This window comes from Diabrotica undecimpunctata, chromosome 4 (assembly GCF_040954645.1).
Source record: "Diabrotica undecimpunctata isolate CICGRU chromosome 4, icDiaUnde3, whole genome shotgun sequence".
Lineage (NCBI taxonomy): Eukaryota > Metazoa > Arthropoda > Insecta > Coleoptera > Chrysomelidae > Diabrotica > Diabrotica undecimpunctata.
Window position 1 is genome coordinate 28,359,376 of NC_092806.1, and position 72,089 is coordinate 28,431,464.

Here is a 72,089-nt window from a genome sequence, read left to right on the forward strand (position 1 = left end):
TAGCCGATAATATCCAGAAATTAAATGATATGTTACAACAATTGAATGCAATTTCAGGAGCGGTAGGCTTAAAAATGAACTACAACAAAACAAAAATACTGAGCCGAGACCAGACAAATATAACAAAACAAAATCATATCATAGAAAATGTTGAATATTATGTATATCTAGGTCATGTCATCAAACTGGGAAAACCAAATTAAGAAGAACACAACTGGCATGGGGCGCTTTCGGCAAACTAGCATATATCTTGAAAAACACCTCCATTCCTGTAAACTTAAAAAAGGTGCATAACACATGCATACTACCAGTTTGTACCTACGGCTTGGAGACAGTAGCCCTTACCAAAATATCTGCTAAAAAATTAGAAACAACGCAAAGAGCAATGGAACGAATCATGCTTGGAATATCACTAAGAGACACGATTAGAAATACCGAGATAAGACGTAGAACGAAGATTAGGGATATTGTGGAAGAAATTACAAAAATGAAATGACGCTGGGCAGGTCACGTAACCCGATATAATGACAACAGGTGGACACAGAGAATTCTAGAATGGAGACCAAGGACGACAACAAGAAGCATGGGAAGACCTCAAAAAAGATGGGTAGATGACATAAAAGCAGTGGCAGGCAAACAGTGGATTAGATTGGTGCACGATAGAGAAAGATGGAAGCAATTGGGAGAGACCTACATTCAGGAGTGAATGGAAAATCGTTGACAAAGAGATATATACAGTACAATAAAAGAATTGCGATCAAAAAATACATTATCACCTGCTATAGTATTTGATGCAAAAGTTGCCTCTATACAAACTTGAAATCTAATAGAACTACAGCTAGAGAATAGTGCTGTTTTTCACTATACTTAGTATTCAAATATATATATGTACATTTGTATGATCTTACCGTAAATATTAGATTTTGATGAGCAATTACTTTTAGAAAACAATCCGACGTCTGAAGATATATACAGGAAAATATCTTGTGAAATAGGTTTGCCTTCCTTTTCTTCTTGTAAAGCTTGATATTTGAATAAAATTTCGCTATTGACACTTTGACTTGTGGCTAAAATAAAAAAATATCAAACTGAAGTATATTTTACAGTATACATTTTTCGATATATTATACCCATAGTACACATGGAACTTTTATAACAAAGATATCCTCCCGAATGTATCCTAAAGCCCAGCATATGAACTTGAGAACATCTTATTTTTATTTTTTTTTTCTCTTTGCTATTGACGCAACAAGATATTATGATACCTATAAAGGTTTATTTTATAGACTGTATAAATTAAAATACCTGTTCAGACCATTCAGACCTAATTCAGACCAGTCGTGAATTTGCTCTGTGCCCATCGAGCTGCCTCGTCTATTTAAGATTTTTCTAGGATATAGGCTCTCCAATAATTGTTGTTTATGTTCATATTGCTCATCTGGTTTATTATTTCGTTTAAGAACTCTTGTGGATTTTCATAAAGTCGCAAGAGTATGTAGGTGGTGCAGGAGTCCATTTTGATTGCGGAACTTCCATCTTTGGTTTGTCCTGGGCTTTAAATGGCTTACTCTGCACTAGGGTTAGTGCAGTCACAGCTGGTATCAATGTGGATAATCCAGATGCCAAATCTAGGTTGTGGGATTCATCCGTGTGTTGGGCGTCATGTAGTACGGTCGATGCATCTTCCGATGGATTCAGAGATTTTTGATGACTTCCGACCGCCGCTCTGGAGGAGGAGCGAAGGTTTTTCGCCTCCATCCTCTTGATCGTGGAGTTTATGTGACCTCGACTTCCAGAATACTTTACCAGTTCGAGTTTTCTTACGTGAATAGTATATATTTGTCTTACATGAATAATTTGTCTAGTATTCTGACCACGATGGATGCCTTGAATCTCACAGAGATGCCGGCCCTTCACGCCTCAATGTGTGGCCAAGTTAACACTCCTCGAGATATAGGAACGTCGGCAGAGTGTTGACTCTTCGACGGCCCTTCACTCTGTACCGCCACTTCTCACGAAATATTCTTAAGTCCCGTAGGGGAATATTTATTTTTGTCGAATTGTTTTGGTGACGAAGTGCTACTTCAGCTCGGCCACCAATTGAGGAGTAATTCTAAGTCCATCTGGGGCTTTTATTCTCTCCTAACCGTCGGTGGTCTAGTGGAACGCTGTGTCAGTTCGACACGATCTGAAATAGCTTTAAGATAACCTGTCTTTCCCTATTTCAAAGGTCGATTGTCTATCTGACCATGGAACATTCTCTCCGAGCTGTTAGCTGGATTCCGCGAGGTAAGAGCTTTTGGAATCGTCTTCGAAGCGAAGTCTTTCTAAAACGAAGAAATGTGAACTCAGGTAATAATAAAACGTAGAATAGTTGAGAAAGGCACTTAGCCAACGAGGTCTATCTGGGGTCAAGATGTAGACCGACTTGATCCCAATCGGAACGATCTTCTGTCTGAAGGCCAATAAAAACGTAGTTAATAACGCTGTTTGTTATTGACAGGCCAGAGTGACAATCTTCGCTGTGATTGCCGGCTCTGGCGACAAACGCAGCCAAAATGTGTTAACGAACCGCCGGAGTATTGCACGAACCGTTTCTATCGATGCGTTCTCGTAGCCGCGCCGGCAACCTTCTGAAATTTTGTATTATCAGTGCGAATTGTAAGTGATAATTATTAATTTAATTAAAATTTGTGATATTTGTAATTAAGTGAGTTTTTAGAGTTAAATAAAGTTAGTCAAACCACGTTTTGCTTCACTTAATCTCTGAACCCACAGAAAAACGTAACACTACCATGGTCCATGCGCAATACTCTGCTAGCCTTAGACAAGAAAAGAAAAAGGACAGATAACACTCATTTAATAACCTTTGAAAAGTGAAGCCTCTTTCGATGTGACCGCCATGTTTTGGTGCCTGTACGTTGCCCATTACTACCTCTCGCAGGGTTACCAGGTCTACTGGTTTTTCAGTAGATCTTTTGAGTTCTACTTCAATTTACCGATTTATTGAAACACTGTAACGATCTACAAAAAAATATGTAATATTAAAATCATATTCAAAAAGTGATCAGTATGTCAGTGTTCAATCATAAATTTTGAAAAAAATATATTTATTGATATATCCATTATTCCCAATCTGCTGAAGAAATAAAATATGACCTGGCAACCTTTCTGGTGACGGTTTGGATCATCGAGTTATAATCTATGGAGAAGCTATGAGCATATTAACGTATGTACTAAAAACGGCGTAGGTAGGCGTGGCTAACTGTGATATCAATATGGCGGTGGGATCATGGCCGGACTCAATAATATTTAAACTACTATAAAAATATGACTAGTTATTCAGAAGATTTAATCATAATCTAAAAAAGTGCAATACATTTTTAATAAACTATGATTTATTTATCCCGCGGTAAACACTAAAAACACGATATATTATACATAAAGATAAATTAATACAGTCAAATACTATTAATTTATTCTCTGAAGTACGGGCCATTACTTTGTTTACATATTGGTATACTAACCTGTAGAACGATATTCCTGAAGATTTTTTATTAACATTGCTTCTGCCACTGCAACTACGTTGAGAACAAGAAACCATTATTATGCACTATCACAATATATTATTACAGTTTCTATAAAAGTATTATAAAACTAAAAATATTCGAAAAACCACAAACGTAAATAAACATATACGATCTGTCAAAAGTGACAAAACAATATGGCCGAAGTGAGGTCGTTTTTAGTCACGAGATGCCCTCTCCATAGATTCTAACTCGATGGTTTGGATTCAGTCAATTCCATACGATTACGCGTCCCCTCTCTTTCCTTATCTAAGCTGCTGGCAGTCTAATATCGGGTTCCGTAACTACTTATCTAGACAAGTAAATACATTAATTATGGTGCCAATGAGAGTATAGAAAATATCGACGAAGCTGGTGTTCACATATATATTATTGGAAAAAAAAAAACCAAAAAGAACTAAAAGATATTTAAATTTGTTGAGATGAAAATTTCAAATTTTACTACTTTGTAAACCTGACCGATATCTAAATATATACTTACTTGGTGTGTTTTCTTCTTTGAAATCTACTTGACTCTGAGAACATTTATAGTGGCTGGGAGATATCAAAAATATTCTTGAGTTTTCAGGATCGGTGTAGTTTAAATGAGGTAAACTTAGTTTTAATAGACTCGCTGTGGATTCACTGAAAACAATGGTTACATATAAATCTTTTTCCTGTTTTCCATTTTGCATAATAATTGAAAATAAACTTTAAATTTTTTTAAGATTTTGAAATTGTAAATGATGGTTATGAGATGATATGAAAAAGTCATATTGACAAATCCTGACAGTTTGATAGTTAATAATGTTAATAATAAGTCATAGCTAATAAAATCAGTGATGAACTAATTAACACTATTCGATTTGCTAACGACACTGTCATCTAGTGCGATAGTATCCTTAATCTAAATTTTATCATAATTTTAAATGATTATCACAAATCACCTACCTAATTAGTGGTCTGTGATGATTATAATACAATGAATATCAGAGGGTCTATTAAATATCCTAGAGGTTGACTCTCTATATTAGCTTTATTTATAATTTTGTTCTTTGTTGAATTTGGATATTTATTATTTGTAATATATATTACAATAATGTAGGTATATTAACAAAACAATTTACAATTTTAAACAAAGTTCAAGGATGACTGAATAAGATATATTTAGTTAGTTCATGCTTTTTTGAAGTAGCATTATTTACTATTTCAGTCCTCTGTTTTCCCAGTGCCTAGAGTCTAACCCTAAGGTATTCATGGCTAACCATCTTAATGAGCTTGATACAGTGACAACGGAAGTCTACTAGGTACTTAATAAAATTCTACCGCAGTACATAAAGAGAAAACATTGTGCTTTAAAAAGAGCTATATTCGGCAATAAAGAAGTTTCAAGTGTGTCCAAAACAGTCTGAGCTGCCCTTAAGTGATTTTATATCCGCATTTATCCATTTATCCTCAGCGATGAATAAAGATGCTAATCTATAACATATTGTGGCCCAATTAATAGTAGACTGTAGACTTTCGTGTTTTGTTTCTGCATAAAGATTATTTAACCCTAATTTATTATTATTATTAATTATTTGACTCAAATAGGTCCTCCGTGCTGTACACTAAAGTATCCAATTTGAGCTCTTCTTTGAAAACTTCTTCAAGAAGAGCTCTTGCTCTTTCAAAATCTCCCATTTTTGATGTAACATAAGAAAGGTACTTTTACTACTTTTAAATATTATAAATCTTGAGGATCTTGACTTAAGTCTTGAATAATATTAAAACTCTTTCTGACTGCTTTCGAGATACCTTTGATTTTTCGTACAAAATAGAACTAAAAAAAATATCCAACCCTACACAAGGTTTACCCGGATGAAACTTTCACACTGATAAAATTAAATCCCATACGCACCAAACGTAGTGAACGGACTGATTCATTGTTCTTATAAGGTCGTTCGAAAAACCAACAATCCACCAGATGCAATCACATACCTACTGTGTAATCTGGCTATTGATGTTTAGTTTGTAAGAAAATGTGTTACGATTGTATAAATAAAGTTAAGTACATGTGTTTCAATAGGTATGTTTATAGTATTGTATTTATAAAGAACTCATATGCTAAATAAATAAAACCTTCAGGTAGATGTATGGATATATGTCTAGAGTGGTAAATACAATAATTATAAAGATTGGCAGGTTATCAAGGACAAAAATATCTTATGGATATAGTTTATAGAAACATTATAAATTATAAAAACAGGTTGCAATTTAAGAATTTATTTTTAAAAGAAGAGTGAGATATTATTTCCTTTGCGATGCACAATTTTAGGAGTAAATGATACTCACATTCAAAGGACAAAAATTTGTAGGTACATACCAAATTTCATGAAAGAAAAAAATGCTCATATGGATGGTGTAGCTTTAAAATGCGACAACGGAACGGTTAAACCGTGACTCGAAACATTAAAAGAAAAACTGTAATTATTCAGGCCAGTTAAGTAAGGCAATAAAGATAAAGTTTACTATCAAGCTGCTTTCCACGCACATTGTTAATTTCTATTCCATTCTATGCTTAGTTATTAGACACCTAAAATAAAAAAGAATATTCGTTTATAATTTTGATATTAGGTATTAAATTTAGAATTTAAGTAATCCCTAAGAGGATTAAGATAAAATTATTTATAAAAATAAAGGAATAAATAAAAAACTGAGAGGGAGGGCCATAGAAGAAGACCTATGGAACAACCGGATTAAGTGGCGATTGGAAGTCGGAAAACGGCTGAGAACGTTATAAACCGACAAGTAGTAGTAATAAATAAAATTATACGTATACATAAGTTTTTTGTGTTTTAGGAAAGTGAGTCTTCAGATCAAAATCCTCAAACGTGGACTCAAAATTCTTAACATCCTAGACCTCGAAGGTGACGGTGAAACATCTGATGTTGAAAAACCTAACTCTGTTACACCAGATTCGGTTTCAATTTCAAATACACTAAGAAGTCTGCATCGTGAAAATGGGTCTACAACACAAATATAAACACCAAAAATAAACGTCAATAAACGAATTTTAACCTTTAATCGTGGCTTATTCCCATTTAAATAGTAATTAACCAAAAATAAAAGCGATAAAAACATAATATGGAGCAGGACAATGAAAGCCCACAAGTTTTATTTAATATCTTCTTCTTCTACCTTCTTGTTAGGCAATTCTGCCTATTTCGGTTTCCTTGGATTGTGCCTTCACGTTATATTGTCACTCCATCTTAACCGTGGTCTACCAACACTTCTACTCGACGGTGATTTGTCTCTTGCTATCTTACTCTTGTTCATTTTGCATACTGTTCTGATTTTGTCACTTTTTTTGGATACCTTAGTGTGTTTCCCGTGATTATTCTCAGTATTCACATTACTGTTATCTGGAGTATCCGTTAGGATGTATACCTCGAAACTAAGACACGACTGTGTCGTTTGAAGATAAAATTAGTTTGGCGGGGGGTGTTTAAAAAATTGTTTTTTACAAGTTGACACAATGCATTACCCAAGCGATCTGCACTTGCAACGAACACTTATTTTTCTATGGTTCATTTTTCAGAACATTGTATTAACCAGCAGTCTATTGTTCGCAACATTATATCAACAACAGTATATTGTTTGATAGTGTCTAGGTTTTGGTAACCGAAATATTGGCTAACTATACGAGAAAAACAAAACTAGCTAAAAGTATGTCGATATTTCAACAATATTTATATAAAGTTGCGAAACTGCAACAGCTGTACCTGTGTCTATTTTCTCTATCAGCTGTCCATCTCTTCTGACCTGCATTTTGTTGTCCTTGTGTACACCCACTTTTGATTATTTTAAAGATATCTAATGCAAATTGTCTGTTGTTTAAAAGATGAATAACGTCTTTTACTCCTACTACTTCTGCTTGATTGACTTAACAAGGTTTTTTTAAGTCAATCAAGCAAAGGCACGATTGTATTCTAGTGCCTTTTCTGTAATTTGTCTTATAATAAATACTAGCGAATTCTCTCGTTATTCTCTCGTTAATAAATGTATTATACGTTTTTACTGGAGCGTCTGCTGCGATTATCGCTGAGTGATCTTCGCTAAGCCGCTAAGCGATGTTCGTGGTGTACCGCTGGTGTGGTCTGTTGGCGACTGGTCCGGGAGCAGACACAGTCGCAAACTCTAAGCGACTATAGTGGATTGTGCATGTGATTTTAAGAGTTTTTTATTTGAGAGATTCTTTTCTGGAAACAGTAGATATGGAATACAAATTGTAGATGACTTTTTTATATCCTGTTTTACTAAACTTAACAAAAATCAAACTGAAGTTCATTCAAACGAAACGGAAGAACTGTGGAAACAACATTATTTTCTAATAAATGATTGTTTATCAAAATTTTGAAGTATCCTTCTTCTTGTCTTCTTTTAAATATTGCATGTTTTTCTAATCTTGGAACACTTAACATTTATTCGTCCTCTATTCCTTTTGCTAGCAGGAATTTTAACAATAATTGTTCTCTTTTACATACGCTCTTCGCTGCAACAAAACCACTTGTTTACTAGACAACGGACAACTTACTAATCAAATCATCGCTTCAGTAAAAACATGATCGCTCAACTATGATCGCAACAGACGCCTCAGTAAAAACGTACAATTAGTGAAAAAGTACCGAAAATACAAACAAACCTCGAAGAAAATGTAGCCTACTTAAAGTGTAAATTAGGTAACAATTCTTACGGAAAAAGTTTATACACGTAATACTCGCTGTTCAATAGAAAGAACCTTATCATGATACCTAGAAGGAAGGTGACACATGAATACTGGTAATCAAATCGAAAAACAGATGATTAAGTTCATTGATGAACAGCTTTTTTTTCTCCCTGGGTCCGCCTGATCAAAAAGATCTATATACATCTATACATCTATATAGCCACATTTCGAATACCTCCATTTTTTTACGAATTAGGCTTTTAGTCCGTAAACTATATATGGGATACAAACTGAGTAAAAGCTTCTAGTCTTGTAGGAGGTTTCTTTTTTTCCTAGGTCCATCTGCTCAGAAAGATCTCCATTATCACTGAAGCTAAAGCGTATCGTGTTTGCTGCCCTTTGTTGTTTCCTTCACCCAGTCTTGAATTTTTGTAACCTGTAGAAGTTTGTACAGGTCTTTTGCTTGGTATGTTCTAAATATACCAGGGTCTCTTCTTGGTTGCCCATACAGTTTTTATCTTTTACGGTCCAGAGCCTAGCAGTCGCATGATACAGTTTCTAATTATTCTCTTACTGGTGCATGCCCGGTCAAAATTCCTGTTTTCAGTTTGTTCCTGTCCATAAGAAGCAGTTCTTTTGTTCTTTTTCTACACGGTCCATCAATGAAGATTTTTTACTGTGTTTATTTCGGAATTCTCTCCCAATATCGCTCATGACTCTCTTTAATCCAGTCCTCTACAGACCTACGAACGACAGCCTTTAGTATTCCCAAAGTTACAGCCGGTTCGTTTGATACGTTCGATCCTCCTCTTTTTGCAAATTGGTCTGCTTTTTTGTTGCTTTTCATGTTCTGAAGTCCTGGTACCCAGACAAGTTTAATTTTTTTCGGGTCTCCCAGTTTATTAGTTCTTTGATGCAGTCCCACACCAATCTAGGCCTCACTTCCCAACAGTGCCTTCATTGCCGCTTGACTGTCAGAAATTATATAAATCTGTTCTTTTCGATCTATGTAATCTATACCGACTTCTCAAAGGCATTCGATCGGGTTAACATCAAGATTCTTATAAAAAAACTAGAAGTACTAGGAATTCATCGATCCCTGCTTGAGTGGTTGGAGAGCTACCTGACAGACAGGCTTCAGGTTGTCAAAGTCAAGAACTGTCTTTCTGAAGAGATTTTGGTGAGGTCTGGCGTTCCACAGGGTGGTCATTTATCGACTATTCTTTTTATTTGTTTCATAAATGACATTTTAGAAATCTTTGAAAATTGTGTTATTTTGTTGTATGCAGATGATTTGAAAATTTTTAGAATTATTAAGGATGTTAGAGGCTGTGTAAAAATGCAAAAATATGTAAATAATATCTCACAATGGTGTACAAAGAATGACCTTTCACTTAATATGGATAAATGTAAAATATTGCGCTTTTTCAGAAACTCACAACCTATCTGTTTTAATTACTCTATCAATAATATATTTCTGGAACCAACAAACGCTTTCAAAGATTTAGGTGTATTTTTGATACCACTTTATGTTTCAAAAATCACTATAATTTTATTTGTAATAAAGCTTTTAAATTACTAATTTTAAAATACCACCATTAGAAAATCGTCGTTTAATGCTAGATTTCGTTTTTCTTTTCAATATTGTAAACGGAATGATAGGTTCGCCTCAAATTTTGCAGAGAATAGGTCTTAGGTTTCCTCAAAGGTGCACAAGATCTAAGGACGTTTTTCACTTAGAATTCCAACAAAGAAACTATTGTCTAAATTATCTAAATAAAAAACTTTTTTTCTAGCTCTCTGAATAGTTTTCGAAAAAGGCTGAAAAAATCTTTTTAAAATACAATGTAGGCTGTCACTGTAAACTGTCATTTAGGTATTTATTCTATTTATTTGTCTTGTGTAAATTGTATGTAATTATTATTGGGTTCTAAAACTGTTAATATGATATGAATTACTTAATGATTGTAATTATTGTAATTGGTATAACCGTAAATAAACTATTTATTTATTTATTTTTCAAAAGATCTCCATGTTTTTTGCACATTGCAATATCGCATATATCTCCGCTTGAAAAACGGTGCAATTCCTCCCCAAGGCAAAGCTTTCGCCAATGCTGGGATTATTTGTGAATAATCCTGCCCCCACACCCTCTGTAGTTTTGGATCCATCTGTATACCAGATTTTACCCTGTTGGTTACGGTACTCCTTGTTTCTCCATACATTCCTGTCTGGAATAGACACCCTATATGAATTCTTAAAATTATATTTTTTTGTTGCTTCATTGCAAAGTTTTAGTGATTAGTCATTTAGATTTCAGTTATCCCCATACAAGCAAGTCTTTGCACCTTGCCGAGTTTGGCTTTTGCAGCTGTTTGAAGTGTCTTAGACCACCACATCGTTGCTTCATAGGTAATTGAGGATTTGATCACCATGGTGTTTTTTTTTTCTAATTGCCGATTCCAGGTAAGTTTCGAGTCTAGTATAATCCCGAAATACTTTACCTCTCCTTTTGGCTAAATGACTTGTCCCTGCAGCTTTAGAGGACCTAAACCCTCTATTTTCCGTCTGCGTATGAAGGTGACTATGGTTGATTTGTGGGGACTTATATTTAGCCCCTCTCTTTAAGTTTATTGTCTCACTAGTTCTAGTGCCTCGCTAATGTTATCTCTGACTACCGTATTGTACTTTCCTTTCGAGATGATTGTCAAATCATCCGCATATCCAATTTTTTTTGTGACCATTTGCCTTTAAAGTTCCTATTAGTCCGTCCATCATCAGATTTCACAGCAGTGGGGACAGAACTTCCCCCCGTGGACATCCTATGTCGACCCGGGAAAACACGGTCTCTCTATGGATAGTGGTATTTACCACTCTATTTCTGAGCATAGAAATATGTCCTCGACTCCTTTGCCTTTCAGGGTATTGGTTACGGATCTTACCGAAGAGTGTCGTCGAAAGCTCTCTCTATATCCAAAAAGGCTCCCAGCATCACCTCTTTATTTTTAATTGTGTTATCCACTTTTTCTACGAGTGTGTGGAGTGCTGTCTCGGTTGAATTATCTGCTTTATAGGCATGTTGTTCTTGATGTATTGGAGTGTATACCAATGTTTTATTCCTAATATACATGTCGAGCACTTTCTCTAATATCTTCTGTAGGAATGATATTATTCTTATTGGTCTGACTAATAGTCTTAATAAGAGACTTTGCCTTTTCTCGTCCTCTTGTCCTGGTTTAGGAATGAAAGTTATTTTAATCTCTCTCCATGCTTTAATTATGTAATTAAAGGCTACAGGCTACACTACTTCTGAGAACATTGCAAATTCTGCTTATAAAAGTTCCGGTCTCTTTTGTAATAACACTGGGTATATACCATTCATTCCTGGTGATTTATAGAGCTTGCATGAGTTTATTGCCCATGCTACTTTTTCATAGCTTACAATATTTTTGATTGTCTGCCAGTTACTTCTTAAAGATCACTGCATAGCCTCTTTGCCTACTGATTCCCAGTCAATTGGTCAATTGATTAAATATGAACATCTTAAAAAAATAAGGGAACACAAACAGTTTTAGAGAAACGAATTTTAAATAATTAATTTAGAACACCGAACACTAAAAATGTCGCACTATAATCAAACTAATCCAACAGAGTAGTAAATGAATCAAATCAACGCTTAAACGGAAATTTCCTATTCCGAAAAAATTAAAGTGCAAACATCCATATTAAAATAATTTTTTGAAAAGTGTGGTAACACATTTTAAAGTTTCTCCACATTTTAAAGTTTAATTCGAGATTCCAACCCTGCGTTTAGTTGATAAAGTGCCGATTAAAATCTGCTCTTACTAAAACTAACTTTTCAGTAGTTTATAATCAAGAAAGGTAAAATATTGTTAGCTAAATAGAGTATTTAAACAACAAAGTTTCTTCACACAAAAAAATAAACTGTGAGTACATTACCAATTTAATACAAATTCAATATTATTAAATATTATACATAACCCTTAATTCAATACAACACATCAATTAATCCAGTCTCTGGTTTTTTGGCAACTTCCACAAGTCGAACTAATTAGCCGATACAAGACCGGCTCTAGAAAAATTTTATCAAATGAAGAAAACAAAAATTAAAAATGGATAATTCTGAAAATATTAGTATACCTACTACATCTTCAACATCGACATACTCCAATGCAGTAAGCAACTTCAATTTTCCTTCAAAAGAACAAGCCATTATTCTGTCAGCTATCCAAGGTATTAAAATACATGAATACATAGTAGCCATAGGGTCTCTACTCACACCAAAAAATGTTATCTTTGCATCACGAATAGCTAACAACAGAGTTTGTATTTACTTGAACAATACTAGCATAGTAGATACCTTACTAAACAACCATAAAACAGTACTCATCCAAGGCAATGAGATAGAAATTCGAAGACTTATTACGCCAGCAAGGAGACTAGTAATATCAAACATCTGCCCCAGCATTCCAAACAGTATTTTAGAAGAAGAAGTGAAACAACTAGAAATAACTGCAGTATCCAAATTAACGTTTTTAAAAGTTGGCATGCCCGAGTCTGAGTATAGTCATGTCTTAAGCTTTAGGCGGCAAATATTTGTCTCTCCGATAATCACCAAACCAATTCCAAATACAATCTTAATAACCTATGACAACACTCCTTACAGAATCTTCCTATCCCTAGATGGTTTAAATTGCTCTAGATGTAATACTACTGGCCACAAAGAAGAAAACTGCACATCAACATCAACTGGTACAGAAACACTTAAAGATCCTTATACCTCAGAACTCGAACTCATGGAAATAAATCAGAATAATTCAGCAACAAATATTTCAGATGATACAACCAACTGTTTCAACCCTATTTCTGCAGATATCCCAACGACAAATGATTCGCTTATAGTACACAGCATACCTTCAACTAAAGCTAACAGCAATAATAGTAAAACAACCAATCAAGCAAAAAGGCAAATTTCAACCTCTCCTGAAATCTCAGAAACTAAAAACCTAAACGAAACTTTCATAACTCCAAAAAAATCCGCACACAAAAAAAAGAAAAAGGCTTTAGATGTCGAAGCCACATTAAAACCAATTGAAAACATTTTAATGACAGCATCTCCTTCATATACGCTAAATTTCTCTGAATTATGCGACTTCGTGATAAACGCAATAGGATCAAAATTTCCTGAAGTCACAGCTAAAAACTATACAGAAGATTTTGACGGCTTATACACCTTATTAAAAATGGTTCACTCAAAATTAAATGATAGACGCATGAAAAATAATATCACAAGAATTATAAAGAAAATAAATCCAACAAATGAATCTTCCCTCACTGAAGAAAGCGACTACGATTTATCTCAATAGTCCAATTATATTCATTCTTCAATGGAACTTGAATGGCTATTATAGCCACATTGAAAACATTAAAATGCTAATCAATGAACTGTCACCACTAATAATATGTCTTCAAGAAACTCGTCTTTCAAACAATCAAGCAAAACTAAAAAATTATATGCCCTATACAAAAAATCGAGCAGTACAGCAAATATCCAGTGGTGGAGTCGGAATTTTTGTACATTCAACCATCCAATCCCAAGAAATTCCGTTAAATACAAATCTGGAAGCAGTAGCAGTTTCGGTAATACATCATTTTAAAATCAACATATGCAACGTATATTTACCACATCCTGACGAAACAACTCTATTAGAACTTCAAAATGTAATTAAACAAATTCCATCTCCAAAATTAATTTTGGGTGACACAAACTGTCACAACATCGCATGGGGATCACAAAGAACAGATAAAAATGGACGAATATTATTAGAAGCAATTAATAACATAAAACTAGTTTTATTAAACACAGGAGCACCTACTAGATTCAATGCACATAATGGCACTTTTTCCTCCATAGACTTATCTATCAGTGATTCAACTTTAGCTCCATTTTTACAGTGGAATACATTGGACCACCTATACGACAGTGATCATTTTTCGATAATAATTACTCATGACAAAGATGAAAAAACCTGTACAACACCATATGAAACTTGGAAATTAAAGTCAGCCGATTGGGAAAAATACTCGAACTTAGTAAGCATACGTATACCAAATCTCGTTATATCAGATAATATAGACACTACTCTATCATCTTTCAATGGTATAATTTTAGACGCAGCCAGAGATTCTATAGGAAAAACCAAAAATATCACAAAAGCTCCTCTTCCTTGGTGGAACACTGAAATCGCATCCGCTTTAAAGCAAACAAAACATGCTTTTAATATATACAAAAAGTTTAACACACCTAATAACTTAAACAATTTTAGATCTTTAAGGGCCAGATCTAGATTTTTAATAAAACAAGCAAAAAAAGAGAGCTGGACCAATTACGTGTCGTCAATTGACTCGTCTACGCCCATAAGGGATATATGGCAAAAAATAAGGAAAATAAAAGGTTCAAAAACATTTAACCATATTGACACAATCACTACAAATGATCTAACAACTTCAGACAAACACGAAATCTCAGAAATTTTAGTAGAACACTATCAGTTGTATTCAAGCAATCAGCAGTACCACCCAAATTTCTTAGAACACAAAGAAAGAACAGAAGCATCAAAAATTAATATAGAAGATACTGCTGATCCACTAAACACTTCCATAACACTTGATGAATTAAATGAAAGTCTTAATAACCTCAAAAATACCTCACCTGGACCTGATGACATACCACCAATTTTCATAGAAAAACTACCTATAAGCGCGAAGGTTACTTTAGTAGAGATCTACAACAAAATTTATTCGACCCATGAATTTCCATCTCTCTGGCGCGAAGCAATTATAATACCATTTTTAAAAGACAATAAACCAAAAAACTTATCTTCTTCGTATCGACCAATATCTCTTACCTGTAGCATCTGTAAAATAATGGAAAAAATTCTAAGCAAAAGATTAAAATGGTACTTAGAAAAGAAAAATCTCCTTACATCCATCCAAAGTGGGTATCGATCAGAACGGTCTACAATAGATAACATTATAGCATTAGAATCTGAAATACACGAAGCTTTTATACATAAACAAAAATTAATAGCAATTTTCTTTGACATCACAAAAGCATTTGACACCACGTGGACATATCACATCTTAAAAACAATGAAGAGTTGGAAAATAGATGGTAAATTCCTAGCCTTCGCCAAAAACTTCCTGGAGAACAGAAGTATAAAAGTTAAAACAAACGGTGTCATGTCAACTAAGAAATCACTGGAAAATGGTATCCCTCAAGGATCTGTATTAAGCCCCCTGCTATTCTTAATAGCAATCAACAACGTATCTAACCATTTTATGCTTCCAGTAAAAGCAAACCTTTACGCCGATGATCTTGTAATATATATGAGAAGTAAAAACCTAAAATCAGCTGCATCAATATTACAAAATACACTAAATAAATTAGAAGGGTGGTCTTTAGATATAGGCTTGAGATTTTCAACCGAAAAAACTAAAGTAATAATATTTGACAAAAGAAAAACACAACACCACTTAAATTTAAAACTTAACGGAAATACTCTTATAACAATCAACGAAATCAAATTTTTGGGAATGACATTCGACTCTCAACTAAAATGGACATCGCACATAAATGAACTAATTAAATCATGCCAACAGAGAATAAATCTTCTAAAAGTTCTTTCCAATCACAAATGGGGCGCAGACACAACTATCCTTCTGCGATTATATCAAGCTCTAATTAGAAGCAAACTAGATTATGGATGTATATGCTACGAAACTGCTACTAAAACTCAAATGAACAAACTGGACATCATCCAATCCACAGCATTACGCATAGTTTTCGGAGCTTTCAGAACCACGCCAATTAGCAGCCTTCAAGTCCTAGCAGGAGAACCGCCATTAACTCTCAGAAGACAATATTTTTCAATGTGTTGTGCTACTAAATATCTCAGTGCAAAGGAAAACCCGTTTATAACAAGCCCAATAAGGAGCAACCCTCCAAATCTGTACTCAAATTATTGCCCTAGAAACTTACCTTTCAATGAACGAATAAATCGATTTGAATTCGATATACATCAATTGAGAGCCACTTCTACAAACAGATGCCAGTCTCCTCCCTGGAAAGTTCAAATACCAAAAGTAGATTTTACCTTACTTAACTATCCCAAACATTCACACAATCCTTCTGAAATACAACAACAATTCCGGTCTACCATCTCCAGATACCCTGATTTCAAACTAATTTTTACTGATGCCTCTAAAAGCAGTAATGGTGTAGCTGCTGCAGCTATTTTTGAAGACAACACCTCTGTCACCCGTCTAGCCAAGGAGTGTAGCATATATACTGGAGAACTGCAGGCAATCTTCAACGCACTGAACCAATGTACCAGCATTGATACAAACTTTCTTATTATATCAGATGCTCTAAGTGCCTTAAATGGTGTCAAGCAGATGTATCCTACTCATGCCAATTTAGCATTAATAAAAGACATGCTATACAATGCCCAAACATGTGGTAAAAACATAACATTTTTATGGGTACCATCCCATGTTGGGATAAAGGGTAATGAAGCAGCTGATAAAGCAGCAACAGAAACTATCAATAACATGACAATTCCTATTATGCAAAACATACCAATTTCAGACCAAAAAACATTAATAAAAACTTACATGAACAAAATCTGGCAAGTAAAATGGAACCAAACAGAAGCAAAATTAAAAAGTATCAAACCAGATGTTACTTCTGCTTTACTACCGCTCCCAGCTAAAAGACATGACCAAGTAGTTATTAACAGACTGCGGCTAGGTCATACAAAATTTACACATGGATACATCATCTCCAAGGACCCTCAGCCGATTTGCCACATCTGTCAAATACCATTTTCAGTGCAACATATAATGATAGACTGTCCAGTGTACTCAACAGCAAGATCGACAGCAAAACTAAAACACACTTTGAAAGAAACTCTAAAAGAAGACATCAGCAATACAATAAATTTTATCAAAAATTGTAAACTGTATAACAAACTGTAACATAACATAAAATGTTTGTATTTTACAAAACTGTTATGTAAATTTTAATAATATACTAAATGTAACTTTTCTAAAATAAAGATATACCACCCGCTAATAACCCTAGGGGTTGATGCGGTAAAAAAAAAAAAAAAAAAAAAATAATTTTTTATTTATGTAAGTATAATCTAACCCAATTTAGTTTTATATTAAACGTGTAGTTTAAAAAGCTCCCTAATTATACACCTAATTCAACAAAAATCTTCAACACCTGTAATACTAATAAAAACGTTAAAAACCCAAAATAAATAGAGCTAAATCTTTTAACTACATTTGGAATAAAAGAATTATTATTGAGTTACATATTTAAAGTAAAGTATCACACACTCGAGTAAAAATTTAAATAAGGATGTTAGATTTATATAAATAAGTGCAAAGGAAATAAAAATATATTATCTTAACAACACCTTAAACAAGTAAAGATGGTGTCTTCAACGCCAAGCAGTTTTTTCTTATATGCAGCTGGTTCAATAGGTAAATACATCCCATCTATTATAATTATGTTTTTAAAACTATAATATAGTGATAGTTGTAATAGATAGTATATTATTAATAATAAGTTATTGATAATCAAAATTCTCAGATTTATTGTTGCGTTCTTTTAATACTTCATCTGATGGAATTAGTATTATATGTCATTACCTCAATCTTCTTTCGGCAAGTGGTTGGGTGAATAAATTATTTATCAGTTCGTTGTTGTGATCAGTGGTGCGATTTTTATATTTTATTGAGTGATTCTTTATTATGTCCTTAAGTAATGGGATGTCATTGTGAAGTGTTTGGTTAGATACATACCATGTAGCTTTACTTATCATGCTTTGGAGTGTTTTGGATTGGAATGTTTGAAGTCTCTTCGTATTTGAAGGTTTACTACAGCCCCATAGTTCTATTCCATATGCCCAAACTGGTATGAGGATAGCTTTTGTTAAATAGCCAGTTCATATTTTTTAGTTTAAGATCTAGTTGTTTCCGTTTAGTTTTAATGTGCGTTATCCATGTAAGTTTTTCATCCAGATGCAATCCTAATTATTTGACAACTGGTTTAATAGAAATGGGAGTATTAATAATAGAAACTTGTGGACATGTAGATTTTCTTGTTGTAAAAGTAATTTGTACTGATTTGCTAGCATTAACACTGATCTTCCATCGCTTAAGCAAGTTTTGTAATTCGACTAAATGATTTTGTACTTTTTGTGATGCCACATTAGGGTCGATATCCACTGCCAAGATTCTCGTGTCATCGGCAAAAGTAGCTAAGAAGGTCATTCCTTGGAACGTCTGCTGTAAATATCAGATGCAGAAATGGGCCCAAAACGCTACCCTGAGTTACGCCAAATTGTATGATGTGATAATTTGAATAGCTGTTTTCAATTTTGACTTGATGTAACGGTCAGTAAGATACTATTTTATTATAAAGTATAGTTGGTCTATTAGTCCATACTCTATCAAATGTCTGTTGTATATCTAGAAACACTCCAGCGCAAAACTTTTTTTCTTCGAGGGTTGTTTTAATTATATTTACTATTGTGTGGCATTGTTGGATGGTTGACTGTTCACGTCTAAATCCGAATTGGTGTTGTGGTATAATTTCGTCTATGGGAACAACTTACTCGATTTTATGTAATAGTAGCCTTTCTAATACTTTCGACTTTCGACATTACTGGAAGTAGGCTTATAGGGCGGTATGAATTTGCTTGCGTTGCTGGCTTACCAGGTTTCGGAATCATAGTATCTTGAGCAAATTTCTATTATATGGGAAAGTATCGAAGACGTAGTATGCTATTGTATATTACTGTTAATAACATCATTGCTTTTCTTGGTAGCTTCTGAAGTAATTCTCCTGCTATTAAATCATAGTCGAGAGCTTTCGTAGGATTTAGCATTTTTATTTGTTGTCGAACCTCTGTTGGAGTAAATGTTGTCAGAGGAATAGTTGACATGGAGTTGCGAGATACATTCTTATATCATCATCTTCATCGTTTCTACTATCTAATGGTGTAATGTGTAATTTTCTTATTCACAAATTTCTTTCATTATTTTCGGTTTCGCAACAATGTCCTTGCGTCCCATGTCATTCTTCTTTTCTCCAATACCTTTCCGATTTATTCATCCCGTGTCTGTTTTGCCCTCTTTTTTTTTGTTTCTCAAATATTTGCTTCCTACATGCTACTAATTGGTGCGGTATCTTTCGTCCGATATAAATGGCTTCACCATCTTAGCTGTCTCTATTTTATAAAGTTTAATGTGGATTCTATTTTAAATTAGTTTCTTATATATGTGTTTGTTATTCTGTCCATTTTGCTAGCAGCTATGACTCTTCCCAAGTATGCATCTTCAGAATCTATATGATGCTCTTTTGCCATTCCATTAATACCCATGATTCGTTGCCAAAAGTCAGAGCAATCCTATAAACTACTTTGAAAACGTTTATTTTTGTAAACAACAAGAGAAATCATAAGATTTCCTACTTGGCGAAACTGAATTCAAATCTTTACTACTGTGCTTTCTACAAGTTGCAAAGCAGACAGATTGATGAATTAGTCGGTAAGGGAATCTAAAATATGCATTCCATATGCCGTTCATCATGGTCAATATTCGTAGTGAATTCAGTTTCTGGTACTCCAAACAGAGTAAAAAAATAAAACTTAATGACGGTATTAGATTTTTATTTCGATGCAGGGCAGCGGCAAGCAGCTTATACTTTAGGTCTCATCAGAGCGGCATATGCTGCTGCTTTGATGATACCTAAAGAGGTCATTATGGTTTATTTTTGTATTCCGTGATATTCATTTTTTGTTGATACATTTTTTATTAATTTTTTAACACATTTATAACGTTTTCTCCACTCTGCTGTTGACTTCTGTTTCTAAAGATCTTATTTCTTCTATTATTACGTCTATTGATGTAAAATTTTTTACTTTGTCTCTTTTTGTTTGTTCAATATCTATTTTAAGTTAGTTCCTTTTACTGCTATCTGCATAACTTTTGTTTTGTTAATATTTATCTTCATTTCGTTGTCATTGAGTAGTTCTTTCCATATTACTAAATTATTCTAAAGTTCTTTTTTAGTTTTTGCAATTAACACCAAAACGTCAGACAATGCTTCTTCCAAGATCTCTACTCTTTGCATTTTTCTATGCCCTACATTCAGCTTTTGGGCCCAGTGTTCCTCAGTGTTCCTAGCTCTCTTAACCCTCCATTTATTGTAAACATATCTGATGTATTATTACCTACTAATTACGGCATTGTCGTTCCAATACATATTTGTTGTATCGTTCTTAAAATTTAGTTGTCTATCCCTTTTTGTCTTATAGTGTTGTTCTGTAGGTTCTTTCTCGGTACGTTATCGATGGCCTTTTCTAGATTAATTATTTTTTTATTATTTAGCTTTACGTGTCTCGATAGCGTAGGTCACTGGCACAGGTACAATTGTATTACATGACATTACAAGAAAATACAGTACCATTACAATCGATAAAGAAATATATTAAATACATTATATATTAATACAATTATTAATTATCAAATTTTAAACTACGGTTCTTCTTCTAAATTTCCTGGTAAAGCCTGGTTTCATAGAGGAAATTAATAAGGTTTTGGAATTAGTGAGATGAGAATATTTTGTAGATTTTGACTCAAAAGATTCGTTCTTCTGTTGTTGAAATAGGGACAGTCTACTATAATAGAATATGTTTAACAGATAGAATATTACCACAGTATCTACATGTAGGTGGATCTTGGGAAGTCATTAAATATTTATGGTTTAGTCTTGTGTGGCCTATTCTAAGTCGGCGAATTAAGATTTTGTTTTTTCGTGTCATTGAAGGAAACTTTTTAACGGTGGGATGGATATCACGAAGCTTGCCAAGACATGTGGATGATATTTTTAAAATACGACTGTAAGTCTGTATGTAATTGTATGTTATCAGTCTCTATATTAGATGATGCGGCTTGTTTGGCAAAGAGGTCGGCTAGTTCGTTACCAGAGATTCCTACATGAGACGGAATCCAGATCATGGTTATGGATACTCCCAGTGATAATAAACTATCGAAAGAGTTTTGAATGACTTGAACCAAAGGATGTACTGTGTGCATACTTTTGAGAGAGTAGGTAGGGGCTAAAGAATCTGTATTGCTACTTTTTTATATTCTGGTGATAGTAAGTTTGTAGCTTGGAGAATAGAGAATAATTCAGCAGTATGTATGCAGCAGAAGAGCGGGAGATTACATTTATGATTAAATCTGTGTTTGAAGCTACAGCACATCCAACAGCTCATAGGACTATTAGAAGCATATGTGTATACAATTTGGTCAAATCTGTTGTTAGCAATTAATTCTTTAAAGGTTTGCCTTAGAAATTGTGAATTTGTCTGATGCTTATCATAATTAGTTAACGAGAGATTAAAATCTGCTTTCAATTTATTCCAAGGTTTAGGTGATATTAATATTGGAGTTATGGCTGAAAGATCGATGTTATTCAGACGTGGTGAGAGATACTGTGGCATAGATTGATTTGATTGATTGATTTTTCTAGATTAAGAAATGCTAAGTATACTCCCATTTTCTGCTGCAGCGCTTTTTGTGTTATCTGTTAAAGTAAATATATGATAATGCTCCTGCCAATTCTAAATCTAAATTGTGCTTTATCTCATATGTTTTCTCTCGTTATTGTTTATTATTTTTTCTAAGAGTTTAATACATCCTCATAGCAACGCTAATCCTCGGTAGTTATTGAATCCTCCTTCATCCTTTTTTAAAAAATCTTTACTATTAAAGAGACTTTCCAATCTTCCGGGATATCTTCATTTTTCCATATTTAATTCATTATTTTTATTAATATTTGTTATCCTTTTTTCCCATTTTTTATTATTCTTTCCACTCTAGGTGCTTTTTCATACTTTAACGTTTTTATTGTTTTTTTCTAGTTATTTCCCATTTAGCAAGTTTTCTGTGTTATCTTTCACTATATTATATTGTTGTTCATTAATTTCATCTGGGTTTTTATCCGTTAATAAGTTTTTAACGTATTCTTTTCATCGTTTTACTATTTGTTTTGTCTCTATCGCTACATCTCAATTTTTATTCTTAATGCTGTCTACTTCTCGTTATTTCGGAAATATCTCCGAATTTTTCCAATTATCTCTTTTTGCTGCTGTTACTAATATTTTTACCTTTTTCCTTTTATTTTTATAGTTATTGTAATGCTCGTTTGTTTTTTCTTTCAGTTATTGTTTCCATGCTTTTTTCTTTCCTTCACTTGTATTTTTATTTCTTCGGACCATCACGCTGTCTGATTCTTTGAGAAGTATTTTTTACTTATTCCACATAGTTCTTTAGCTGCGTCCAATAGCAAGTTATTATAGTTGTTCAATAGGATTGTTTATTGTTTTATTGGTCCAAGTTTTTCGTTTACTTTTTTTCTGAAATATTTTTACTCTTTAAATATATATTATTGATGAAAATATACCTGTTTGATTTATTTTCAGCATATATAACAGCATTTATTAGTGGCATCGCATTTGGATGGACCTCGCCAGAAATTCCACAACTGAAAAACCCAAACACAACACCACTAGACACAGTCATAAGCCCCTCAGAAGAAGGATGGATCGGAGCATGTTTACCCTTAGCTGCTGCAGTTGGACCCATCGGTGCAGGATTTCTAGCTGATTCAGTTGGTAGAAAGTGGACTATTCTTATCGGGAACCTGCCTTTTCTTTTAGCATTTATGGTAAACGTTGTTGCAAAATCCATATATTTATTTTACTTTTCGAGATTGTTATGTGGTTTGGGGGTCGGTATTATTTTCACCGTACTTCCTATTTACATTGCAGAAATATCAGATGATGCATCCAGAGGAACATTAGGTTCTTTGTTGCAAGTTTTTATAGTCATAGGTTTATTATTTTCCTATGCACTTGGACCATTCCTATCAATAAGAACATTTAACATTATACTAATAATTCCTCCAACATTGTTTATGATTTTGTTCTCAGTATTTATACCAGATAGTCCCTTGTTTTTACTACAAAAAAGAAGAATGTCAGAGGCTGTACAGGCTCTTATTAAATTTAGAGGTAAAGAAGAATTATCTGCTCAAAAAGAAGCTGAATTAATTAACTCTCAATTAATAGAAAACCTGAAAAGTAAAGGCAGTTTTAAACTTATATTTAAATCACCAGGACTAAGAAAGGCCTTGACGATATCTATGGCTTTAGTTGGAGGACAACAATTATCTGGAATTACAGTTGTACTTTTCTACACACAAAGTGTTTTCGCAGACGCTGGTGTTCCCATAGCACCTGAAATGTGTACCATTATAATGGGTATCGTTCAGATATTCGCAAGTCCCGCTGCTCCACTGCTTGTAAACAGATGCGGAAAAAGATTTCTATTGATAATCTCAGGATTAGGAATGGCTGTAGCACATAGTATCCTAGCTTTCTTTTTTTATCTGAAAAATGTTCAACACGCGGATGTATCCACTTTAGGTTGGCTGCCAATTTTAAGCATCGTAGTATATATCATCACATACTGTTTGGGCTTTGGAGCCTTACCTTTTGCAGTAATGGGAGAAATCTTCCCAGAAAACATAAAATCGTTAGCATCCTCTGTTACATCATCATTTTGTTGGATACTGGGATTTGTTATAAGCAATTATTTTGGGGCCGTGACTAAGCTTATAGGGCAATCCGGATCTTTTGGTTTTTTTGGCTTTTGCTGTGTTATGGCTGCATTGTACGTTTTTAAGTTTGTACCTGAAACAACAGGAAAAAATGTTAATGAGATACAGTGTCTTCTGGATGGAAGTACTAAAAAAAGTATAGAATTGATATAAACTTGTATTTCAAGTGTTTCTAGTAAGAGACTGATGAGTTATAATTTGTACAATAGTATTTATTCTCCTCGACTAGCAATGAGCTGAATAAACTGAAAATATTCATGATTATTGCCAACATCCGGAACGGAAAATCAATATAACAAGAAGATTTATTCTTTAGAATATTGTTATTTTTAATATTTTTAGATGTATATTTTGTATACAGTATTTTTTAATAAAATTTAATTTTTTCAGACTGTGTTTGGTAATTTTTGCTTTTTAGTGTTTTATCCAATCTTAAAAAAAACGATATTGTATTTATCAGTAATCAGTGGTTCTCAAAGTGTGGGGCGTAACCCTCTGGGAGGAAACTCAACTCGCATAAAATAAGATGTTGCAAACGGAACTAAACATTTGAGAGCTACGCTCGGCAATTCGGGGTATTCTTGCATCCTTATGGCCCAAAAAAGTTCATCCGGACTTTGGGAAAAAAGTCCAGTTTTAACATTATATCACTTCATAATTAAATAAGTTTTTCTTTCATTTTTTATAGAATCTCTTCTTCTGCCTTTGGTTTTACTCTAAAATAACTTGGTAAATAATTGGTAAAATACCAATTAATAAAAAAATTGAAGATATACGCAAGCTCATGGACTACATACTAGAGGAAAAAAGATCATTTTTTGAAGAGATTATGCAGCGGCCTACTACTGATGTAATTATTGATGAATAATGCTTATACTTTGAAAATTTTTAAAAAAATATGTAATGCAGAATGTACAGGATAGTGAATATTTATTACAACAACAATTATTGAAGTTATACTTCTATACGCGCGCTCCACGTTGAAAATTTGTATGGGAGTGAATCTGTGAAATCATTACATATGTAAAATAATGAGTAAGAGAGAGACAGAAGATATATTTTCTCTCTCTTCCTCTCTCGAATATAAAAATGTTCCTTTTGTATATATATTTAATATTATATATACTATATATATACATATAATATTATATATTTAATAAAATATTTATTAATATTATTATTTATGTGATAAGTTTTGTATTATTTATTAAATGTTCATAATTATATTAGTCTTTTGTATTTCAAAACAATAATCTCAATAAATCACTGTATGACCCAGAACTGTCAATTTTGAAATACGTTTGTGTCATGTCCTCGGTAGTATAGTAGTCAATATCCCCGCCTGGCACGCGGGAGACCGGGGTTCGATTCCCAGTCGGGGAGGACTTTTTTATTTATATTATTACATTAAACATATGCGTAAGTAGAAAAGTTATGTATATTATTGTCATTTTTAAATACTTATGAATATTGCATTTTAATTTGTATTGTATTATTATATTGAATTATGTTGCACTGTATTGTAGTTTATTTTTTTATGTATATTATTATCATTTTTAAATACTTATGAATATTGCATTTTAATTTGTATTGTATTATTATATTGAATTATGTTGCAGTGTATTGTATTGTATTTTTATATTAATAACAAAATAAACAATGAATTTTACTGCAGAGTATGTGTAAAAAAATTTTTGCATTCAACTCCTTTCATACATATATAATAAAAATATACATTTCCATCAAAATATTGATTCAATCCTTCACTTACTATACTCCTATTACAGGTTAAATGTTGTTTATTAATTGTTAGTAAGTTGTTATTAATTATGTTTCTCTTTCTGCTATGTCTTACCTATAGCATTACATATGTAATGATTGTGCAGATTGACTCCCAAATAAATTTGTAACGGCGAATGCGTGTATAGAAGTGTAACTTCTACCGGCAGTCCCACTGGACTGCCACACCCGTTTTTTTTTAAAGTAATTTTTCTTACGCGTTTTAAATTAATTTTTTGTGATTTACTCAAACATAAATAATTTCGGACTCATGTTGTTTCTGAAATGACCGATTCAAATGTCGATTGGAGCCATTCTTTAGGTATTATACCTATTCTATATATAAACTTTGACAAAATTAAAGGCACATATCGAGCACAATTTTATTAATTAAATCTTGGGCAAGGTTTAATTAATAAAATTGTGCTCGATATCTGCCTTTATTTTTATCAAAGTTCATTTATTTGAGCATTTAACCTTATATCAATTTATTTTATATATGGTATTAAATAGATAGGTCAATAGGTTCAGTATAAAAAATTTTGAAAAATTCGATGAGAACTTCAATAGGTCCGGGAGATTTACCACTTTTAGCTTGCTTCATTGCATCATATTGCATATTCGATTCCTTCTGGTATAATGTCAGGCCCAGTATCATCTTTAAATTCTTTTGATGCTTCTGTTCTCTGTTTTTCTTCAAAAAGCTGTGCTGTGTATTGTGTCCATCTCTGCATTTACTGGTTTATATCTGGTTATAAGTGTACCATTTTCATCTTTTAGTTGCCTAGTTTGTTTTTCTCATTTCTGTTATTCTTTTGTGCATGTTAAAAAAGTTAGTTATAATTTTTCTCAATTTCTTTCAGTTCTTGACATTGCTCATGTAAAATTCTCTCTAGTTTTTTTTTTATTTTCTTTTTAATTAATCGATTGGTTTCATTTTATTTCATTCGTATTTCATTTTTTGTTTTAAATGATTTTCTGATTTTTTTATTGCCCATGCATTAAGGATTTATTACCCATCTGTAATTATCATGGCTGGTTTGAATTTCTGTGGGGAAATACTTAGAGAGCTATTGTTTTATATTGTCCAAAATCGCTTGCATATGTGTAAAACCTGCGTAAAATTTATTCTATTATTATACTTCCCTAATTCTTCCATGACTTGTTAAATGAACTGGAATGAATCGAAATTCGTTTTTTCCAATTGAAATCTGTCATGATTAATGTTTTTTATAAATAAGTTAACTTTATCCATGGCGGTGATTATCTTAGCATCATGGCCTTGCAAGCCACTATTCAGAATATTTAATAAATCGACGAAAGTTCGCCTGAGAAGCCAAAGAGAATTTGAAAATGGATCTTTATCTTCCGAATTATCATTTTTCAAATACAAAAAAGTTTTGTTTTTAACTGAACAATTCTTTTCAAGACGTTCCCGCTTGAAATAGAGGAGTAACAATTCTATAAAAAAACAGAGTTCAGCTGGACCGGCTGATAGCACTCTGTGAGTGCCTTGTCTAGGGTCACAGACGAAGATCAACGGCGGTCGGGGCAGACGAGGTTTTACCAAATGGTCCTGAAGGCGGACGAATATTCTTTGGATAGTATTATTAGAAAGGAGTAGGGTTCCCCATTGTATATATTCTTGCATATTATCCAAATCAAAATTATAACAAGGAACAGGTCCGACTTTAGATATGATATTCGGTAAATTGCTGAATCAGCAAAAAGATATTTAGACCTGCCGTATGGACTATGAGAAAAAACATAATTTTATGTACGATTTTTTTTCTGTGGCATATTAGATTCCCTATCACGTTGACGATTACATTGGGGAGTTGTTCGTGGTTTGCAGCTAATGAAAATAGTTGTTCGGCACTGTGCGTATTCCTGTTTAATCGCGAATATTCTTGAGCCATGACATCTGCTTCCTTTCAATTACTCTGAGACCCACGATTTTACCTTTCATTAAAAGCTGAAGGATGCTTTATCTGCCTCTTATAAGAACATGCCTTAGGTATGATATATTTCTTACTTAATAGTTTTAAATGATTCACGAACGCATTTGCTGTATTTGATACTTCTTCGGGTATTCCAAGAATTCTTCTATGCAAACATATATTGAACGCTTCTAGGCGATTGATCATATCAGTTTTCAGAGTCCAGGTATCGGTGCTATATATCAACACACCAAATGTAATATTTGTCCGTTCTTTGACGTAAAATGTTCTCTCCATCTTTCCATTATACCCTTGTCATCGGTTAATATTGTTCCTTTTTTGGTCATTATTTGTTTTAGTTACAATTTTACATTTTATTTATTGTTTTCTTGGATTTTTTCTCCAAACCTGTCCCAGCTTTTCTTTTTCTCATTTTTGACTATTTCTTTAGCAATTATTCTCTGTTTTTTGTATCTTTCATATTTTTGTTGCGGTTTGTCTTGTAGGTATTATTTCCACAATTTCTTCATTTTTTTAATTTCGAGTTTTACCTCCTTATTCCACTATGGTGTTCGTTTTTTTTTCCTATTATTTATTATGGTCCCATATACTAATTTTGCTATATTTATCATAGCATTTCAAAATTTTCCCTGTTCTTCTTATACTATTTCTGTCATTTTTAATTTTTTTTCCATTTCCTTCTCTAATTTCTCCATATATCTGATTTTTGTTTTTTCTTCTCTTAGTTTATATATTTTAATTATTTCCTTGTATTGCTTATTCTTGTCTTCTGTGTTTTTTAAATTTCTATTCCATTGTTGTTAAATGTAGTAGTAGGCAGTAATCACTGCCTATTTCATAGCTTCTTCTCACCCTACGTGACTTATCCAGCTCCTCTTTGCTTTTTGCACTATAGTATAGTCAATAGTTGATTGTGCGTTTCTTGATATGACCTCTCTTGTGATCTTAATTGTGTTGGAAATTTGTATTCATGATCATCACTCAAGTAATTGTTTTCCATTATTTTTGATTTTGTCCTCTCCTTATGGTCCTGTAACATCGTTCCATTTTTTTACTTCTTTTCCCACTCTAGCATTCATATCTCCTGTGATTACTATTTTCATTGTGCATCCATTTATTACTTCTTGCAGTTTGTCCTAGAACTCATTTTTTTTCTGTTTTTGATCTGCTTTAATTCTGCACTTATTTTCTTTACTTTGGTCCAGTTTTTTTTTTGTAATATAGCACTCCAGATATTTTAATTGGGTAACTCTCTCAATGGTTTGTCGATCTATCTGTAGGGAAGTATTGTGATATTGTTTGGTGACTGACTATCATCAATTTTATTTTACCGACATTTATTTTTAGACATTTTTTATTTTACCGACATTTCTTTTCTGGTCGTATTTACACAATCCAAAAACACTTAAGAGCCTTAACTGAATATAATGAACCTTTAGTACAGGCAACTCTTATTACATGACTAAATAGCTGTGAGTGTTTATCAATGTTGTTTATGTACTTGAGTTGCGGGGTCATGTGATCGGTAGCACAGAAACTGGCAGTTAACCTTTTGTAATAAGAAATATAAAGTGTGTCCCGAAAGTAACACATAAACTTTATGATTTTGTTCCTGATAAAGCTTCATTAGAAAAGAAATTTTAAACATCATTCCTAATATCATTTAGAATGTGGGTGATGGATTCGAACATCGAATTGGTCACTCTCAGATAGTTAATGGTGGTCATTTTTAAACATTTAATTTAATAAAATGTATTTCCTATACGATTTGTCTTTGGTTTTTTGACATTTTTCTCCTATAGTTTATCATAAAAGATTTCCTCGAATATTTTATAAAATAATTAGAGAAGCCTATACCGTTGAATTTGTCTTTTAAAGGACTGTTAATTATTTTAATTAAATGTAGGGTGTCTTATTAACACCTTCGCTGCCATGAGATGCCATTGCGGCATCACAGCAAATTTGACTTTCTGGCGGTGTGAAGCCAGTCATGCACCTCGGACAGGCGGATACGTTACTGCTTGTTGAAGCCGCATAATATGCTATTCAACGCCGTGAAATGCTTATGGAACATGTGAACAATGGCTGTAAGAACAAAAAAAATGCATTTGGCCTCTATAATTGAGAGTAACATGTGGCTTCATATGGCTGTAAAACAATATAAAAATAAAACAGCTTTGTTACGCATATTATTATTTATAGAAATAAAAACTTATGCAAAGAAACACACATTTTATTATTTATTTATTAAGAATTGTACACCAAAGATAAAAAAGTATATTAATATTAAAAATACAATAAATTTAAGCGAAAAAAATACATTTATTTAGTACACTGATGAACTGCAAAGAAACAAGATAAGCAATAACTTTTTTGACAAATATTGCATCTAAATTTTGTGAACGCATATTATTATTTATAGAAATAAAAACTTATGCAAAGAAACACACATTTTATTATTTATTTATTAAGAATTGTACACCAAAGATAAAAAAGTATATTAATATTAAAAATACAATAAATTTAAGCGAAAAAAATACATTTATTTAGTACACTGATGAACTGCAAAGAAACAAGATAAGCAATAACTTTTTTGACAAATATTGCATCTAAATTTTGTGAACGCATATTATTATTTATAGAAATAAAAACTTATGCAAAGAAACACACATTTTATTATTTATTTATTAAGAATTGTACACCAAAGATAAAAAAGTATATTAATATTAAAAAATACAATAAATTTAAGCGAAAAAAATACATTTATTTAGTACACTGATGAACTGCAAAGAAACAAGATAAGCAATAACTTTTTTGACAAATATTGCATCTAAATTTTGTGAATGACGAATTTTTTTTGGGCTTCTATTCGACCACCAGCTCCACTCAGATTTTTATAGCATTCAACACATCTGCGTCTTCTATTTCGACCAACATCTTCTAACACATGCTGCGGCAATGGAGGTTAATTACGACGATAATGCTCCGTATTTTGTATTTGAAGTAATTTCAACGTGACAAGTTCCCTAAATCTAGTCATGGTCATCTTGTCATTCGTAACCTGCTGATGTAGTATAAAAGCATTGACTAATGATGTTCCAATAATTAAGTTCGACAGCTAATTTCCTATACCACTTCACGCTTCGTCTTAAAGAAGTAGCATAAGCTTTCATCTGATCAGATAGGCCAATAAAAGCTTTATGATTATTGTAATCAACAACAGTGGACGGTTTTTTCGTTTGTTTGCGCCCAGAGGCAACTTGTAGAAGCTCTGAAATATGTTTTGTGCTCAATGTCAAAACATCACGTTTGTCCTTAAATTTTTGAATTACTATTCTATTACTTTCAGCAGCTACGGTCTCACCTTTTTTGAGTTGCTTTTGTATAATATCTTTTGGAATAAAATTTTTGATTAGCTCTCAGTGTTCCCACCTCAGATGAGTTTCTTTTTCTAATAATGAATGAGCTAAAGAAATACTATTGTTCAATAAATCTTTTGCCAGTGTAAGAACTATATTTTCAGAAGACAACTGACCTTCTAATTTGTCTTGTCCACAATAAACTGTTAAGTTGTAGGTATAACCCTTTTCCAATAAAATTTTTTATCCCACCTGCATCTGTATTATGCCAATTTTGAATTCTTGCTTTTATGTGTTTTCCTTCTCTTTACATTGGGAAGCATCAAAAACTAAAGTTTTTTTATGCATGCATTATTCCGATATTAACTTATGCGGCACAAACATGGACAATCACAAAAAAGAATATGAATATACTTAGAGTCACTCAACACGCGATGGAAAGAGCAATGCTAGGTATATCACTTAAGGACAAGAAAACAAACACATGGATAAGACAGAAAACCAAAGTCACCGATGTGGTGCAAAAATCATTAAAGTTGAAATGGGAATACGCTGGACATGTAGCTAGGAGCGATCTAAACAAATGGCACAGATCAATTTTAACCTGGAGACCATACCAACACAAAAGACCCAGAGGCAGACCTACTATGAGATGGACAGATGATCTGAAAAGGACTGCCGGGAAAAATTGGCTACAAGTAGCGTACAATAAAAAACAATGGAAAGGAAGACTTGAAGAGGCTTATGTTCAGATGTGGACGTGAATGGCTAGACGAAGAAGAAGAAGAAGACATTGGGAAGCATATCTATTAGTTTCAATTACCATTAAATTTATAATTTCATTCGGTAAGAATAAAGCGTAAAAATCATAAGGGCTTTTGTTGTAATAATCCCCATATAACTGAATATCAATACCGCACGTTGTCTCTGTAAAAACAAACTGTTTCAAATTTCGACCTGTCACAATATCCCAAACCAGGTCTTCATCAGGCCCCTTACTTTTATTTTGTTCGCTGCCATCATTGTCACTATCTGTACCTGTAGTATTATTTTATATTACATATCAATTGTTTTCATCAATGTGTCCCCCACATTCTCGTCTTCGATTTCTAATGCATTTCTGTCTAAATTTAGAGGTTCTAAAGTGGCAACTTTTAGACGTTTTTTTTTTGTAGAAATTTCTTCGTCTCATGATTCACCACTGCTATCGGGAATATATTCATCAGAAGAACAATTATCTTCAAATATTTGCTGCTCATCTTCATCAGAGAGGACCTCCTACAATACAACAATATTACAACATTTTTCCCACATACAATATTGTGAATTTATTACCTGCCATAAAGCTTTTAATCGGTTTAGCTCTTTCTCGTAGCTTATATTCACCCGATACAGTAAACAAACGATATTGCACTGATAAGCATATATTTACCAAGGGAAGATTTAAGGATATACCGCAAGAAATAAAAGACTTGATAAGGGAAAAGAACACAGCAAAGCAGAGAGTAAGAAGGACAAGGAACCAGGCAGACAAAATTAGAGCAAATAGGCTAAACACAGAGGTCAAAACAGCACTACAACAACACCGTAGTGAAAGCTGGGAAAACCACATAAGAGACATGGAGGAGCAAGGACCAAATATGCAAAATATTTGAAGGCTTCAGAGAATATTGAGAAATGACAGAAAGCAAATCCCTCCATTACATGGAGAAAACGGAATAGTCTACACAACAGTGGAAAAAACAGAGGTAATGAAGAGTACTCTCTCTCTCTCTCTGTACATTAAATTGTACATTAAATTACCACCCAGAAGAGGACATCGACTTCATAGAAGAAGTCGAAAGACAAAGAGAAATACCCGAAAACCCAAACGAAATCATCCCTCCTACATCACCGGAGGAGCTAAACGAGCTAATTATAAACAGCTCGCCGAAAAAGGCACCTGGTCCCGATCAAATAACAAACAGGGCTCTAAAATACTTACCAGCGAGAGCCATAGTATATTTAACAAACATAATCAATGCGATGCTAAGATTCAAGAAATTCCCAAACATATGGAAAGAGGCCCATGTTATAATGTTACCAAAGCCCGGAAAAGACAGCACATTCTCGCAAAACTACAGACCAATAAACTTACTACCTGCAATCAGCAAGATTGTAGAGAGAGTAATACTCAGCAGACTCCAAGCTGAAACAAACAGACTAGACATAATACCCGAAGCCCAATTCGGTTTTAGATCAGAACACTCCAGTAAGCTGGATTTAATAATAAACAATTCACAGGAGCTGCCTTCCTAGATGTAAGCAAAGCTTTTGACAGAGTCTGACATAAAGGACTGATCTACAAAATGAGAAGATACGGTTACATTACAGCGGAGCAATGACAAGACTAATCTCTTCGTACTTGGGCAATCGTAGTTTCAGAGTTCGAATAGGACAAGTCCTATCTGAACTCCGTAACCTGGAGGCTGGAGTGCTACAGGGAGCGGTACTGTCACCTCTACTGTACACGATATACACAGCAGACATACCTAGAACACCAGGTACACTACTAAGCCTCTATGCCGACGACACATCGATAGCGGCCAAACACAGAAATGTAGACATAGCGGTAAACAACTTACAAATAGAGCTAGACAACATAGAAGAGTGGAGTTTAAAATGGAAAATCGCTATAAACTCCGAAAAAACACAGGCTGTACTTTTCAAAAAGAGGCACCAACAACCAGACGAACAGGTGACTCTGCAAGACAATTCCATCGAGTGGAAAAGCGAAGCAAAATACTTCGGAGTAATTATGGACAAAGACTTAACGTTTAGTAAACATGTAGACGCTACAGTACAAAAAACCAACATGGCAAGATCATCAATAAGAGGCCTAGCAGAAAGAAAAAGCAAACTTAGAATGAAAACAAAAATAAGATTAATAAACAGTATAATTCTTCCTATACTAACATATGCATCTCTCGCATGGGGACACATATGTAATACATCAAAAAAGAAAATACAAGCGGCACACAACAACAACCTAAGAGAAGCAGTCAACGTACCGAGACACGTTGCAGAGAGATTCGTCTTTAGAGAACTACAACAAATCAGAGTGACTGATATAATGAAAGAAAAAACAAGGACAAAGTTCGCGCAGATAGAGAATCATCCCAGTCACATATTGAGAGAGGTCATGAGGTACGACGCAAAAGACCCAAACAACAAATAGTAGAATAAAATCAAAATAGAGAGAGAGAGAAAATCAACAATCACACCAGAGAAAAAACAAAACAACAGAGAGAAAACACTTCAAAAAACAACAACAACGCACAATGAAGATAGTTCGTAGCTCATAACACTCGTGGACAATCGCTAAATACAAGGTGGGCCCGGTTGCCCTAAAAATGACAAACTCTATATTGTTATATTGTCACATATGCGTATATAATTTTTAAATGTTATAATATAGATATTGTACTAATTATGACTTTTTGTTTCAGGGCTACCTACAAAAAAAATCAAAAAACACAAAAAACGGACTCGGCCACCAAAAAAAAAAAATTAAAAAAAAAATCGGTTGCCTGTAAAGTCGGTTTTACGGGCGAAGATTTTACGTGACAACGTCTTTTTCTCGGTAGAATATTTATTGATATGAATATTATTAAATTGCACAATAGGAACAAGGAATTGAATGAAAATAAGAATTGCACAAATTTTAACTATAGAAATATATTTTGTTTACTAAAACATTGTACATGTAAACTTAAACTTAACTAATTTCTATTTGAGTGATTTTGTTGAGGATAGGACGATGATAGGAGAAATAGCATCGCACCAGCGGACCGATCATGTTTGAGTGGGAGAGAGACGCAAGGCATTCGCCGGTCCGGCGGGCCTCTCTCTCGTTCGGTGACTCATCGTAACAGACGTGAGCGGGCGTTACACTTTTTCATGAGTGACTCCGAGCCACAACCTAATTTAAGACGTTGTCACGTCAAAAAAAATACTAACAAAAACCGACGCAAGCCAACAAAAAAAAAACTAACAAAACACGTAGGGCCCAACCCCTTGAGCACCAAGTCGCCGAACTGAGCCTAGCTCAGAGCGGAGACTTGAGGCCCAATGAAGCAATTTTAGTTCGCGGATAAGCCGCAGTAAGATAACAGGATTATAGCGACAATGCGCTGTCCTGAGTTTTGAATTCGGTTAGGAAACCAAATTGCTTGCTTGCTTAGCATATATTTACTACTGACAAATTCATTGCAACTATCGAAGTATACAGTTATCCCTCCCATTTCATTTACATTATTCGATCCTGTTCCGTTAAAACAATCAGCAGCCACATTGGCTTCACGCGGCCATTAGAACTACATCTTTGTTTTACGGCTGCGAGTAGCACATGTGGCTTCTCTTCAAAATATGCAAAAAACGTACTGTTTACTGAATAATATGACCAAAACTTAAAAGTATTTATAATTTATATCGAATTGTGCACAAAAAAATATAATGGCCAGAGGTATCATTGTTTTACAGACCATTGTGACAGCCAAGGTGTTAAAAAAGACGATAACATCATAACTTTGACAAATATAAGAGAAAAAAAAGTGTAACAGATGTGCAAAAAAGTCACTAAAGAAGCAGATAATATTATTTCTAAGATAGATAAGTGATAAGGGAATTAAAAAAAAGTAATTCTAGAAAAAATATCAGAAAATGTACTAAATAAGGAACATCTTTTTATATTAACGATCCCTCACGACTAAGTGCCAGAGAAAATAAGCAAAGAGTAAAAAAACTGAATTTAAAATGTTTGATACATCGAAAAATTATATACGAAAGTAATATTGTAAATAGGTTTGGCAGTCAACATCCCAATCACACACACAGAAAAAATAGGAAAAAAATTCATAGACAATTTACTAGGCTAAAATTTTTCGAAATACAAAAGTATTTCGCTAATACTACAATCACTACAGTGTATGATATTTATGATAAATTTCATATATTTACCTGCTGAAGCAGCTGCAAATAAAAAAAATTGTTGGACTTAAATACACCATCTTAATTTTTATATGTTCTATATCTAACAGCCTTATTAAAAAATTTTTATACGTGAATGTTATGTAGTACGTTTTGTATGCTTTAAATATGTAACACATTAATTCTCCTATTCCAAGTGTAGTTTAAGATATTATCTTTATTTATTTTGGATTTTTAACGTTTTTTAATAGTATTACATCTGTCTGAGGATTTATTTAATTTGATCGTTGCTAATTAAGGGACTTTTAATGACACGTGTAATCAACCACTAAATAAAATAAGTTTAATATTAGGAGATTATGTCTTTTAAAATGTTCCAGATGATTTTTAATATGACAAGTGAATTTCTAATTGTCTTGATTCGATACATTTAATTTGTTGGTTTATACTCCAGTCGTCAGAGACGAAAATGCCACTCAATCTCTAAAAATCATACAAACAAGCTGAATTTTGCCGAGAATATTAATTTTGGGACTCCAAAAAGATGCAAAATAGTTTACCACTTTTACATCCGGGCTTCCGCCTAAAACCCCCCTCGAAGGGGGGTAAAATTGATTTATTTTACTCAATTAAACTACTGATCAAAAAATTTCAATCGTTTGAAATGTAAAACATTAAATTCTGCATTTTTTATTCATATTTCAAATGCCTTATATTTATTGCCACAACTAAAAATTGAAATTTCATGTCATAGGTTTCAACGATTAATCTCTAAAAATGGAAATTTTACTACGACTGGTCAATGAAAGTGATCAATTTTATTATAAAATAGCAAAATATGGCGCCACGTTTATTTATTTAACACCTTTATGAAAACTAAGTTTATTCGCGGCAAAATACAAGAACTACATCTTTCCTTGGCCAGAAACCAGAAAGCCTTGGCTACAAAAAAAAAAACAAAAAAAAACAAAAACCGTTGAGCATCAAGTCTTCGAACTGGACGCAGCCCAGAACGGTGGCTTCAGGCCCAATCAAGAAATTTCAGGGAACCATGTTGGAATTCTATTACCCAGGACTTCCACATGAAGAGCATTTGGCTGATAATTGTGCCCCCATCGCTCATCAGAGTGTGATAGGAGGCAAATGGACGGTCTTGAGCATTGGAGCGCGGTGGACTGATTCCTGTATAGACACGAATTAATACACCTCGCTCCAATGAATTGGTTCACCCGAACGTCATTTCAAGGGGCGAACAAATCTCTCAGGCTGAGTTAAATAAAATTGCTTGCTTGCTTGATCCCTGCAAACAGTAGCTACTACTGGCTTAGGGCTTTTTCAAAATAAATAGACTAAGGTTTTAATCACTTAACAAACTCCAAAAAAATAAAATTTTATTAAAAATATTTATGCAGAATGTATAAAAAATAAAAACTATAAATATTATCACATTATTATTATAAACACTTGAAATAACAGTTTATATTAATTCTAAACTTTTTTTAATACTTCCATCCAGAAGACACTGTATTTCACTAACATTTTTCCCTGTTGTTTCTGGTACAGACTTGAAAACGTAGGCAGCAGCCATCACACAGCAAATGCCAAAGAATCCAAAAGATGCAGATTGCCCCATCACCTTAGTCACTGCTCCAAAATAGTTGGTTAAGAAAAATCCCAGTATCCAACAGAATGATGCTGTAGCCGAGGATGCTATGGATTTTACGTTTCCTGGAAAGATTTCGCCCATGACTGCCCAAGGTAAGGGTCCAAATCCTAAACAGTATGTTATAATAAACACTACGATGCTTAAAATTGGCAACCAACCCAAGTTGGATACATCCGCGTGTTGAACATTTTTCAAATAAAAAAAGAAAGCTAGGATACTATGTGCTACAGCCATTCCTAATCCTGAGATCATCAATAAAAATCGTTTTCCGCATCTGTCTACAAGAAGCGGGGTAACAGCGCTTGCGAGTATCTGAACGATACCCACTATAATGGTACACATTTCAGGTGCTATGGGAACTCCAGCGTCGGCGAAGATACTTTGTGCGTAGAAGAGTACAACTGTAATTCCAGATAATTGTTGCGCTCCAATTAAGGTCAAAGATATGGTCAAGGCATTTCTAAGTCCGGGTGATTTGAAGATTAGTTTAAAACTGCCTTTACTTTTCAAATCTCCTTCTAGTTGTGAGTTGATTACTTCAGCTTCTTTTCGGGCAAATGATTGTTCTCGACCTCTAAATTTCATGAGAGCCTGTACAGCGTCTGACGTTCTTCCCTTTTGCAGTAGAAAGTAGGGACTATCTGGTATAAATACTGAGAATAGAATCATAAACATTGCTGGTGGAATTATAAGTATAGCGTTGAATATTTTAATTGACAAAAATGGTCCAAGTGCATAGGAAAATAATAAACCTATGACTACAAAAAGTTGCATCAAAGATCCTAATACTCCTCTAGATCCATCATCAGATATTTCCCCGATGTACATAGGAAGTACTGTGAAGATAATACCGACTCCCAAACCACATAAAAATCTCGAAAAGTAGAAGAAATATACGGAATTCGCAACAACATTTAGAATAAATGCTAGAAGAAAAGGTATGTTTCCAATGAGAATTGTCCACTTTCTCCCAATTGAATCAGCTAGAATGCCTGCCCCGATTGGTCCAACAGCAGCTGCTAATGGTAACATTGCACCAATCCATCCTTCTTCTGTGGCATTTATCACAGTATCTAGTGGGGTTGTGGTTGCATTTTTCAGTTGTGGAATTTCTGGCGAGGTCCATCCAAAGGCGATTCCACAAATAAATGATGCTATATTGGCTGGAAACAAAACAAAACAATTATAATCTAATAATCTACTTCACGAAAATAAATTTATTTATAAAATATTTATTGTAGTTTATGACTATAATATACTTATAATCGATTATAAACTACGTCAAAAATGATATAGTTTATTATAAGTTTTAATACATATTTCATTTAACCAAAGATCTCAATGTAGATACCAATGTTATTTAACAATGTAAACCGTACAAATATTTGGTAGTAAATATATCAATAAATATATCACATGATGCAACAATAGAAAAAGCAATTTGGAAGATATATTATTCAGGGTAAGAACAGCTTTTATTAAGATGAAATAAGGTAAAATAAGGCTAAAATAGGTAACGGAAAATGAGGGCAATATATTGGTCTCTATGGATTAGGAGAGAGAAATCAACGAGAAGAAACAATGAGTATCTTTGCAGCTGAACATGACTTAATCGTGCTAAAAACACTTTACAAACTACCACCTAGACGCCTGTATTCGCTCCGTGCGTGACTGACGCGACACCTACCGCCTTCATCTGACAGTTTTGGATCTACCAATTTTCAGGTTAAACATATGACATATGTTTGACATTGAATTAAATACATGAGAAATTGACAATTATTAATAATTAACTTTTTAATTATATTTTTTCAGTTTATGTACAAAATAAATGTAGTATTAAACACTGGGTTTCTCAAAATTCATCATAATATTTCTTTTCAACCATAAACGGAAAAGAAAGGGAAAAATCTAGTACTGGCAAATCAAGTTTTTCACGTTTATTTCACGTTTTTCACATATATTTAAAAACAGTAATAGTAAAAGTTATGATATAAAAGCTAAAGTCATCAGGCACTCTGCAGTTAGCTTGAAGCCTTATAAAATATCATTTAAGGTAAATTATTTAAATTTTTCCTATTTCAATTGCATAAAAATGAAGTTATGTGATATTTACTTTTTCATATTAATAGCACGGATCCATCTTTTTCTTTTCTCTAATTTATATGTAATCTTTGGGAACCTATAAAAACTACATTTACTATTTTTGCTATTATTAGCACAATTAAATAAGCAATATGTATTTGCACACATTTTTGATAAAATTTATGCGGAAAAAAGTAGGTCCAATTGTGTCATATTTCGCCGCTACGCACGCTGGCATCGTTTCAAAGTACCCCTACCATGGTCACGCACGGAGCGAATACGGAGAAATCACCTAGAGACAACGTAGAAGACGTTATTATAAGAAACCAAATAGACTATATACTTGTTAACAAAGATATCGAAATAGTTTCAACAGTGTTAAAATTTACCCAGGCGCTGATATTCAATCTGACTACAATCCTTTAGTGGGCGTGTATAGAACCAAGTTAAAGAAAGCACGCTGAAAAACTGCAAAAATATGATATGAAAAAACTGAAATGTAGTGAAGTAAAAGAAATAGTTAGCCAAACAATAAATAAAAAATTCAAAGAAATCGATAATACAACAGAAAGCACAGAAGAGAAGATAGCATGCCTTAATAATACGATAGACGACATTAAAGAAAATTTTATGAAGATCGAAAAAGGTAAGAATAAGACATGGTTGACGATAGAGATTCTGCAGCAGAAATTCTACAAAGTAAATACGTTGACTTCAACGTGCATAAAAAGGTAAGAGAAATTACAGGCAAATGTAATGACAGAAGAGTAAGTAAACTTGTTAATGACAACGGAGAGGTAATCGCGGACAAAGAGAATATTGATAATACCTGGAAAAATTACATAAGAAATTTATTTTTTGATGAGAGGGAGAACCTGTCCCCAATACCTACGAAAACAGGACCACCTATACAAGTGGCATAAATAAAAGTAGCCATAATACCACTAAAAGAAGGGAGAGATCCAGGACCAGACGGAGTACAGTCTGAATTTCTTAAACTTAAAAGCCACAACGTTAATCTGGAGATAAAAGTAAGGCTCCTACGATGTTATATCTTCTCGATATTATACTACGGAGTTGAATCCTGGACACTCACTGAGGCGATGGAGAAAAAACTTAAAGCCTTGCGGATGTGGCTATATAGAAGAATCCTAAGGATATCACGGACGGACAAAATAACCAACGAGACTGTACTAAAAGTACTTCTCTCTTCTGAAAGAAAGAGAAGTGATGTACACGATTAAAAGGAGAAAGTTAGAATGTCTCGGACACATAATGAGAAACGGCACTAAATACAGATTACTGAAAATAATTCTTCAAGGCAAAGTATTCGGAAAGCGAGAAATTGGGAGAAGAAGAATATCATGGTTAAAAACCTGAGGAAATGGTTCTCCACAACAACAACTAATCTATTTAAAGCATCAGTTAATAAAATAATTATAGCCAGAATGATCGCCAATATTCGAAACGAATAGGCACCCAAAGAAGAAGAATTTATAGGATATTTTGGGAACAAAACATTCTAGACAAGCAAAAACTTAAAATATCCAACATAATACACCGGGATATGTATACTATTTGATTGAAGTGGGCAAAAATAAATCTCTACAAAGAGGTGGAACGGACGACGATGAGAAAGATGATATGTGCATAGGCAGATGACATCCCAGGAGACGTTGAAAAACTAAACAGACGAAAGTAGGATTGTTGATTATTTGTAATTTTTCAGCATATATTTGGAAGATATGAATCAAGAAAGAATTGAGTGATCAGAAACATGATGTTCAAATTAACGGAAGAAAAGCGATCAATCTAAGATGCTACAGTGCTGACAGTCGAAACGCGTTATGAACTATAGGCTCTTAAGATAAGGGATTCAATATAATCTTTTGAGAAATCGTTTACCTTGAAATTACCATTCTATTTTGATATCTGATTTAGTGACCATAACAACAACAAACAAACCATAATTTTTGTCGTACAAACTTGAAGTTCGTAAAAGTATGTAGAAGGGTTTTCCACATATGAAACTGCTAACTTATTCAGCGATCAAAATAAACATAATAGTAAGGTATAGCCGAATAACTGATTCTTTGTAGGAATATATCCGAAAGGAAAGATAGAAATACTGATACCGGAAGAATGAAAATTTGTAGTTTAATTTAACACCATCATATGTATTTCATGGATTTATGCTAACAGCCGTTCAAACAGTCAAAACGATCAACAACATTCGATTGAGTAAAGGACACAAATAACAAGGAGCGGATATTATTATTTCTACGATAAATTATTGATAAAACGTCTTATGTTGAAATAAGATGAAAAACATCGATGTATACAAGACATAAATGCAGAAAAAATATCAGAAAAGTAGACTAATTAATAAAAATCATAGATAACTTAATAAGCTAAAATCTTTTCAAAATAATTATTAAAAATTTTCATATTTACCTGCTGAAGCAGCAGCATATAAGAAAAAACAGTTTGGGATTGAAGACACCATCTTTAGTTGTAGGTTTGGTGTGACTGACTTTTGATAATATTTTATTTTATTTCTGTTACTCTTATATATATATTTTAACAATCATGTCGACATACATTTTTTTACGTCGGCAGTACGTTTTGTGTACTTTAAATATGTAACTCAATATTTCATTTATTCCGAGTGTAGTTAAAAGATTTATCTCTGTTGATTTTGGTTTGTTAACGTTTTTAATAGTATTACATGTGTCTGAAGATTTATTGAATTAGACGCTGTCTGATTAGGGGGCTTTAATGACAAATATAATCGACTACTAAATATTTATGTATTTTAATTTACTGATTTACTGAGATTTTAAAAATTTTTTGTTAATTGCTTAGAATATGGCAGGGAAATTTCCGTTTAAGCGTATTTTGTACTTTTTTTTGTATTTATCTCCCTTTCTATAGCTCTTTATGTTTCACTGTTCTATTTCGTAAATGGTCGTATTCCGTAGCCCAATGTAAGAAAAAGTACCATACAATAATTTTAAAAATTACCGGTTATTATATCTATTCTTGTATATATATTCTTCTATATTTTATCTATTCTTGTATATACTGATTTTCACAGTTTTTACTGTATTCCTCAATTTAACCGTTCCCTTCAACTTTTTCTGTTTGCTAATCTTCAGTTTGTGTTTCAGTTTCAGTTTGACTATTGGCATGTATACAAATGAATCTTTATAATGGAATCTCAGTTTATAAATACATAAAGCCTTTTAGGCATGGTTCCGTTTTTCTCGTAGAAATGGGCGTTCATACATAGATATTTTTTGTCTGATGGTTCTGATACTAATCGTTTTGTTGCTAACTACTTCGTTGGTGTGTCTTTCTCTGTTTGAAATACTCCTTTTCGGCGTGTTTCTGTGTGTCCTGTTTTAGGTGTCTGTCATCTCTTTAGGACGTGGTTCGTTGGTACTAGGATCGTTTCGTCTCACTGGTGGTTTGGCTCGGTCGATGTTGATTCCTAAGGAGGAGAACGGCGCGTCCCATATGGCTGGTAGGGGAGGTCTTGTATATTATACAGGATAGTTGCGAATAAGTTTCGCCAAATAAGGAGTGGAAACATGGACTCTTGGAATCACAAGTATGAGACGTGTAGAAGCTTTTGAGATGTGGGGGTTTCGAAGGATGTTGAAGATCTCTTGGAAAGAGCACGTGACCAACAACGAGGTACTGAGAAGAATGGGGACTGAGAGAGAACTCCTAAATATAATAAAAACCAGAAAAACCAGTTATCTAGGACATATTTACAGAGAAGAAAAATACAACTTCCTACGATTGATAATGGAAGGGAAAGTGGAAGGAAGAAGAGATCCAGGAAAAAGAAAATGCTCCTGGCTGAAAAATGTAAGAGACTAGACAGGCATGGACACATATTCGATAGTAAGAACAGCTCAAGATAGAGAGCAATTTGCTGTAGTTATAGCCAACCTTCAGTAATGGAGAGGGCACTTTAAGATGAAGAAATAGTTGAAAGTATATTGAGTCGCGTTGAAGGCAGCTGTGCTATATTCTCCCCAAGAACAGGTATAGTTGTGCAATGGGATCGGGAAACCACAGAAAACCGATCCTTCCCTCTCCGTAGTAGAGCTCGAAGTGAGCTATTTAACTAGTTACGAGAGTAACGTGGAGTTGCCTCCAGGTCGTTTATGTATTCATCAGGAGGTTCGTTGCTGGCTAAGGTCAGCGTTTTGTGGAGAACGGGTAGCTTTCTTTTGGGATGTTTGATGAATACATTGCCAAATAATGATCAGATAGTTATAATTGTATTTTGGGCTCTGAAGTTTTGGCCTCTGATGGTTTTAATCGTGTAACTCCTGCTCAGAGAGGAGAGCTTCTCATTTATAGACTGGATGTTCGATAGTTGATGTATGAGGGCGGAGGGGTAGTTGTACCGTTTGGTATTTACTTTACGCAGAATTCTCCTCTCCAGTACTCCAGTCCTAGCAGTTGTTGTGTTAGGTCGTGATTGAGCATGGCATATATGTTAGCTTTATATTCAATCACAGCCTTGATGTATGTTTTGTACCTTTGTATAAGTGTACGTTAATGTGTCCGTCAAATTTTCCACATAGAGCGTTAAGTAGACTGACTCTTCTCCTTACCCTGTCACGGGTTTTGACCAGATCGCATCTCCAGTGTAGCGTCTCTGTAAACATCACTCCTAGGTACTCGATCCGGTCAAGGAGTTGAAGTCGATCCCCCCATAGTCTAAGAAAAAAAAATCTTTCGGCAACATTGTGCATGATGTGTCTGCTAAGATTGGGATGTCTGGCAAGGATCATTTGTGTTTTATTTGGGTTAGGTGTTACTCACCTCCCGCACTACCTATCGACTTGGTCTAGGTGATTTTGAGCAAACCTACAGAGGACATCTGCATCTCGAGATATTATTACGAGAGCAGTGTCATCTGTGTAAAGTAAAGTGTATCCGTGTTACGTGGGTTAGTAAAGTCGCTGTTGTATATTGTGTACGGTATTTGTGCCAATACGGAACCTTGTGGCACTCCTGCTGTAGGAGTGAAGGAGGTAGAGAAATGCCTAATGATAATTTGTTGTCGTTTAAATTTTGTGAGATGTATGTGATGATTTCTGTCAACACCGTGTTGCTGGAGTGACATTCTCTAAAGCCGAATTGAAATGTAGGGATGATATTGTGTTCTGTGGTAAAGTCTACAAGTCTTTCCTTAACGATCCTCTCGAGGAACTTAGTCAAGACCTTTAGAAGAGAGATCGGCCTGTAAGAGTTGAGATTGGTCCGGGGTTTGCCCCCTTTTAAGAGTATAATTGTGTTAAATACTTTTTATGGTAATGGAAAGTAGCAGAGTCTAAGGGTGGCGTTGACAATGTTCGTCAGATAAAGTGTGACGCTCGGCGAGATTTGTTTCACGGAGTTCCTGGAAATGTTTTCAGGCCAGGTGAATTTGAGTTGCCGATTTGGCAGAAGGGTTTGAATGTTTGTTGATCCACAGGTGCCATGATCGGATGTTCATGGGTTTCTGTGGATCCAAAGGAGTTGCAAGTCGTCGTTTTATGTCTCTCTCAGGGCGTATATTAAAGGCTGGGTCAAATGTGTGGTCATTTGGAGTGGTAAGTATGTTTTGTAAATGACTTTTAAAGGCATCGCCCTTCTGCTGATCGGAGTTTAGGATTTGGTTGTTCACCACAAGGTAATAGGGGTTGTTGGTTTTCTGTTTCGTTAATATTTTAAATTTTGCCTAGAAAGCACCACCGTTACGATTATCAAGACGGGTGGCAGCCCACCATTGATTGGCTTGCATATTCTTCACCTCTAGTTTGATTATCGCCGACAGGCGGTTATATTATGTTTTAACATGGGGGTTGCGAATACATTGAAACTGACGTAGGAGTCGTCCCTTTTGTTTGATTTTATTGATTATGTGGGGTGGAAGTGGTGGTCTGGTAGGGTTGATGACCCTATTGTGGCCTGATATCTCAATAGCTTGATTTATCAGTTCTTGAATGTCCGTGATACCATAATTATTGATATCATCAGGACAGTTTAGATCACCTAACTGTTAAGTGTTGATAGACAAATATTGTTTGAAGAGGTTTCAGTCGGCGTATTTGTTATTTGTAGTCTCTTATTGTACGGATGGGATTTTGAAGTTATAGAGGATTTAGTATCTGTTCTCTTACTAAAATAGGGATGTGATCCGAAGTAATTAAACTGCCTATTATGAACTCGTCTTCTAGGACGTCAACTACATCATATATGCATATGTGAGAGGGGTTGGTGGGGGTGTTTGTAATAAGAGACCAGAGCAAGTGTAGTGTTGTTATCGAGGTGAATGTCCACTGCCAGGAAGTCCTCATCAGTAAGGATTATGTGTGAAGAAATTGTGTGAGGAGAGAAGAGAATTCCATAGCTAATTAGAATGCCGTTACCCTGTGATATCCGGTAGCGGAGACGGCGAAGAGTACTGTATCTAGGAAAGATAGGATCTGTTTTGGACAAGGTGTCGGACAGGGCTAGGATTTGCATATTGTATTTTGGAAGTATGTTATTGATGCAGTGCCGTTTGCTCGCGACAACCAGAAGGGCTCGATAAGCTACTATTATTTTCTACTAGTCAACGTTTTCATGTTTTATATTACTTATACTTTAACAAGTGCATTATTCTATGACTATTTGACTGTAAGTGACTGATTTATATAGAAATTGATAAATCATCTATAATTACAACCTGGCAAGAGTATATTAGTTAAAACTCAATTATCATTTCTCAGAGTTTAGTGTCTACTATTTCGATACACTACTATAGACCAAATTTCCTATTAAAAATAGGAATGCTTGGGCTAATCTAATCACTAAGAAATCGTCAGAGAAGGCAAGAAAAGGAATAAGGAAAGATATAAAATAACTAGTAAAATAAATTAAATAAAACGAATTCAGATTTACTAAATTTTTTTATTAAAATATATAAGATATAAAAATAATAATAAAAAGTTATACTTATTTTAGAGCTTATTTTAAAATTGTATGAGAATTTACAAATATATTTTTTCTCTATAAGAGATTACAAAGCGTATTACAAAAAATAATCACAAATATTTAGGAAGAGTCCACGTTCTTACTACCCTCAAGTATAATTTGAATATCTTGACAACTCTTTCCTGAGGTCTCAGGAACACATTTAAAAACATATATAGCTGCTGCAACGCAACATATACTAAAGAATCCAAAAGTTCCAGATGTTCCTACTAATATAGTCAAAGCGCTAAAATAGTTCGTGATAACAAATCCCAAGATCCAGCAAAATGAGGCTGCTGCTGAAGAAGCGATGGATTTGACGTTACCTGGGAAAATTTCTCCAAGGATTGCCCAAGGTAGAGGACCAAACCCTAAACAGTAGGTTATAATATACACTACTATTCCTATAATGGGCAGCCAAGCCAAGTTGGAAATATCCTTTTGACAGTCATCTTTCATATAGAAAAACAAAGCAAGGATGCTATGAGATATAGCCATTCCTAAACCAGAAAGCATAAGGAGAAAACGTTTTCCGCATCTATCGACAACAAGTGGAGTAGCAGCACTCGCCAATATTTGGACGACGCCAACTATAATAGTGCAAATTTCAGGTGCTAAGGAAACTCCTGCATTTGTAAAAATATTTTGTGTATAGAAGAGAACAATGTTTATTCCAGAAAATTGTTGAGCCCCTAACAAACTTAAAGCAATAATTAAAGCTTTCCTCAGTCCTACCGACTTTAAAATTGTTGTTAAACCACCTTTATTTTCGATGTCATCTTCTACTTGTAATTTTACTATTTCTGCTTCTTTCTCGGCAAATTTCTTTTCTATTCCTTTAAGTTTTGAAAGAGCTGCAATCGCTTCTTCAATTTTTCCACTTTGAATGAGATAATACGGACTCTCTGGTATAAAAAAGAAGAAAAGAACCATAAATATACCAGGAATACATAGAAGAATGGTATTAAAAACTTTTATAGAGATAAAGGGCCCCAAAGAGTATGAGAAAAGAAGTCCAAGTACAGCGAAAAGCTGCAAGAAAGAACCCAAAGTGCCTCTCGTTTCGTTATCTGATATTTCTCCTATGTACATAGGTAGTGCTGTGAATATAATACCTGTACCAAAACCACAGATAAATCTTGATAAATAGAACATAAAAACGGAGCGTGCAAAAATATTCAACGCAAAGGCTGCCAGAAACGGTATCGCCCCTATGAGGATAGTCTTCTTCCGTCCAATTAAATTGGCAAGAATGCCTCCTCCAATTGGCCCGATAGCAGCTGCTAGTGGCAAAAAGGAACCAATCCATCCCTCTTCAGAAACTGATAACTCGTGGTCCAATGGACTGGTAGTTATATTTTTTAGTAATGGAATTTCTGGTGAAGTCCAACCCAAGGCAGTACCGCAAATGAATGTCGCGATATTGGCTGAAAAAAAAAAAACAAAAATAAAACTACTGGGTATTGTATCAGCTATCTTTTAACACTTAGCATAATATTACAAATAAATTAATAATTGTTATACGAAACTCTCAATTCAAGATGTCCAGAAGAAACATATATTTTGAAATAGTGAGGCAGATGTCATACGATCTGTTTTGAGAAAAAATATCAGAGATAAAATTACAAAAAAGATGCAAGAATTTAAGTTTTATTCTAATGACACTGACATGTGGAACTAAACACACAATTGTTTGGAAGAGATCTCTCTTACTGGAGTTTTGTTCACTGTTTTTAATATTTTTGGTGATACCATTCCTATCTGTAAATTCTTTCAAAGAACCTTTCAAAACCTTCAGTAGCTGTTCTTCGGCCTATTTATCATTATTAATTTTTTTTGGAAAGAACATTTGAATGAGACTCAGAAACCATTCGTGTCTGAAGTATTACTTGATTGATTTAAAGTTAGTGATATTGTCAATATATCTGCTGCATCACGTTCTTTTCATTTCTCTTTAAGTGACTCAAACTTCTGCTGAAGAATATTTTTTTTTATACAGAGAATTTATATAACCATTGAAATATGCAGCGGAATAAAAGAAGGAGACTCATTGAGCCCTATGCTCTTCAATTTAATCCTGGATGAAATCATCAAAAGCATTAACAAAGAAACAGGATATAGAATGGGAAACAAAGAAATAAAAATACTCTACTACGCAGACGATGCAATATTAACAGCCCAAGATGAAGATAGTCTGCAAAGACTGGTCCACAGATTTAACATAAGAGCAAAAGAATTTAATATGACAATCTCATCTCAGAAAACTAAAACAATAGTAATCAGCAAATAATCAATCAGATGTAAAATAGAAATTGATGGCATCAGTATTGAACAAGTAATGGAAATAGAAATTGGAATTATACTGTCCAGCTATGGAGACCTGGACAAAGAAGTGAGATTAAGTACAAAAAGCAAATAGACTGGCAGGATGCCTTAATAACACTATATGGCGAAACAGACACATTTATACTGAGCTCAAGTCAAGAATTTATAAAGCCAATGTAATACCAATAATGACATATGCCTCAGAAATAAGACACAGCCACAACACAAATGCTACTGAAAACGGCAGAGATGAGAGTACTGCCTACAGTGTATAAATGAATAGACACAAAATAAAAAAAAAGAATGGAATTACAACATAAGCAGAATGGAGGAGACCCATGTCTTCAAAATAGCAAGAGATAAGTCATCAATCGGCAGAAGAAGTATTGGACGACCGCGCAAAAGATGGAGTGACAACCTTCCATAGAGGTATTAATCCGCCAATGAACAAGCATAATTGCTTATAAAGAGGAGGAAGAAGAAGAATAGAATTTATATTGACTTTTTTGATAAACCAGAGAAAGTTGGTAGATTATGTTCTACAATCTTCACCAAAGTATATGATTAAGCGTTTTTGTATCACGACTGCTTTAACTTCACCAGCACTTAACTCAGAGCATGTTTCTGGATGAGAAGAGCTCTACAGTAATTAACAGCACCAAAAAATACACTTTAGACAAAAAATAAATTGATTATAATTTAATAAAAATAAAAAGTAAATATCAAATATTAAGCAAATTTTAAGATTAAAATACTAAATTTTGGCATGGTAAAGGGAACTGCGCCTATTATAGGCAGTAATGACAAAAAAAAAAAAAAATAAATCTATAAATATTTACCTGCAGCAGCAGCTGTGTACAAGAATTTACGATTTGGTGCATTAACCATTTTAAGAACTTTCTGTATACGTTACACTAGATCTAGTAATAATGATACCTTTTAATTTTTTTGAAGCTTTATATATTTCTTCATACTATCTATCTTGACTTTTATTTGAAACAACGTCATTCATTCACTGTATGCTGAATAAACGTTATAACAGATTATATAAATATCCTTATACTAATAAATTTAAGACGGATGTAGTTACAAGATTTATTTCTGTGAGTTTAAAGAAATTTATTTTTATGAGTTAAAAGCTTTCAAATGTTTACTTACGTGTTTTGCTCTATGTACTAGACATGTACTTGTTTCGATTGTTTACTTAGGACATTATGTGGAAAACGATACAGGATGAAATTGTGAATATTGAGTTGGAGTGAGTGAAGAGAATCTGAGATGGGTGAGCTAGAGTAGGTGGTGGATAGATAAGAGAAATTATAATGTGGCAATAAGACTGGCCGTTAGTAAAACCAGCCCTCAGGCTTGAAAGAGCAATTGGTTTTGTGGATAGAATAAGAGAATTATGCTGTGTATGGTTGGCACATATGACCAAATATGAATTTGGAGAAATATAAGCAGATGGAGAATGATGAATGTTGTTACTAGGAGTGTACCGAATCTGAGATTAGTGAACCAGAGTATGTGGTCGATAGATGGGAGAAATAATGTGACAATGAGAATAACCTCTAGTTTAAAACCACCCTTAAGGCATGGAAGAGAAATAGGTTGTGTGTGTATAGTTATCACCAAATATGAATTTGGAAAAATATGAGCAGCTTCTATATTTATGATCTCAGCGGTGGTAAAGACCACTATGCTTACAAAACTGAAAAACATTTTATGTGAAAACCCTTGTCTCTCTGAAAGAGAGAGAGAGCGAAATATAGACAAAACAGAGAGAGAGAGGGTGATAGATATAACTGAGGCGCAGTATGATCCTTAAAAACAAAATGGAAGGCCATAAAGAATTGGGAAGAAAACATGTATCGAGGTCGAGAAGCAATCGCTATGGTAATCGCCAACACCGGATAATTCCTATGTGACACGTGAAGTAGAATCGGTGATAGTGCTGGCTGGTATGCTACCAGTAGATGCGATGGCGGAGGATAGGATGAATACTTTAAGACGATAATAATCAAAGGAAAAGGGAATACATTAAATGGAGAGAGTGATGAATGAATGACAGCAGTGATAGACGGAAAAAAGGGGGAAGGAATCAGGAGTCTTATCAACAATTTTAAGATATGGGTCGCCCGTGAACGTAGGAAGAACTATCGTCTGACTCATGTGTTCATGGGACGTGGTTGTTTAAGCTCCAATGTAAAATGGATTGGCAAGAAAGGTATGGACCCCAGTCTTAAGCCAGCCTGCATTATGATACATCACATATACAATTTTTTGTATAGAAGATTTTATAGAAGTATTGAATAAATTCCCTTCAGATTCGTTGACTTATATGGCTCAAATCAGTTTATTGCTTATGTGTTGTCCTAATCTACCATTTCTTTTAATAAAAGCCATTTTATTTTTCCTAGAACCGTAAGTTATGGTCTTCAATACAGTGTGTTGTCATATGTCTAGCGGTATCAGTTTAGTTTCAGAGTCAGGGAAGTGCAGTTATTTCAGAATCTCTCGACCATTTCGAGTAAATTCACGTGACTTCTTTTGGAGCGAAGGTATACTTATCTGAGAATTCTTAGGTATAACTTTATAGATCGCTGACGTTTCTGCAGCTTGTTTTATCTTCAATGCAACCTCCACGTTCCGTTTGTGCCGTCTCTTTCCTTATTCTATTCGGTTCTTTACGTAATATTTTGGCGAAATTAAATTTTTATCTGACTTCTGTTTTTTGTAGTATTCCTTTGAAGTATATTTTTATCTTTCAATAATTGCTATGACAACGTTTCTATATGACTTAGTCTGTTCGCTAAGGTTTACAGATTTTAGTTTTTTCTACCCTAGGGTTTTACCAGTTTCGCCCCTCTTTTGGTTTTGTGTGAATTTTCTTTAGTCAACGTTACAACAGCTATTTTATCTGTTTCTTGGTCTGCCTTTGAGCTCTGGAAAAGCCTTTGATTGTGAGTCTGAAGTCAAAAGTAGTATGTTTCTGTCAAAACACCTTCTCTCTTAATATTTGTGATGAAGATAGCCCGAGACCGGAGTCACCTCATCATTCATTCTCTTTATGTTTTTATTTCTAGACTTAAAAGAGTCACTAATTTCTGAGTCCTTGGGCTATCCTTTTTTTCATCGATTAGGACAACACTTTTCCCCTGCATCATGTATTCTTTGGGCTCGTTAATGTTCCAGATTGGAGAGAGCGGTAATCGTAGTAGCAGGTGATCCAAAATAAGAACGTGCGCAATTTCAATAATTGCTTCCCGGCTGTCCCGTAGCAGCCGTTCTGCTGAAAATATCGCTGCTGTTGCCTAAAATGTCGAAGGGGAACGCAACATCGACAATTCGACGTGTCAATCAATTGAGCATTAGCCGGCAGTCCCTATGCAGAATTTTGGTGAAAGATTTGAAGATAATCTTACAAAGTGCTGATCAGCTATTAGCTGTTGACTGCCAGACGATTCTAACCTATGCTCGAGCCATCCTAAACCTTAAAGAAGAGGAGGACGATTTTTTACAAAGTTAATAAACAACATTATCGTTTCTGAGACATCAACTCGTGTATCACCCACAAAGAGCCGTTAAACTGCCTTAAAGTTATTACGTTCTGTACTTTTTAAGTTTGGATAGATCACCAGATAGACGTACCAGATGTTTAAAAATGTAAATTTTACTATGACTGGTCAACGAAAGTGATCAATTTTATTGATCTCACGAGAATCTTAAAAAATGGCAAAAATTGCGCCACGTTTATTTATTTAATACCTTTATAAAAACTGAGGTTATTCCCGGCAAAATACAAAAACTTCGTACGAAAGCTGCACTCTTTACCATTGAAACACATCTGGATTTTTGTCGATAGATCACTTGGATCAAAAGATATCGAATTTTGACCGTCGAGCTGATACAAATTTTATTGAACATTGATTTCTCGCACGTAACTGACATTCAAAATCGACGGTCGCTCAAGCATTGTTTCTGAGAGAACGGTTTATTCTACACAAAAAGTGATAATAAACATTTTAACATTTTAATAATTATCGCAGCTACATTTTTTATTTAAAACATTTTTTTCTACGGAGTACAGATTCTTGGTAAATCGATTTTTTGCGTTTTTACCTCCATACGGGTGGGTTTTAGGGGAAAGCCCGGGGGTAAAAGTGGTAAACTTTTTTGCATCTTTTTGGGGTCCCAAAATTAATATTTTTGGCAAAATTCAGCTAGTTCGTATGATTTTTAGAGGTTGAGTGGCATTTTCGTCTCTGACGACTGAAGTACTTCTAGGACGATCTAAATAGCGCCATTGATAAACTATCTCATTGTCTTACGCCACGTTCTATATATTGTTGTCGCTTGAATATCCTTCGTTTGTTTTAATTCCTGCTGATGAGTCCTTTATTGTTATTCTAGTTAGCCCTATTAACTTTGCACGTATTTCCATTCTTTTAATTTAGTTTAATAATTTTTGTCTGTATATAATGTCGAAGACCTGTTGGAAGTCGATGATCAAATATTTGTAGTTATATGTCATGTTCATAGTTTCTCCGCTGGTTTGCGTCAGCACGTGTACTGCGTCTACTGTTGATCTACCTTTTCTAAGTCTGTGTTAATATGTCCTGTTGTTTCTGTATAAAAATTTAGTCGGTTTCTTATAATTGTACTCAGGGTCATATACGTTGTGTTAAGTTACATAATAGCTGCATAGTTGTGGCACTTAGTTGGATTCCCTTCTTAAAAATTGGTATGATGTTTCCGTTTTCCATTCTGCCATTCCAGGGATGGTTTCGTCTTTCCAAATTTTGACCAATAATTTATACATCCGCTTTATCAGTTCATCTCCTCCGTTTATAATTAGTTCGTTGTCAATTTCGTTTGGCGTTGGAGTTTTTTTATTATTATTTACTGGACTACATCTATGAATTCTAGATAAGTAGGTGCGTCTTCCTCTGCATCTCTATTATATATTATCTCTTGTTGTCCTTATTATTTATTTCTAACTATTGCATTTGCTTAGAGACCTATTTCTCTTTCATTCGTCTATAAAGTTTAGTGGCTTTTTGTTTTTGTATTCGGTATTGTTGCAGTTATTCCTGCCTCTTACTCTCTAGCCATTCTTTTCTCGCGAGGTTTTTAAGTTGACCTTTTTTGTGATATTCTTCATCAAACCATGCTTTCGATATTTTGATTTCTTGGGGTCCCATTATTTGTTCTGCAGTTTCTATTAACTGTTTGTTTTATGTTGTTTAATTTCTTTTCTATATCTGTATCGTTGTATTCTCAGTTTCCGTGTCAATTCTTCTGAATACTGTTCTTTTGTTTCTTGTGTATTCAATTTATTTATATATTTCATTCTCTCCTTTTTTTCCTTGATAATATTAGTTTTAATTATTTACATCTTTACTTTTGCCATTAGTAATATCTAATCAGTGTCCACATTTGCTCCTCTATAAGCATCATAATACTTATAATTACATACTCATTTATGCAGTATTGCTTAAAATTTTTGTATAGATTAGATTTTATGAAAGGACCTAGACAATATTTTATTATCAGATTTTGAGATCTTAATTATTGTAAACAGCATTTTTGACTTTTTTTTTTCTAAAATCTGAAAATATATTATTTAGGTTGTCAAAACTTATCAATGCAATTCGTACTTGACAAAAAATTAAAAAAACAAATAAAATATTCTGAGACGTATTGTTTTCACTACTAGTATGTCGATAAAAGGACGTCGTATTATTACATTACCTTGGGAGAAAACAGCGATATCTCTAAATAAATAAAGAAAAAAAGTGTAAACTATAACACTTTAACCACTTCTATAGACCAAATTTTAATTTCAAAAAACGGAGAAAAATAGTTGATGATTTGGGTCAAACCGCTGAACAAATGTTGATTTGGTTATTTTTAGGCTAGAGCTTCATTCTGTTTTAGAGCTCTGGTTAGAGACAACAATAAAAGTTGTTCTTAATATTGTATTTATTTTCAAGAAACAAGAGGCCCATGTTCGATAGCGTTCACCTTAACTTACGGATTTTTTGTCTGATCTGACTTTCTCCATATATATATATATATATATATATATATATATATATATATATATATATATATATATATATATATTGTACTTATTTGACCTTATCAACAACTAGATAAAAAGTTGGGTCCTGTTCCAGTACTTTTCCGTAAATTTCGCTTATCATATTGCATCATCTACTGTAGGTTAAACATAAGATTCCAACTTAAGAACTCATATTTTATAAGTATTAATCAAAACCACAAACAAACAATTATTAATGCTCAGTTAGTCTAGACGATAATGTCATAATTTAAAAAAAATGGACATTGTGTGCAAAAACATGCGTCAACTAATGGTATTGATGAGACTCGTGCAAAGAGAAATATCAGAACAGATCTTTTGTAAAAAAACACGTAGGATTGTAATAGGAGCATCATCAATGGCAGTGGATATGGACTTCAAAAATAAAAATAGGGAGATTGAAAACAAAAAAAAATAGAAAAACAATAGAAATGGCGGCCAGAGAAAATATGATTTCCAAAAATAATCTTGAGAGTAAAATTAAATCCCTTGAGCTTGTACTCCAATTTCAAATGATAATACTAGAATAGACATTTTTTATTTTATTCCTCATAGACATATAATAAGTATAAACAATTAGTCCAGATTATGAAGGATTTCACCTCCGATTTACTTAAAGATACATCCATTTCCTTCAAATTCTAACAGTAGCTAGGGAATACTTCAACAAGCAAAATCTACACCCTGTGCCGATGTGTGCTTATTACCTGTGGGGCGGTAAGGTAAATATCTGCACCATTGGACAGAGGGTCACATTTTAAGCAAAAAAGGTTTTATAGATTTTTAGCGCATATTTTTTGACTTATTCCTTTATTAGGAATTAAATTTCGTAAAAAAACACGTTTTTAATCGGTTTTTCACGAAAAACTCAAATATCTTTCATTTTATCAAAAAAAAGAGATTCGTTTATTTAGTCTCGTCGTGGACACAATACAAACAAATCTTTTACACAAATGTCTAAGAGATATATCCAACTTCTTTTTTGCTTCCAGGTTGAGTTTTGTGTCTGTTTCTTGTTTCAAGGGACAGCTCTATAATAAAGCTTCTTCCGATAATGGTCAGTATTAATTTCTATAATTTTTTGTCTAGGTAGTCGAGTAATAAATTTATTATGTACAGCTGGTTCCTAAAAAAAAAACTGATAAAACTTCTACTACTCTTAGTACGATTTGATCATTTTGAGCAGTGTATTTGATTGTTCTGACATTATATTATATTTATTATGGCAAATAATAAAATAAACAAACAATTGATTATATATAAATTGTAATAATTATTAAGGTCTAAATTTTGATATTATTTTGAATTCCTGCATTTTGTAAAAAGTATATGTGATGGTTTTTACATAAAATAGGGTTGTTGTTATTATTTTTATTATTGTTAAAAAATAAAACAAACAACTCAACAATACAGTGTGGAAACCACTTATGGAATAAAATTATTGTTTGTGTCCTTATTATAGAAAATAATAAAAAACTCTGGGATACGTTAACTTTTAAATTTAAATGTTCGCTTTTTAAACCTAAATTTTAATGCACAGGGTGATCCACGCAAGTCTGGCATAGTCTATAATCCTTATTTTTATTGAAACACCCTGTATATTTTTATGTTTTTAAAAGATTCTTAAAAACCTGATTTCAACAACTATATCATGTAGGGTCTATAATGAATAATACAAGGTGAAATTTTGAAATTAATAATATATCACGTTTTATGGTATAATTTTAAATTAGCTAAATACAGACAATACACTTCTACTGTAAGTATCAGTATATTGGGTAAAATTTCTGTTTAGTAACCGTGTTAACATTTTTTGCCATGAATAGGTAAAAACTGTCGAGATAGTCTGCTAATTAAACTAAATCGGTAAATAATGCGGATTGTTATCAACCAGTTGTTGGTGTGTTGACATTTTACATTAAAATAATAAATTAGTAATTAAAAGCTAATTTCTTGCAGAAATAAAAATGACATATTTATCTGAGACCCACCGAATTCAGATTTTAATGATGATCTGTTACGGGGAGAATTTGAAGATGAGGTGAAAGTTAATATTTTGTTAAGTGTCGCAGAGAATCCAACGTCAAGTTCACGTCAAAATGCACGTCAAAATATTGTGAGCCACACAACTGTCCTAAGGTGTCTCCATGAAGAAAAACTTCATCCATATAAATTGACTTTTGTGCAGGAGCTAACAGAAGACGATCCAAATTGTATAATGGATTTCTGCGAAAGAATGATGGATAAAATTAACACAAATGAAATAGCTCTTGACACAATTCTTTTTTCTGGCGAATCAACATTTACATTGAACAGAGAGGTAAACCGATAAAACTGTAGATATTGGTCAGCGGAAAATCCTCATTGGATGCGTGAGACACACACTCAGTATCCTCAAAAGTTTAATGTTTGGGCAGGTATTATAGGAGATAATATTATTGGTCCTATATTTGTAGATGGTAATTTGACAGCGGAAAAATATTTAAGCATGCTAAGAGACGATGTTCTTCCTCAGTTGGCTAACTTATATCCTAATCCAATAGATCCGACCCTACCGCATGAAACTGTCTGGTTAAATCAGGACGGTGCAACACCCCATTATGCTTTAATGGTGAGAAATTACTTGAATGAAATCTTCTTCAATAAATGGATTGGACGAAGGGGTACTATTGAGTGGTCAGCTAGGTCGCCAGATCTTACGCCTTTGGATTTTTTTCTGTGGGGTTATCTCAAGAACAAAGTATATGCAACACAACCAACTAGCATTGAAGACCTCAAAGAAAGGATAACTACATAAATACGGAATATTTCACCTCAAACTTTAAACGAAGTTCGGGACGAGTTTTATAGGAGACTGTGTTATTGCCAACAACAAGGTGGAGAACATTTATTTTTGAGCATTTATTTTAATGTAATCCAATCAATTACCTCGAGTATTCTATGAATTAATTGTCTTGAAGAACATTATACTTAATTTAAAAATTTCACCTTGTATTATTCATAATCAAATACATTCAAATTTATGTTTAAAAATCGCACATTTAAATTTAAAAGTTAATGTATCTCAATGTTTTTTATTATTTTCTAAAATAAGGACACAAACAATTTTATTCCATAAGTGGTTTCCACACTGTATATTAAAGCAAGAATTGTAACCAAATTAAAATATAACTGGGCACTATCAGAGGGAACAAAAAACTCTCGAAAGAAAGAGGGGGTCTGGAAGACCAAAACGATACTAAATTTAGGTATGTTAGAATAAATTAATATTAATGCCACAGCTCTTCAGTATTTTGAGGTATAAAATTACGCCGATACAACCGTTTTATAATAACCCCCCACATATTCTCGATTAAGTTTAAATCTGGACTGTAGCTGGGCCATGGAAAGGTTTCGATGTTGTTATTCTTTAGCCACTGGTTTATTATATTTGCAGTGTGAACAGGAAAACTATCTTGTTGGAGGATAAAATTATTTTCTGGATACAACTATTCTACACTGTGAAACATAATGTTTTATAGAATATTGCACTAAAATGACCAGGTGCTCGATATCTTTTAACATATAGAGAATTAAATCTATTATTATCTGGTCTATACACCCCAATTTTGCCCTTTTTAGAAGATTGACAAATTTTCTCATCTGTAAATATTACCCTGTAAAAAAATCTTGATTTTGTAGCTAATGGTTTAAAGCAAATATAAGTCTTGATTGCTTCTGTTGTGGTGTAAGAGCTTGTTTTTTTGCTGCAGTTCGGTATTTAAGACGCAATGCTTTAATTCTGCGCCAAGTTGTTGTCTTTCTTCCCGAAAACTGTGACATAATTCTTGAAGTTTTTGCATCTTCAAAAGGATTCTCTTCTAATCTCTTCAAAAGCGTACGATTTTCATGAGCGGTAGATATTTTTGGTCTTCCAAAACCTTGGTTTCTTTCAAGAGTTTCTTGTTCTCTCCATCTTTTATTAATATTAAAAACTGTTGTTCTGCTTACGTTAAAATGGTTCGCTACGGCAGATAGTGACCAACCATCTTCTAATTTTGTTACAATTCTTGCTTTTAGTTTTTTGCTAGCATGTGGAGTTATTTTTAAGGTTGAACAGACTAAGTTATCTGACAAATTTTAAGATTTGGCAGTGACAGTGACAGTATGTAAATAATAAGTATTTATCCTACAAAATACACTGCTCAATTTTCTACAAAACACGCTTTGAGAGTCGTATCAGTATTTTTAGGAACCAGCTGTACATGACGACACTGGGAAGCATGACAAACTTTTCCCCTCCTAGTAAGTCTGTAACTTTTTTGAGAAACCTTTTATCAGTTTTACTAAATTTGCAGATTTTTAAGAAACCTTTTATTGGCTTTAGTAAATTTCATTCTGCTTCTTGGAATCTAAATGGTATTCATTTTGAATTACTGAGAAAGAAGAAAGTAGAGGAAAGAATTTTTTTTATTTATTACGTTCATGGTAGATTCAAAAGTGTCATTATCTGGTGGTATCGCTGTAATGTCGGGTGGCGGTTTATTAGAAGGACCTCAACCAAAACAGCTTTTGGCATACCAGGCGTGCATCGCAATAAATCAAAAATAATTGTCAAAAACATTTTAAAATTTTCTGTTATTCTAAATGTATTAATTATTAGACATCAATATGAACTATGAAAACAGAAAACCTTTTAATTTCTGTAAATATTTTTATGTTGCAAACATAATGCAGATAATTAACAATAATTACGGCAAAAATACGAGCCCAAAGAGCTAGATGGCTTGGTCACATTATATGAATTCCAGAGAACCGAAATATTAAAACAATACTAAATGAGGGAAACTGGGAAAGAAAGAAGAAGACGTCCAAAGAAGAAATGGTTGAAAGCAGTAAATCAAGACTTGTCAGAAATAGGCGTAAGAGATTCGAGAGAAAAAGTAACCAAATGGACGGAAATAAGTACATTTTTGGAAACCAGCATCCTAAAAAGCCTGCAGCGCTGTTCTATACGTATATAGAAGCACAACTACGTTAATTACATAATAACAAATTGATTATTATAAATAATATACGATATCTAATGATAAGTTTAGTTATTATATAATCTATTTCAGCATCACTACTACACAAACAAATATTTTGCTGCTATAAAAAAGATACTACTAATGCATAGTACTTTTAAGTTATTGTAAAAGATTTATTCTAAGATTAAAAACCATAATAATGATTAACTAATTGTGGCAATAAACTTTTTAGTACCTTTATTTAGAATAGTGCAACATATACGCACATACTTATGAGATTGTCCCATGTGGCAATTTTATGATAAACTACATAATGTAAAAACTGTTATTATTGCAAATAAGCCTAGTATGAGTTTGTTGAATACTGTACATTTATACGAATTAAATTACAAATAATTAATATAGTATTTTGATCAAACATCTATTGATTATAATACCTAGAAATATTATTATATAAACATAAATAGAATATGATTTTTAAAATATTTAATGAGTGAATGCACTCGAAATTATAAGAACCTAAAAGCACTTGTAACGGACTAAGTAAGATTATAAACAGTAAACAAAATTAAAGTTCATAAAATATATCTTTATAATCAACACTCTCTTTGCATATATATGAATTTGCCTAATTAAATTTTCCCATATATTAACATTTTTGGTCATAGTAATGTTTTAGTAGTAGTAGTAGTACAAGACAAAAGTAGCACAAGACAAAAGGTTTCTACGAGAAACAACCTTCTCCGGAAACTTGCAGGGAGCAAGTGGGGTGCAAACCCCCAGGTCTTGAAGACAACAGCTGAGGCCTTATGTTTCTCAACAGGGGAATATGCTTGTCCCGTCTGGGGTAGATCTAGACACGCCCAACAAGTTACCATGGCGTTAAATGAAACATGTAGAATAATTACCGGTTGTATGAAGCCTACCCCTCTACCTCTACTGCACCGGGTAGCTGGATTTGCATTACCAGACGACCGTAGATGCGCCTCACAATATGTGGAGAAGTTCAGGCAAACCTTCGATGAAAGACACCAATTATACGGGTTTGACAAACCATCAGGAATCAGCCGACTTAAATCAAGGAAAAGGTTTATGAGAAATGTCAGGGTCAAATCACCCGAACTGTTCCCCCTACATCCAGAAATACCTAATGGAATGAACCTGGACTGGAGAACCTGGCGGACACTCAATCGCATACGCACAGGTGTTGCCCCTGTAAAACAGAACCTTATTAAATGGAGCATCAAGACAGACAGCGACGCACTTTGTGAATGTGGGGAAATACAGAACGTGGAGCACCTGAGAGTATGTAGACTTTGCCCATCACAGTGCACTCTCGATGATTTATGGCTCGCAAATACAAAGGGTATAGACGTAGCCCGATATTGGGCAGAAAAACTGTAGTCGGATCCAGACACGAAAAAGTAAAAGTTTAGTAGTAGTAAAAAGTATAGTAAAAAGAACGTCCTTAAAAATGATACAGGTGTACTCTCCAACAAGTACCTACAGCGATGAAGATATTGAACATTTCTACGAAGACATAACAATAGCTATGGAAGAAAAGAAATCAAAATTAACGCTAATAATCGGGGACTTCAATGCCAAAATAGAAGAACAACTATATAAAGAAGAAGACAAAGTACGACACCATGGATACGGCAAAAGAGATGATAGAGGATATACATTGATGAATTACTTGGAGGATAAGCAACTATATGCAATGAATACATTCTTTAAGAAAAAACCCCAAAGAAAATGGACATGGATTAGTCCCAATGGTGAAACTAAAAACGAAATTGATTATATTCTTTCAACGCAAAAAACCATGGTTAAAGACGTAACAGCTCTAAAAAGCTTCTAAACTGGTAGCGACCATAGACTAGTCCGAGCCAAGCTGATCATTGATAGTAGATTTGAAACAAGAAAGAAAATGAAAAATAGAAATTAGACATGGAAAAACTAAAACAAGAAAAGCAGACGTACGAAGAGAGAATAAAGGAAACATTGCCGACCAAGGAAGATATAAAACACAGACATATCGATGAAATAAACATGATATTTACTGAAACTCTAATGGAAGTGGGTAAAGAAATGGCACAGACAACAACAAAAAAAGAAAGTTTCATATCACAGAAAACAAAGATTCTTATGAACACAAGAAGAACATTACTAGAACAAGGGGACAGAAATAAAATTGAATACAAAGAAATAAACAAAACTATTAGAAAAAATATCAAGGAGTGTAAACGGAAAGTACAGGAAGAAAAGATAGAGAAAACAATTGAAAAAAATAGAAACATGAAGTGCTTAAATCAGAACCTGGGAAACATACAAATTAATAGCATAAAGAACAAAGAAGGAGTGGAGACCAACAATATAAAAGAAATTTTACAGATAACGCACGAATATTATGCAAATCTCTATAAAACAGAACAAAAACCAACCCAAGAAATCCTTAATCAGTTAGAACTGAAAATAAAGAACGTTAACTCTGACCTACAAGTCCTTTATGTACTAATGAATAAAATATTGAACACAAAACAAATACCCACCACATGGAACGAGGCAATAACACAATTACTATTTAAGAAAGGCGATAGAAAATATCTGAAAAACTATAGGCCCATAACGCTACTGAATGTAATGTACAAACTAGATAATTACCAGTCAAGAGAGCAAGCCGGTTTTAGAAAAGGATTCAGTACAAGCGACCATCTGCTTTCGATAAAAATATTAATTGAAAATGCCAACGAATATCAAATCCCAATGTATATGGCATTTGTAGACTTTGAAAAAGCATTCGATAAGGTGGAATATTGGGCAGTAAAGAAGTCTTTACAAAATGGGAGAATAGACTATAGACTTAATTTCCAATTTATATGATCAAGCAACAACATCCATCAAAATATTTGAACTAACGGAGCCCATTAAGATACGGCGAGGAGTCAGAAAGGGCGACACTATATCACCCAAACTATTCAATCAAGCTTTGGAAGATGTTATGAGGAAATTACAATGGGAAAAACGGGGTATTAACATAAATGGCCAATACTTGAATCACTTGAGATATGCAGACGACATTGTATTAATAACAGATAAAAGGGAAGAATTACAAAATATGATGGATGAATTAAATAGCGAATCAACAAAAATATGTCTACAAATGAATTATAATAAAACGAAAATTATGACCAACCAACCAGAAGAATTAATAATTACAATTGCACAAACAACTATAGAACAAGTAAAAGAATATGTATATTTGGGACAACTAGTTAAATTAAATAAAGAAAATCAGACCGGAGAAATAAAGAGAAGGACACGGTTGGATTGGGTATCCTTCGAAAAACTTTCCTATATACTAAAAAATAGAAAATACCCCCAATATTTAAAAACAAGAGTCTTCAACCAATGTATACCTCTTTTTCTCACCTACGGTTTTCAAACTTGGACGTTTACAAAGAAAAACACGGAAAAAATAGCAAAGACCCAAAGAACCATGGAAAAGCAAATGCTAAACATCAGGCTATCAGACAAGAAAGAAATATTTGGATCCGCAAAAAAACAAAAGTAACCGATGTATTAACGCAGATAGCAAAACTTAAGTTGAAGTTCGCTCGACATACCATAAGACAGAAAGACGACAGATGGAATAAGATGATTATACACTGGAGACCATATAGTTACAAACGAAAAAGGGGAAGGCCACAAATGAGATGGTCCGAAGTGGATACAAACTGCCTACAATAGAGAGACATGGAAGAAGAAAGAGAAGGCCTATGTCCAAAATTGGACAGCAAGTGCTGTATAGATAGATAGAATGTTTTACAAAACTGTCTCCCATTTATTATGTTTGTTGGTCTTTTCTTACTGCTCTCCTGTCTTCCTCTTCTAGTTCTTCCAGGAATCTGACACTTCGCTGTTCTTCGCGTTGGATATTTATAATTTCTACATTTGATATTCTAACCACACTTGTGCACACAAGTTGTGATAACTATTCTAACTTTCATGTGCTTATTATCTCCTTTTTTTTTCTTCGTTTTAATTATATCGTTCTGTATGGTTTTGTCATTTATCTTAATGTCTTTCCTGATATCTTCTAGTGACAACGTGGAGTATAAATTAAAAAGTAATCGCAACTCCTTAGAAACTCCTCTCTTTATGGTATACTAGTATTTGCCTTGTACAGTTGTATTTTGTTCCCAATATAGATTCATATAATATCTCAAGCTTCTCATAATACGCGTAATTCTCCCATGATTATACAGTGTGTTCCAACGAAAATTTGACCCCCCCAAAAAATCATTAACCAAGAGTTTATTTAAAATTAAAAAAACACGTCAATTTGTATTGGGAGGGGGACGAGTTTTCATGCGAAATTTGTGCCCTCAAATGTAACCCTCTACTGCCCCGCATCCAAACCAAATACCAAAACAACACAATAAAAGTAAAAGTAGAAAAAGACCTAATTGATCCAATTGAAACTGGCAATAGGATCAGACAGAGAGATTCTTTGAGTCCTCTATTATTCAACTTGATCATGGATGAAATAATGAAAAAGTAAGGAATTTAAAAAGGATACCAAATGGGTGAAAAACAACTTAAAATAATCTGCTATGCAGACGACACAATACTACTCTTTCAAAGTAAAGATGATTTGTAACGTCTGCTTCACTAATTTAATATAACCGCCAGAAAATTGAACGTGTTAATTTCACCAAAAAAAGTCAAAATGCATGGTTATAACAGTTAATTTACTAAGAGTAAATTGGAGCTGGAAGGTCACATAACAGAAGTGTTAGATCAAGTGAATAGAGCAAACATATCTTCAAGTTGCTTGAACGAAACAATATGGAGAAATAAAAATATCGGGAAAGAAATGAAATGCGGAGTTTACAAAACAATCATCAGACCAGTAATGACATATGCGGGAGAAACACGACCTGATATAGAGGACAAAATTAATGTTAGAACAGCAGAGATAACAACTCTTAAAAGAATTGATGGTAAGAAACTATGGGACAGAGCTAGAAGTACAGAAATCCGACATAGATGCAAGGTGGAGAGCATCAAGGACTGGGTAAGAAGTAGAAGAGTAGATTGGAACGATCATATAAGCCGAATGACAACAAATAGAGTAGTAAAGAGAGACGGTTCCCCAATAGGAAGACGATCAGTAGGAAGACCACGAAAACGATGGAACGTGGAGACACGTTGAAAAACAGAGTTATGTCTACATAAAAATAAGATGAAGATTTCCACATTAGAAATCGAAACGTCTGTGTATAATGAAATTTTCATTACAATCAATTTTGGTTTAATCCGATACAAACTAATACTTAATAGAGGTGTGCTTATTAGTTCTTTTAGACGAACTAGTTCAAGAGAACTATTTCACAAAAATGAACTAGTTCGTGAAAGAACTATTTGCAGGACCGAAATCGAAATCCATCCCTAACATAACTGGTTGCCAGATGTCTCGTCTCAATCACACAAGCTCGGAGCTCGGTTTTCTTCGGTTTTCAGCCAGTCTTTCAATCCGTACAAGTAGTTCGGGTTCGGAACCATTTCTTTCGATTGCATGTTTAGGTTTAAATGTTTTAAATTATTATATGATTAGTTAGTTTTTCTTTATAATAATTTATATTCTTAATCAATCCCAAAGGATGAGTAACAGACGAAATAGAAGTTTTTTTATGGGATCATTTCGAGAAAAACGATAAAAACCAAAACTCTGCAAAATGTAATTACTGTTCATGTGATATTAGTATTGCAAGTGGTTCACTGGGCAATTTATCAAGACATTTAAGAATAAAACACCCTGCTATGAATCTCAAATATCTCAATGTTGGGAGATACATAGAAAAATGACATACATCAAAAATTACATTTCAAGAACCTCAACCTTCAACGTCAAAATCAGTTTCGCTAGTAGGAAAAGCAGGGGAAGATAAAGAGAAAGCAGTTATAATTCTTAAGAAAAAGCCTGCTCCTCCTCCCCTTAATTCTATCAGGGACTATGTAATTCAACTCGTTACCAGTCAAAAAGCTAGAAATTTGGATTTACAGTTAGTTAGGATGATTGTCAAAGAGTACCAGCCTATCTCTATAGTGGAGGATATCGAATTTAAAAATTTTGTCAAAATACTAAATCCTGGATATTCTTTGCCCACAAGGAAAACCATAGCAGAAAGTCACCAAATCTATATAGAAATGTGATAGAAGCTCCTCGACTATCTAGAGTCAGCAGATTCCTAAGACCAGAGACTATAAAGAAGGAAGGAAGAAGCCGACGATTATTATTATTAGTTCTTATTTAGTTGTAGTAAATATTTCTGTAAATTATAATTTAATTTTGAAAATAAAATATTTTTTTTGAGAAGTTCAAGTGCTTGTGACATATTTATATCTTTCAGAACTAAAAAAGTTAAAAAACCGTTTAAAAAGTGCCAGTGCTGTGAATTTAACAACAGATTTATGGACCTCTGTTAATAACGAGAGTTTTATTGCTGTTACGGTTAATTTTTTCAGTGAGGATTTTCAATTGTCTACGGATTTATAGATTGTGTAAATTACGGTGAACGACAAATTTATCGAAATTTTTATTGGATGTTGTGAAAGAATTTGGTTTAGAAAATAAAATTACGGCTTGTACAACCGACAATGCGGCTAACATTGTAGCAGCAGTGCGGCGTTGTCTGTCGAGCCATTTATCGTGTTTTGTACATACCCTAAATTTAGCTGTTCAAGAAGGTATAAGAGAAATTAAGGAGACAATAAAAAAAGTTAAATCAGTAGTCGAGGTTTTTTAAAGAAGCTCACAGGACCTTACCAAGCTAAAGCAAACCCAAGAGCAGATGGATTTGCCAGCGTTAAAATTAAAACAAGATGTTGTTACTCGGTGGAATTCCACATATGAAATGCTGTCACGTTTTTTGGAAATCAAAGAAGCCATAATTTCTACATTAGCCTTTTTAGGAAATGATTTGGATGCGTCTTTAACAACTCAGGACTGGAGAATTATTCAGTATGCTGGTCAAATATTGAAATTGTTTCTAGATGTCACTAATGGAATTTGTGCGGAAAAGACCGTTACATTATCAAAAATAATTCCTTTGGTTAAAATCATAAGGTAAAAGATGTATTTGTCCCGTGATAGTTTAGTTGAAGAAAATGCACCTGAGCAAGTCAATAAAATGGTGCAAAAATTAATCAGGCAAATTGAAAAAATATTTCAAATTTATGAAGCCAATGATTTAGCATATCAAGGTACCATTCTAGATCCTCGATACAAAAAGTATGGTTTTTTCGATGAAAATAAATGTAAAATAGTCTATGAACAATTAACAAGTGAAGTCGGTGCCATTAAACTTAACTCAGATAATAGTCAAGAAGATATACCCCTCCATCAACCCAAAAATAAGAAAATTAAGACAGACCTTTGGGATGACTTTGATCGGGAAGTAAAAAGCGTAAGTGCTTCTGATAATCTGCTTGCAACCGGAATAATTAAACTGGACAACTATATGAATGAACCGCTTTTAGCCAGGAATGAAGATCCGTTAAGTTGGTGGAAGGAACGATCAAAAGTCTATCCCAGGTTATTTGAATTAATTAAAAAACGTTTATGCTTAGAGGCCACATCTGTACCATGTGAGCGTCATTTTTTCAAAGCTGGTCAAATCCTGACTGATAGAAGAAGTAGATTAGAAGTTCGAAAAATTATGCTTTTAAACGAAAATCTGTAGTTTTTTAAGTTTTTAGATTGTTTTATACTTTAGGTAATTATGAAGTTTTAGTTTAGATGTATTTCTCAAATGTTTTGCAAATAATATTTTTTTTATTTGCAAAAAATTATTAAGATTTGTTTTTTATTAACCGTTTTAAATATAAATATGGTTCACGTATGATTTATTTTTATATTTACGTATAAATAAACTCATAGGTATCTATAATTAGGTTATTTCTAAAAGAACCTTTGCAAAAAAATCAGTGAATTTTCTAGGAACATTAAATATCATATTTTCATTCTCACTTTTACATAAAATTATATTTTATGTAAATGCATCAATCATTTTAACTACAACTAAAAATGTTTATTTCAAAATTACAATACCAGAAAAAACAGCATGGCAAACGTCCAACGAAAGGGTTAATGTGTTCGTTGGTTATTGTCACATTCATAAGAATTATTATCTGTTATCTGAGGCTAATCGCCATTTCTTTTTATAAACTAGTCAGTCCATCCCATTCACGAAATAATAAATAGATGATCTCATTCATTCATTATTTTCTTCTTTAGAAGTTGAGACACAATTTATAATGCAAATCGTTCGCAGTGAACTAGTTCTATGAAAATTAATTCATCATCATCATCAGTGGTGCTACAGCTCTAGTTGAGCCTTGACCTTCCCCAGTCTATTTCGCCAGTCGTTTCTGTTCATCACCAACCGTTGCCAATTTGCCGCGCCGATTTTCCTTGCGTCCTCGTCCACACCGTCCCTCCATCTCAGTCGTGGTCTGCCTCTACTCCTATTTCCCACTGGGACCGATAATAGAGTTCGTCTGGGTGGGTAATTTTCATTTGCTCTTGACACATGTCCAGCCCATCTAAGCCTACCTATTTTTATGAAGGATATTACATCTCTACCATTTACTATTTTTTTATACTTCTCGTACAATTCGAAATTATATCGCCTTCTCCAAATACCATTCTCACAGAATGCGCCCATTATTCTTCTTAGTATCTTCCTTTCGAAGACGAGCAGAAGATTTGCGTCTGTTTTGGAGATGGTGCATGTTTCTGACCCATATGTCAGCACTGGTAGGATGAGTGTTCTATATATTATTAGTTTGGTTTTCTGGCTTAAATTTTTGTTTTTTAGCTGCTTGCTTAGTCCAAAATAACATTTGTTTGCTAGCAGTACCCTCCGTTTTACTTCTTCAGATGTGTCATTATCGTTTGTTATGAGAGAACCCAAATATGTAAACTTATTTACTACCTCAAAATTATATTGGTCTATACTGAAGTTTTCTTCGGCGTTTCTAGCTCTATCTCTGTTATTTGGAATAGATGCTAACATTTTGGTTTTTTCCTCGTTTATTTTAAGGCCCATATTTTGTGCGGCTGTCAAGAAGGTGGAAGTCATCTCTTTAAGTCCTCGTGTAGTACGTGCGATCAAATCCAGATCGTCAGCGTAAGCCATAATCTGCGTTGATTTATTAAAGATTGTTCCCCTATTGTGTAACTCGGCATCTCTTATAGTCTTTTCTAACGCTATATTAAAGAGAAGGCACGCCAGCGCGTCTCCCTGCCTTAACCCTGCATATGTTTCAAACGCTTGTGACATATCGCCTTGTATTTGCACTCTGCAGATCACTTTACTCATATTTGTTTTTACGAGCCTTATTAATTTATGGGGAATGTTAAGTTCATTCATGGCTTCGTATAATTTACCTCTTAGGACGCTATCATACGCTGACTTAAATTCCACAAAAAGATGGAACGTGTCAATATTAAATTCATTGGTTTTTTCTAAGATTTGACGTAGCACAAAAATCTGGTCAATTGTTGACCTACCTGGCCTAAAACCGCTTTGATACTCTCCAAGGATTTCTTCCACGTACGTACTTAAACGGCTGTACAGGGTGTTGGAGAATATTTTGTACATTGTATTCAGAAGAGTTATACCCCTATAATTTTTACATTCCAACAAATCTCCCTTTTGGTGCAGTGGACATATGATTCCAGTGCACCATTCCTCTGGCATTTGTTCTTCTTCCCAGACTTTGACTATTATGTTGTGAATTTGGTGCATAATGCTGTTACCTCCATGTTTGATGAGCTCTGCGGGGATACAATCCACTCCTGCGGACTTGCTATTTTTGAGTCGTGTGATTGCGTCTTTCACTTCAAATATTGAAGGAGGTTCTACGTGAGTGTTATTTCTTGGTTTTTGGGGTGACGCATCATTTTCCACTTCGGTACCAAGTAGTTCTTTGAAGTGCTCAACCCATCTGCTTTGTACTGCGTCAGCGGTACTGACTATATGTCCATTTTTGTCTCTACACATCGTCAGCCGTGGTTTAAATTCTTTTCTTGTCTTATTTAGGATATTTAACTAGCTATAGTTTACTTTAATAACTTTCTAGTTTCATTTTGCCCCTTTAATGATTGAAGCTCTTGCATAATCTGGTTTTCGAAGGTCCGCTTTTTCCTTCGATGTATGCGTTTTTCCTCCTTCCTAAGATCTTTGTACATTTGCTCCTTATCCCGTGTTCTTCTTTGTTGCATAAGTTTATATGCATAATTTTTTCTTTTAGTGATATCTTCACATTCATCGTCGAACCAACTGTTGCGTGGAGTGGATTCTTCTGGTCCTAAGACGTTGTTTGCCGCTTCCTTAATTGTTCTTCTACATATATCCCATTGCTCGCTAGCTGTTAAATTCTCATCTGTTGTGCTTTCATGTTCAAGGTAATTTTGATACCTTTCTAGTGCACGGGGCTCTTTCAAGAGTTTTAAATTGTAGCGAGTACTTTTCTTGCCCTTTTCTTTTTTTGCATTTGAGATTCTTGCTCTTATTTTTGCGCCTACTAAGAAGTGGTCTGAATCTATATTAGCTCCACGATAAGTACGTACATCCATTAGGTTAGAGAAGTGCCTGGTTTCTATTAGGATGTGATCTATTTGATTTTTGGTTGTACCATCAGGCGACGTCCATGTTACTTTATGGATATTCTTATGGGGGAAGTAGGTACTTCCAACGACCATGCCCTTGGATGCTGCAAATCCTATTATTCTATTTCCATTGTCGTTGGTGACGTCATGAGCACTGCATTTTCCGATGTATGGACTATATATATTTTCTTTCCCTATTTTTGCATTAAGATCTCCAATTATGATCTTGATGTCGTTTCTGGGACTTCTATCGTAGATGGTCTCTACTTCCTCATAGAATTGATCTTTGACATCCTCTTCTTTGTCTTCGGTTGGGGCATGTACATTTATGAGACTGATGTTAAAAAACTTACCTCTTACTCTTAGGTAACATATTCTTGGACTTATTGGTTTGAAGTCCATAATAAGATGTTTTACTTTTTTGTTAACAATGAATGCGGTCCCGAATTCGTGATTATTCTTGTGACAGCTGTAATATATATCGCATTGTCTCTTTTGGATAATTCCTTGGCCAGTCCATCTTACTTCTTGCACAGCAGTAATGTGTGCTTTATATTGAGTTAGTATGTCTATTAATTTTTTAAGATTTCCAGGTTCATAAAGTGTCCGCACATTCCACGTGTAAATTTTTAAATCTTTGTCCTTGTTTCGTTGCATTGGTCGTCGTCGTAAGTTCCGTCCGGTTTCTTTAGCTGTAGATCTCGTAACGATATTTTTTTTACGGGGTAGAGTTGTTAGCCCTACGCCCAACCTCCAACCTGGAGGGCCAGGGACTCTTCTGTTGGGGTTACCATACCTTAGTCTGTTTTGGTTCACGGGTGGTATTTTATTTCCAACCTACCCGCCGGTCCTAGAACCGGTTAGGGCGTTCCCCTATCCACCACCTGGGGACGCGTCCGATGGGAGACAGACAACTCCACACGGATGAAAATTAATTAACTAGTTTAATTTAATTTAGTTGAAAGAATCGTTTATTTGAACTATTTCGATGGTGAACTACACATTTCTAATGCTTAACTTAAAAATGCAACAAGGCAACAGTTTCAGAACCTCTGTAAATACGTAATTATGT

The 72,089-nt window shown here is 33.8% G+C and overlaps 4 protein-coding genes across 4 annotated transcripts in view; 1 reads left to right on the forward strand and 3 right to left on the reverse strand.

Annotated features, from left to right (window-relative positions):
* The window catches only part of LOC140438185 (uncharacterized), a 12,242-nt gene extending 7,895 nt beyond the window's left edge, over positions 1–4,347 (reverse strand). Inside the window, exons 1-2 of the mRNA XM_072527896.1 lie at positions 4,069–4,347; positions 909–1,067 (exon numbers count right to left, since the gene is read on the reverse strand). Coding sequence (XP_072383997.1) covers positions 909–1,067; positions 4,069–4,261 — 352 coding nt within the window. The 5' untranslated portion in view covers positions 4,262–4,347. The remainder of the gene's footprint in view (positions 1–908; positions 1,068–4,068) is intronic.
* A 13,439-nt stretch (positions 4,348–17,786) lies between these two features.
* LOC140438186 (facilitated trehalose transporter Tret1-like) lies at positions 17,787–24,329 on the forward strand. The gene is made up of 2 exons (XM_072527897.1): positions 17,787–17,847; positions 22,860–24,329. The coding sequence occupies exons 1-2, from the start codon at positions 17,796–17,798 to the stop codon at positions 24,209–24,211; spliced, it is 1,404 nt and encodes a 467-aa protein (XP_072383998.1). The 5' UTR covers positions 17,787–17,795; the 3' UTR covers positions 24,212–24,329.
* A 13,170-nt stretch (positions 24,330–37,499) lies between these two features.
* LOC140439372 (facilitated trehalose transporter Tret1-like) lies at positions 37,500–42,440 on the reverse strand. Its single transcript, XM_072529229.1, has 2 exons — positions 42,331–42,440; positions 37,500–38,954 (listed from the first exon to the last, which is right to left on the reverse strand). The coding sequence occupies exons 1-2, from the start codon at positions 42,380–42,382 to the stop codon at positions 37,603–37,605; spliced, it is 1,404 nt and encodes a 467-aa protein (XP_072385330.1). The 5' UTR covers positions 42,383–42,440; the 3' UTR covers positions 37,500–37,602.
* A 4,456-nt stretch (positions 42,441–46,896) lies between these two features.
* Positions 46,897–50,144, reverse strand: LOC140439373 (facilitated trehalose transporter Tret1-like). Its single transcript, XM_072529230.1, has 2 exons — positions 50,064–50,144; positions 46,897–48,326 (listed from the first exon to the last, which is right to left on the reverse strand). Exons 1-2 carry the CDS (start codon positions 50,110–50,112, stop codon positions 46,981–46,983), a joined length of 1,395 nt encoding a protein of 464 aa, XP_072385331.1. The 5' UTR covers positions 50,113–50,144; the 3' UTR covers positions 46,897–46,980.
* Positions 50,145–72,089: the final 21,945 nt, after the last annotated feature.

What these genes read in the sequence shown, in the direction of transcription:
- LOC140438186 (XM_072527897.1), top strand. Translation starts at nt 17,796, where the DNA reads ATGGTGTCTTCAACGCCAAGCAGTTTTTTCTTATATGCAGCTGGTTCA. An exon ending in ATATGCAGCTGGTTCAATAG is followed by an intron (nt 17,848 to 22,859) that starts GTAAATACATCC and finishes ATTTATTTTCAG; the next exon opens with CATATATAACAGCATTTATT.
- LOC140439372 (XM_072529229.1), bottom strand. Translation starts at nt 42,382, where the DNA reads ATGGTGTCTTCAATCCCAAACTGTTTTTTCTTATATGCTGCTGCTTCA. An exon ending in ATATGCTGCTGCTTCAGCAG is followed by an intron (nt 38,955 to 42,330) that starts GTAAATATGAAA and finishes TTTTGTTTCCAG; the next exon opens with CCAATATAGCATCATTTATT.
- LOC140439373 (XM_072529230.1), bottom strand. Translation starts at nt 50,112, where the DNA reads ATGGTTAATGCACCAAATCGTAAATTCTTGTACACAGCTGCTGCTGCA. An exon ending in GTACACAGCTGCTGCTGCAG is followed by an intron (nt 48,327 to 50,063) that starts GTAAATATTTAT and finishes TTTTTTTTTCAG; the next exon opens with CCAATATCGCGACATTCATT.